At 33.6% G+C, this 60,041-nt stretch overlaps 3 protein-coding genes and 1 long non-coding RNA gene across 4 annotated transcripts in view; 3 read left to right on the forward strand and 1 right to left on the reverse strand.

Annotated features, from left to right (window-relative positions):
- Positions 1–2,807: 2,807 nt before the first annotated feature.
- On the forward strand, positions 2,808–15,696 carry LOC147076196 (uncharacterized). The gene is made up of 7 exons (XM_085941664.1): positions 2,808–3,048; positions 3,279–3,425; positions 5,379–5,510; positions 7,851–8,168; positions 9,473–9,673; positions 13,533–13,685; positions 14,700–15,696. Exons 1-6 carry the CDS (start codon positions 2,905–2,907, stop codon positions 13,683–13,685), a joined length of 1,095 nt encoding a protein of 364 aa, XP_085797790.1. The 5' UTR covers positions 2,808–2,904; the 3' UTR covers positions 14,700–15,696.
- A 4,766-nt stretch (positions 15,697–20,462) lies between these two features.
- Positions 20,463–33,550, forward strand: LOC147076197 (uncharacterized). Its single transcript, XM_085940313.1, has 6 exons — positions 20,463–20,692; positions 22,591–22,911; positions 24,661–24,813; positions 27,199–27,378; positions 30,395–31,016; positions 33,510–33,550. Exons 1-6 carry the CDS (start codon positions 20,546–20,548, stop codon positions 33,548–33,550), a joined length of 1,464 nt encoding a protein of 487 aa, XP_085796439.1. The 5' UTR covers positions 20,463–20,545.
- Positions 33,551–48,329: 14,779 nt separating this feature from the next.
- LOC147076198 (uncharacterized) lies at positions 48,330–54,249 on the reverse strand. Its single transcript, XR_015069880.1, has 4 exons — positions 54,015–54,249; positions 53,610–53,756; positions 52,844–52,981; positions 48,330–49,808 (listed from the first exon to the last, which is right to left on the reverse strand). It is a non-coding gene; the product is annotated as an uncharacterized LOC147076198 (long non-coding RNA).
- Positions 54,250–56,941: 2,692 nt separating this feature from the next.
- The window catches only part of LOC147076199 (uncharacterized), a 5,756-nt gene continuing 2,656 nt past the window's right edge, over positions 56,942–60,041 (forward strand). The window contains exons 1-3 of the mRNA XM_085941209.1: positions 56,942–57,147; positions 57,517–57,636; positions 58,615–58,767. Of these exons, the coding sequence (XP_085797335.1) occupies positions 57,001–57,147; positions 57,517–57,636; positions 58,615–58,767 (420 nt within the window). The 5' untranslated portion in view covers positions 56,942–57,000. The remainder of the gene's footprint in view (positions 57,148–57,516; positions 57,637–58,614; positions 58,768–60,041) is intronic.

Genomic DNA, 60,041 nt, shown 5'->3' on the forward strand with positions numbered 1-60,041 from the left:
CAATATTAACCGTATGAAGGAATGGGTACTTAGGGGAGAGATAATAAAAAACAAGTTTGAGTATTATGTTGTATTTTAACAATTTACATTTTGTTTTACAGAATCGAGCTCAATATCCAGCATGGTGGACGATTTGGAAAACATGTCTCCTGATGAGAGTTACTCCAACTCGTTAAACAATGAAGATTGTATTGAGGTAAAACATTTTAACTAAATTGTTACATTGGTTTAATTTATCTATTGCTTATCATACTTTCTTGCCATGTGACAGCCCCGGTAGTATTAAAATATTTTTCGAAATCTCCTCGCGCTTTCTTAGCATTGGCAGTCGAGTTCCGATTAGTCGTTGCTTCCAAAGGCGCTAAGGTGTCCTGTGACCTCAGTCCGAGCTCTATTAAACCTGTCTCAGGATTTTCCCTATCAAGGTCATGAGAAGGAGTATAAGTATGTGTTGATTTGCGACGAAGAAAGTTGTGCAGCACACAGCAAGTTAATACAACTGTATTGATATTTTCAATTTTCATGTTTATTGGAGCTTGAAAAATGCGGAATCTAGCAGCTAAAATGCCAAAAACATTTTCTATACTTCGCCTGGCTCTGCATGTCCAATAATTATATATTCTTTTACTGTGATTTAATTGCCTTTGTGAATACGGCTTTATGAAATCGTTACGTAATGCAAAGGCTTCATCGCCAATATAAACAAATGGCAGTGCATCAGAATTAGCAGTAGGTTTTTTTGGTGCAGGTATTTTTAATCTGCCTTCGTCTAAACGTTTGAAAAAATCAGATTTTCTCAGTACGCCTCCATCAGAAATACGTCCATTTGTTCCAACATCAACATAAATAAATTCATAATTAGCATTTGCAATCGCCATCAAAACAATGCTGTGGAAATGTTTGTAATTATAAAAGTGGGAGCCGGCGCCTGCAGGTGGCACGATTGCAATGTGTTTCCCATCAACTGCGCCCAGGCAATTTGGAAATTGCCATTTACTATTAAATTCTTCTGCAATCGTCTCCATTTCTTCGTGCGTATCAGGGAACTGCAACAAAAAATAATCAACATTTTATTTACAGATAGAATATTCGCCTTCAACATCCACGTTGTCGACTACTCCAAGGTCGAATCTCAATAGAGCACCAGAACCCCCATCGTTCAAACGAAAAAAATCGAATGATAGCGCCAACAAAGTGTTAGAATTAATCACCGACAAACCAAGCAAGACTGAAGATGAATTTGATGTTTTTGGCAAAATGATAGCCATGAAACTACGATCGATGTCACAGGGACAAAGATTGCTGGCCGAGAAGCTGATGCATGAAGTTGCCTTTATGGGACAAAGTGACAAAATAATGCCAGCAACTACTGTTCATACTCAACCAGTTTATCGTATATTAAGCAAAAATGTACAAAAGCCGGTATAATAAATTAATGTTTTTTGTATGAATAAATATCTTGTAAAAATATTTGTTTTTTTGTTTGTTTTTATGCCTATAAACCTTAGCTTAAGCGATACAACAAATGGTAAGTATTTGAGCTATGTTAGCAAACCTATATTATTATGTGGCCTCATTTAGAAATCAAATTCCATGCTTGCTTTTCGAAGAATATGACTAGTATTACAATACATTCAACAGGAATAATTAAGCAGCTTGCTTACAGCCTATATGGAGAGTCCTGGCTAGGTACAGCATTCTAATGGTCTATTGAATATTTAGCATGTCAACGATGGCCTTATTTGTGACTATATATATACCTATCTCAAATGCATCTTGTCTGCCATTCTTATGATGTTGCCGTCTATGATTTATATAGGTAAAACAATCCACTAAACGTTCACTTTATAAGACCAACCAATGTCTACTTGTTAATGATATATTTGTAAATTTGCCCAACTTTATTAGATGACGTATAATATAATACACACCTTGAAATATTCTCCTTTCAAAACGTCAATGATGACTTGGCAAGTTTCGGGAATTATCTTGCCCAGAGTTTGTCTTCCAATCGCAGTTCTATAATGCAAGTCAGTGAATGTTCCGCCGGCAGCCAAAAATCGCAGGGTTGCACATAATCTATCATGAGGAGAAATAGCTTCCCTCATCATAGTATTTTTTTTTTAATAAATGGGGAGACCAAATTATACAGTTCTGTGTATACATCCTCCGACATTCGCAAATAATTGCGGAAATCGCTCGGTTGCAAACGCAATTCTCGTATTAAATTTGTGTGGGATAATGTCGTTCGTTTCCTTATCCAATGTTTCACCCAGTATTTGTGTACCATTTGCTTCGTTATTACATTATCTGCCACCCAATAACCCAAAAAACATAAAACGTCGGTATCATTTAACGCCATCACGATTTAACTGTCAGATATACGTATATTATCTATGCTGTCAAAGTCGACTGTTTTACTCGTCAAATTAATTATATACTCGTTTCGTTGAACGTCTGTTGGCCAGTAGCAGAACGTAGAAAAATCTGAAGACTTATTGTCGTCGGACTTTTGGCTCGCCAATGGAGCACTGGCATTAGACGTTTGGTCTTATGTAAAAATTGAATTGTATTGCCAGTAATTATAAAAGAAACACTAATGAATTAATATTCAACTAGGCCATATAAAGGAGTCTTACATACCGATAAAATTCTTCTTATTCATGTTGACTTTGAAGTCCTTGGGATAGGGTTGGCTCTTTCTTTTTCGCGTGAAGTGTTATTCTACAATTTATTACTTTTTCTTGTCGTTAAGTTTGCCATGTCTCCTTTTTATGTACTGGTCATACCCGCCCAGCGCGTCACTTTCTATAATCACGGCTGCCATATTGGTTCATGTTTTACAGTTGTAGTTGTTCATGTGACTCGATAATCTTAAAGAAATAACATTTTCCAAAGCATAAAATGGACATAAAACGTGAAGCAAAAGACTTCCAACCCGATGCAGTTGAGGAACATCGGTTCGATGTGTCCTTACAGGGAAATAACCCAGAATTAAATACTCGCATCAAACAAGAGTATGTTAATGATCCCTGCCACGCTGCCGAGGTTAGTTTTTCAAACAATATTTATTATAAAAACTGCCTACCTGATAAATTATTAGTGATAGTTTTTTTTCCAATCATTATATTTGTGTAGGTAATAAATAATATTGTAATTCAGACAATCAACATTGTATAATGACGCCAGCGATATCAGTAAACAGGAATAAAGTTTATTATCGTCATAAGAAGACATTGATATCCTTTTTTATTTATAAAATCAATGATTTTTTTTAGATCCCTTCAAATCACCTTACAACTGTAAAATTGGAGAATGATTTTGAGCGGGTTGGCTCAGAGAATGAGATTGTTCAACATGATGTAGAGAAAAGCTATTATGATAACCCTCAACCTACTTATTCCGAATGCTACATAGAACATCAGGTATACAACAATCTATTAATATTAAATAATCTACATACCTACGATCATAACGGTAACACAGAAAAAAATATGCGCGAAAGGGCAACGAATTCGATTAGATGAAGCGAAAAACTGACGTTTTCTAAGAGAGTTTCCTAAACTTTTCTGCGATGGAACACTTTGCGAACCCGTAATTTTTAATGTAACACTTTGTCTATTTTATGTATGGTAGGTAAATTCAATCAATAAAAAATGAGAAAAACAAAAATTTGGCACTTTTAGCAGTAAACTGTAATTTGAGGATGCTGATGGACGGATTACGGAACTAGGAGGTAGGGGTTTTACACAGGATACCAGACACGGACCTTTTTATGTTGAGAGGGCTGTCGTTCGCCGGAGTCAGTTCGGTGTTCACGTACTCACGCACGGTTCGGTATGCAACTCTCACGGTTTCACTTGGTTTTTGGAATGAATGATGATGGAAAGTTCAAGATGGATGATAGACGCGACGTTCGCTCAAACCGTATCAGATTTAGCACCGACGGTCGAACATAATATGTATTTTGAGTCACTCTGTTGTTAACGCGGCCTCATTCGTATCGTATCAGACAGAGCGCGATAGCCTTAACAAGCCTACGTCCGTCGGCTGTCTCTAAGTAACTCGTGATAACTAAATGTTATTCGCAATCATAATCTTCTCATGATCCGTACACCCTGGTCTTGCGACAACGATTTGAGTGATTTTAGGATTTTGAATTGCAAATCTTGATATTTAGCACAATATTAAAAAGTTGAATTTTTATCATTGGTATGGCGTCGAGCTTGTTCATAAAATTTGAGTTTGTTGCAGCATTATATTTTTACATAATATAATGTGGCAATACCTACTATAAAGTGTTATCCTTTGTCTATGGCACAAAAAATCATTGTCTACTATCACGGAAGTCTACCGGTGTCAATATCGCTTACACTTCATTAGTGACTCGATAATCTTTGAAAACGAACGCTTTCAAATCGTAAAATGGACGTTAACCGTGAAGCAGGTGACTTCCAACCTGATGCAAATGAACAACATTGGTTCGATGTCTCCTTACAGGGAAATAATCCAGAGTCAAATACTTACATCAAACAAGAGTATGCTGATGATCCCTGCCACGCTGCCGATGTTAGTTATTCAAAGGTTATTTTAATTTCTCCCATGATAAACATTATCCAGTGACTCAACAACTGATAACGCCAACTATATATTTATGTAAACAGGAATAAAGTATATTTCCGAAAGAATTATGTAGATATTTTGGAAATCGAATTAGGAATTTATCGCTAGCCGTAGAATGAAACTATTTAACACTTTCAACGATTAGGTATAATTACTGTAAATGAGACGCCAGCGATAGTTAAACCGATTTAATTAGATAAGGTAGGTTGGTACGTACGCTTTGAATTAACATTACGTATTCTTATTATAGGGCTGATAGAATATGGCGATTGAATTGGTCGACATGATTGAGTATGGACCAGTCTCCTCCACTTAGGGGTGTCCTTATGACATCTCCATAATTATATTTGAAATATCATTTTGTTTTATTTTAAATTATTTTATAATAGGTATGAATTGACATTGACAATTATTCAAACATTATCGCAGATTAGTATTGTTTGCAATATGTATGTTGTCATTATATTTTAAAATGCTCGTTCTTATTGAAGTTTGGCGTTAGATAACGATATACACACCATTGGGTCTATTCTATACTTATCGACCGATAAAGTGATAAATATTATCAAACTTAGGGTAATATTTATCACTTTATCACTCTTACTGTCGTTAAATATTGAATAGACCCACATGTCCTCATTGCAAGAGTGTAAGAGTTGAGACCCGTCAAGTGTGTGGTCGAGTTTCACACGTATTATCGGTTTTCTTAAAAATATTCTTTATTTTATTACCTACATATTATTTTGGTTTTTCAGAATATTGTTTCAGACCCAACAATAATATCATTGACGACAGATACTCCGCTAATTGACATCAAGACTGAGCTTATTGAAGACATTTATGAAGATCCGCAACAGGGTTGTTCTTATTCGAAACAACTGAATCGGGTAAGTACCTACCTACCTACTAATTGGTATTGATCGTGTGGTGGGGTGGAATGTATATAGTGACGGAATGAACTGTAAAACATTCTAATATTTTGATATTGTTAGCTGTCACCAGTAGGTACCAGAGTAATAACAAAACTGCTCAAATCCAACCGTTGTATATCCCATTGAACAACCAACCGCTCCGACAACAACTTGACACTGTTGAATGTTTTAGTAGGTACGTAAACATTGTGTTTGCTATGGTTTTATACTGCCATGGTTCGGGCCATTATGAATCCCGTGTAAACTGTATGTACCTACCTCTAAGTTGTTATCCATGCCACATTCAGTACTTACTTTTATTTCTTGCATGTTTCTTCATGCAGTGACTACAGGCGAAACGAAAGCCCGCACATGAATCGCGATTTCTGACAAATAATCATTTTTGCTAGAAAGTATCTAAAATTAATTCAATACCACACTTGTCTCTAAAACAGCAACGCAGTTACTGAAATGTCAACTTGAGATGAGTATCATGAAATTCTAACCTGCTAAGTACAGCTTTTTGTCTACGAGGACACAAATTTAAACTTGAAAAAAAATATTTTTTTAAAAATATAAACACTGCTCCATGGCACCCAACGATGGCCGAGAGACTAATATTATAGGTAGCGCAATAATATATCGATAAAATGACAATTATGAAATTTTTGTCATCGTGAAAATCCTAAATGAATATTGTGGTTAGGTAAAGTCATGTTTTTTTTTTCTTAATTTGCTTCATGTAATTCCGGTTTTGCGACCAGGGACCGACAATATTTCTTAAAAACTATATTTTGATATCTGGCTAATAGATATTTAAAAAGTGTTTTCATTTTAGTTTTGATGGCTCAGATAATGCCGAAAAAGGAACGGAAATGAATGTTAAATCTTTTGATAGATCAACAAATCAAACAACCTCATAATCATTATGTTTATGGTACTGAGATATCCGGGGTCCTGTGGCTAGCTCTGGATGTTGGTAACACCGACCCAAAAAATAATAATAATTGAAATAGGTAGCAGTAAAATAAAAAAGTCTTGATTGTTTCGTTCAGAGACCGAGGTTTTTATATTTTGGATATATCGATACACCATCAATTCACAATATTATTCTCACACATTTCCGTCACTTAATATTACTGCTTAATCTCTAATTCGCTTTAACTTTAAACTTAATTCTCTATATCCGTTTCTCTAACTAATTTGTTTACGCCCATGCCTGGTTATGTCGTTTCTTTTTACTCCCGAGTCGTGAGGGCTTGACTAGAGGTCAGGTGACATGGTTATACCCTAACAATTAATTTAATCTATCGGGAGAGGCCCAATAATCATGGGTGTAACAGTACCTATCGTTTCAGATAAATCATTTAACTCATCACGTACTGCCATAGCTCGTTACATACATTACATTCGACATTAAAAGCTCTAGCTATAGGAGGTTACTCTGGCTATTGAAATATTCCCTCAGATTAGACCCCTTTTCATTGTGTATAAGTGTAAATCAAAAACAATCCAAAAACACCAAGAGTTTGAATTTAAATTCTAATGGATTTAAGTTATGTACTATTCCAACTCAGTCGCTTTTTGTGACCCGGGATTCGATTTTCGGCATCTTGAGGCACTGTGTACTACACTCACCTAAACACAACCCAAAACACACTGACCACGAATACTATTAACTCTAACTTATATATTAAATCAATACAATAAAGTAGGTAAAAACATTATCACCTACCTATTAAGTCTAGGATCACAAAAAAATATAACAAACAAATTATGAATAGTTGAAGTGTTTGTAAAAAACCCCTATCTCATTAATAATAATACACTCGGTAAGTGTATCATAACTCGTCAAAACCTAATAATAGATCATTAGTAATTATAAACAAAAATACTGCACTCAAGAGGTGTAATATCGTCCATTCTGGGACCAATGGTAACGTATTGGGAATTAATGGAGTTAACTATCGAGTTAATAATCTATGATATCAGTCTTTAAATTTGAAGTTATCTCTTAAACAATTAGTTTTCAATAATATTCTTACATTATACCTACTTTTTATCGACAAATAAACCCACCTAATATATATTTGCATACACATGTATCCATACCTATATCTACACACCTAGGTATATACATAATGGTTGTATATCGTAAATAAATCATTATATAGGAATGGGCTATTAGGTAAATTAAGTTGATCAATCAAGATAGGTTTTGCTCGTCGGTAGGATGTGTTATTATTACAATTTACAATATTTATGACAATATTTATAATAAAATAATTCAAGGAGCATTCTCTTAATTTTTTTCAGCCCGGAGCACACGAAATTCCTAAGATACAAGCCGCAAAGCCGTACGATGCAATCACAATACACGAACATGACGTTAAGCAAGAAAAAGTGAATGCTCCCGATAAAGAAATATGTTTAAAATTGACAAGAGCTTCCTTTTATCACAATAATTTTGTATGCGATGTATGTTATGCATTTTTCTCTTCAAAAAAGGTTCTGATCAATCACAAGTGTATGCATGTCGTATCTCTGGCTAATAATGAAGTTGCTCTTCGACCACAAACCTTCCAAGAGTTTGGTGAATGCTCGGGTTCGTCAATATTCAATAATGATTCACAGGTACGTTCCATTGTCGTTGTATCATTGCTACCTACTACTATTAAGTATATTAATTTGTTATTTCAAACACTTCGGAATTGTACGAAATAAAATATATGGTTGCGCTTTTCATAGTGGACTGTAATTGATTGGTGGAATGATTATGATAGTGGATGTAGATGTTGGGGGGGGGGGGGTTACATGTTATCCTGGACTTAATAGTTGGTCGATAAAGTTTTTACCTACGTTTACCTTTTGGGTGAGTGCAGATAATGCCTGAAGATGCCGAAAGGCGAATCCCAGGTCGCAAAAAACGACTCAAATGGAATAGTACAAAACTTAAATCCATTAGAATTTAGACCAGTAGTGTTTATTTTGATTGAAAATCACGTCAGAATATATGGTAATATAATGTACCTACTGCATTAATGTAAATACGAAGAACAATCTATGAACTATAGTCCGACAACTTTTTGATGTTCGGTTGTGTTCGGCTATTGTCAGCCAGTATACGAGCGTCTAATAAAGAACTGAGCCATTAGTCAAAACTACTAATTCCTAGCTGTACCACTATGGAACTGAGCCATCGATAAGTTAAATTTAGATAGAACTCAAACTAAAATGTCAGTCAGTTCAAAACGACAATAATTATTTATTTACTCCACTCTACAATATTATAGAATACACTAAACGAAAAAAAGGTTATGATAAAGTGGTTTTGCAAATCAACAGGTATGTCTAGTGATCGATCTGATTTTTACAACTGAACAGTGGGACCACTACTTGTTCGAGAATTGCGCTTGTACAAAAATATTGATAAGGCTTTGTATCAAGGCAGTGGCTGAATTCAGACACAATATGCATGTATAGATACATACCAGCCTACCAAATAGGTGTCGTTTTCATTTATTGATTAAAACGATTACGCTATTAAACTTACAATGTACCTATTTTATAGGATTTTTTTAGTGTTAACACAAATTATTGAATAATCGAAACCTCTTCCATGATAATTCTCATATGGTATTACTATCAATATCCTTTCTCTATGACAAAAGTCTATTGTCACGTCGGACACGAATTTATTAACGATGATCTAAAAAAACGTGAAATTCGAATCTGGTCATGAAAGAATTATTGGTTTGACAAGGTATTACGAGAAGATATCTCAGAATCTAAAACTTACATCGAACAAGAGAATGCTAGTGATGCTAACCAAGCTTTTAAAGTTAGTTTTCTATTCTACTTGACAATATTTTTTTTTAATCGATAATAGGTAGTATGTACTATGTAATAAATAATATTGTAATGTTTCTTATGATTAGCATTCTCAGAGGGAATTAACAAATGACACCGACGATAAGAGTAAAAAAGAAAAAAGTGTATTTCCGAAAGAAAAGTGCATTCATTTCGGAACTCGAATTGGGAATTTTTCAATGACCGTCAAAGGAAACCATTTAATACTTTCACCGATTATAACGAATACAAAGTCGCCAAAAATGTTAACAGCTACTGATGTTGATAAGGTAAGTTTCGAAGGAACTCTTATTGTTAATAATTACCTACCTAACTCTATCAAATCTTATTATTATTAAATCTAAAATATCATATTTATTGGACTTAATCCACATTTTAATTGATTGACGTCTAATTCCGCTTGCTTTGAGTAGGTAAATTAGTATCTTATCTACACATAGATACCATATTTCAATATGGAGACAACTCACGAAACCTTGTTCCAAGACAATGACATTTGAAATTTTTGCATAGATTCTCATTTTAATTTCAAAGCTTCGATTTTGAGTAAAATGTGGCTTTTTTTAAATTTATTTATGTATAATTCAGTGGGTCTATTCTATACACAAGGTGGTTATCGACGGTAGCTTATCATATATTATGTATCTATTAATGCGTTAATTTAAAATTAATTTTTGATCACTAGTCAGTTTGTTACACTTACCCCAATATTGGGGTGAGTGTGACTAAATTCATCTTTATTCCAAAAGTACTTCAAAACCATAACGTATTATATGCATAGAAAGGTAATATTTTATTTAATGGATATTGAGCCTTGAGTTAAAACTACAGTATAGAATTTCAACAAAATGGACCAAAACATTTTTTGGGGTGTGTCATACTAATGTATGAAGCGCTAGTGATGTCCCGAAAGAAAAACGACGTATTTTTTATTAATTGATGTAGGTAGTTGACGGAAATCCGATGACTCTAACGAGTTTACTTTTTGAAGGATCATGGGAAAAACTTGTTATGTCAAGTTAACAGTCAACATTAAATATCCATTGTGGACAATCCTTCAAATTCAGGTTGATGATTGTACTGTTTAATAAGACAAGATATAGTACCAATTGATTACAAAAGGATCGCAAACTTTTATTCAAACATATTCTACGGCTTGTGGTTTTTAGCATTGAACATGCTTTTGTCTTGACCACCCGGCCAGATTTGTTCGAAAACATCGCAAAGGCAGCGGTAACAAAAACAAAAAATACGAAAGTCACGAAAGTAGCGCGGCGCGGGCTGGAGTGGCTTCAGTCGGCCGCGAACGGCGCTTCGGGAATAATGTGTGACCCGCACCCCGCAATTTATTTTATTTTCCTTTGAATTTAGACAACTAGCATTCAAAGAATCAGTGGGCAAAGCATGTTCCATGTTTAATAATTTTAACCGTCAGGGTTTAAGTAGCCATCATCTTTAAACAATAACTTATTTCTTTTAATAAAACATATAAACCAATTGTGTCCGGGTACTTCGATTTTAATATTATTTTCTTTAATATACTGTCCAATTAATTCCAGGACTACTTTTTTGTGAGACATGCTTTTCCAACGTATGCAAATTTTCTGCAAAAGATGTTTCAATCTCTTTGGGTAATATTGTACTTCTGCTAAAACTGTCTTGTCTTCTTTCGTAAACATGATTATACATATCCATATGACATATCCCGATTTTTTACACATTCAACTTTTTTTTGTAATTTTCCTTGGTCGTAAGCTCCTTTATCTGTCTTTCGTTTATATTTACATGTGGAAAAAATGCACATTTATTATTATCACATTTTAGATAAGCACCTTTTTTAAAAACTTGTGTATTAAATTGAAACACATATACTCTTCCAAGTACCTACCTACTTAGCTAACATAAAACTATAACAATAAAATTATAAATATTTTATTTCAATTGCGAACATTTTTTCGATCGATATAAATAATGCGTCGTGTCCCATCACTAGTTAAAATAATGACTATGCGAATTCATAAAAAAATATATGGGGGAAGTGTGACATAAAACAAAGGCACACTTACCCCACGCGTTTACTTTCGTGGGGGAAGTGTGTCTACTCGATTAAAGCTTTAAAATTATTATCAATAAGTAAAACGATAACAACACGTAAAGAAAACACACATACTTATCAAATTTTACAACCATAATGTGCAGATTTCCGTGTTTTAAAAAATAGTTTAGTAACAGCTACCATCTCACTCGTCGACTTCAAAATGTCGTCTGGAGAATAATCCATGTAGTCACATCAAAAAACATGGTATCGACACCATTTCTGATTATTTTTATGAATCAGTGACTTTCCTATCACCTTTCCATAGATGGCATCATCAAATTTGTAATAGATACTGAGATATCTTTCCATTTTAGCAATTATATTTGAAGCAAAATAACAAGCAGCTGTTATAAAATTCTTTTTGTTCGTCCTTGATTATGTCAAGGGGTGATTTATCGTTTGTCTCTTAATACTGTATTACTGAATAAATTATTCTTCATACAATAATTGTCCCAGAATACAAAAAAAACGGTGTGTGTACTTATGTACGCACGTTAGAAGTTATACTTCTTTGGCGTAACAAAACAAAATAATTTCCTCATCGATCACTATGTCTTGATTAGAGAGGGCTTGTAAGAAAGAGGCTTCAGTTAATTGCCTCTTTTTTTTGCTCACCATAGTCACTTATTTCGGTTACCCGGCCGTTACAACGCCGAGGAGAAATTTGTAATATATGTACCTCAGCTTGTACAGTAATAATATTGCAATTATTCTGTGTTAAACTAATATGAGCTTGCTGACGTGATGGTCTCGGAGTCACTACACATATGTCTTGATTTGAAATAATACTGGAATGGCCACTTGCCGTTGTTTCACCTTTTTGTGTAATTTTATTTTCTGCAATTATTTTTTGCCGTAGCCTGTGAGCTCGAACACGTTCTGCTGTTGTTGTTCTTTTCTCTGCTTGATTACGCTCGCGATATTTTTTACATCTCTCCGCATTTGTTGAAGACATTATGAAAACTAAAATAAAGATATCAATCGCCTAGCAACTCCGTCAATAATAAATTCGCTGCCTTGGCTACGGAACAATTCTAAACTATAATATTATAGTGTATTATTGTCACGATCGCATTATCATACTGTAGCGTAAAGGCAGTGCGTTCGGCGTATAACCGAAAAATCGTGGTTCGAATGCAATCGAGTGCGATTTTTTTCGTGTGAAAAAATAAATTATGTGTTACATGTCACACGCCAAAAATACACTCTGATCTGATTTTCCAAACGCGCATAAAGAAGTATAACTTCAATGCATAGTGCTTTATTGAATTCGAATCATGCCATACTCCTCAGTCCACCAATAATTTTGAAAGTCTCGGCTGCTCTTTTTTAATACCTATTATATAAGTACCTTCTTAAGTATATATTTATTTGACAAACTATGTTGTAAAAAAAATATTTTAAGTAGGTAGGTTTTTAGTTTTAGTTTAGTTAAAAGTTTTTTTTTTCATTTCAAAATAAAACATTCGCGTGTCACATGGTCGTCATCATTGCTTTATGCTTTTTATAATGCTGTAGTAGTAATAATTGGACTGCCTGCCTGACCTAGATAAACTTCTGCCAAGGTCAACACTGTAACAAATGAACTCACATGACTGTAATAATTTACTTGGATTTAGGTCATGAATACCGTTGTCTATGAAGATCTCATGCATACACACAAATACTATGACAAATAAGTAAAAGCTGTCGTCTTCCGTATGAATTTGTTTTGACCGACTTAGACAATTAACCACAGGGAAAATCTTGATACGTTGAATTTACGTAACGTATTTTTGTTTATATTCCTTTATGCTTGAAAGTAACTTCCGCCACGGAAACCAGTGAATTTAGTCAAACAATAATTATTGAAGTATGTTTTCAACGAGCGGTTTGATTGGTACCACACTCTGTAGTCTAGACTCTAGGGGCAAACTCGGCAACTGAGCTTACTCCTGCTTTCTTCACTTTTCAGCTTGGTCTTACCAATCCAGGCGGAAAGATGAGCTCTACATACATAACCGATTTCCTTTATGACATGTTTTTTTCAGAAACCATCAACAGACTTGCGTGTTATTAAGTCGGATACGAATTTACATGGAATTGATCTTAACAACGAGTATGTAGCAGAAACAATACGACAAATCAAATACGAGGACCCGCAACCTGACTACTTTTATTTGGACCGTGGACTATTGAATTAGGTAGTCAGTCTTCAATGAACCTTTACAATGCACTATTAGTGCAGTTAATAATGTATTATCATTTAATTCTAATGGATTGAAATTTACATTCCGTCAAGTACCAGCCTACGGTCGATAGTAAATTCAATGTTTATGGGGTGCACAAAATATATTTTTGCTAATTACTTTTCAAATGCAATTAACACGTTAATTACAAAATTGATTAAAACGGCCCGTAAGCATTGAATTTAGTATAATTATTTGCTTGTCACTAAGTATAACTTTATCAAGAAATCATGTTTAGGTACATTAAAATATACTAGCTACATATTATGTTACGTTAAGCATATAGCTTTTAATGAGTAATTTTTACTTGATTAGATCTAATTCGTTTAATCTAACAGTAAACCCAGTCTGTTGCCGAGAAATGTACTCAATTGTATATTTTCGTTATCTGGAAATCCCTAGTGATGTGTAAATAAGATATCTCTAAAATTGAATATTTATTTAAGTAATTATGCGTTTATTGTTACAAGAGTTTTAATTATTAAAAACACAGATGAAAGATACATACACCTAGTAAATACATAGTAGAAAAAACATTTTTTGTATAAGACATCCTCCGAGACTTGAACGCGTAAAATTCGGGCCAACGCGCTTTACCAATTAAGGCACGTGCTCCCTAACTATTTATATTCAAATTAAGTAAAAGTTTCTAGATGAATTGCTTATCAAGTTTCGCCAATTTTGGTTATAATAATTAAAGAATGAGTGTACATAGTTTTAAAATTATGTATGTTCAATTAAAATAATGTTACAGTGTTGTGAATTTAATAAGAATTTGTTTAATAACAGAAGTGGTTTTTGACAATAATATGACTTATCCTTTTTTGTGTAAATTATTTCCTTCACTGCGTGTCAATATTTATTAATGTATGTCTAAAAGATTGGAGATTTAATGAGCATTTAAAAAATTCTCACGTGTGTTTTTTGTCATATTTTAAATACAATACTTATGACCTATTGTTCTTTCAGACGATTCCTACAACCCCTACATTGACTGATGACGCGAGTCTCAGCTTCTCGAAGAGATTCTCAGATGTACCAGGGCAAAATGACAAAATACAGATTGACAAACAAGACATTAAGAAAGAACTCGGGGTATATTATAAGACAATTGGCAATGAAGACGCCGTCAGTCGCACTGTTAAACGTCTTCATATGATGCAATCTAACGCGTCAAGTCCCGATTTATTAGTACCTGTTATAAAATTAGAGAAAACATCGTTTAACAACGAAAATTTTGTGTGCGGTATTTGTTTTAATATTTTTGTATCGTTATATTTATTGGAGATTCACAAAGTGGTTCATAATAAAACCATTAAGAAAAAGATGAAATTAAATCCATATTCAAGTAAATGTAATGACATCATCATTCGACCTGCTTCCATGAAACCACATAAAAGGAATCATTGTGGTAAAAAGTTATTTAATTGTGACCAATGTAATTACTCATGTTCACGATCTGGTGACTTGAGATTTCACAAAATGACACATTCTGGTGAAAAGCCATGTAAATGTACTCAATGTGAGTACTCGTGTTTAACACCTCGTGACATGAAAAATCACAAAATGATACATTCTGGTAAAAAGCCATTTAAATGTGACCAATGTGATTACTCTTGTATACAATCTGGTGCTTTGAAAAAACACAACAGCACCCATTCTGGTGAAAAGCCATTTAAATGTGTCCAATGTAATTACTGTAGTAAAACATCTGAAAACATGAAAAATCACAAAATGACTCATTCTGGTGAAAAGCCATTAAAATGTGACCAATGTGATTTCTCGTGTATAACATCTAGCAACATGAAAATACACAAAATGACTCATTCTGGTGAAAAGCCATTTAAATGTGACCAATGTAATTACTCTTATATAACATCTGGTGCTATGAAAAAACACAAAATGACTCATTCTGGTGAAAAGCCATTTATATGTGACCAATGTAATCACTGTAGTAAAACATCTCAAAAAATGAAAAATCACAAAATGACTCATTCTGGTGAAAAGCCATTTAAATGTGACCAATGTGATTTCTCGTGTATAACATCCAGCTACATGAAAACACACAAAATAATTCATTCTGGTGAAAAGCCGTTTAAATGTGACCAATGTGATTACTCTTGTATACAATCTGGTACTATAAAAAATCACAAAATGACTCATTCTGGTGAAAAGCCATTTAAATGTGACCAATGTGATTTTTCGTGTATAACATCCAGCAACATGAAAACACATAAAATAACTCATTCTGGTGAAAAGCCATTTAAATGTGACCAATGTGATTACTCTTGTATACAATCTAGTGCTATGAAAAAACACAAAATGACTCATTCTGGTGAAAAGCCATTTAAATGTGACCAATGTGATTTTTCGTGTATAACATCCAGCAACATGAAAACACACAAAATAAATCATTCTGGTGAAATGCCATTTAAATGTGACCAATGTGATTACTCTTGTATAGAACCTGGTGCTATGAGAAATCACAAAATGACTCATTCTGGTGAAAAACCATTTAAATGTGACCGATGTGATTACTCTTGTATAACATCTGGTGCTATGAAAAATCACAAAATGACTCATTCTGGTGAAAAATCATTTAAATGTGACCGATGTGATTACTGTTGTATAACATCTGGTGCTATGAAAAAACACAAAATGACTCATTCTGGTTAAAGCCATTTAAATGTGGCCAGTGTAAGTACTCGTGTATAACATAGAGCAACATGAAAACACACAAAATGACTCATTCTGGTGAAAAGCCATTTAAATGTGGTCAATGCTTTTTCTCGTGTATAATATCTAGCAACATGAAAGTAAGTAAGTAAGTACCAGGTAGGCAGTTAAGACCCGGCATAAATAGTGCACATTGAATTTTGTAAGTCATACGTATTTGTTTTGAACTAAGACTACAATTTACAGATGATATTGTGTAGTTTTTAAAAATCAATTAATCCCTGCCACCAAACCGTTATGGTTTTAGTATATTTTGGGGATACGACAAAATTATGAACATTTATTCATTTATACTTATTTGTTAGCGTTAGATTAAGAATACATAATATTAATACACATTATGTTGGTTCATTTTTTTAAATTCATTAAGCCCTGTCTAACCAAATTATAATAGATCAAAAATATTGTTTTATCTATAAAATACATCTGAAAACTGTTGTCTTATTTCAATGAAAACAAGTAAGTATAACTGACAACGTTTAGTGTGCACTATTTACGGCGGATCTTAAGAGCCTACCTCAACCCTTCGCCAATACTCTGAGCTAACATATTTGGTATAACACTAGTAAGCAGGATCCAGTAAATGAATATCGTTACTTATCATCCTGGCATGGTCGTGACCTAAGAACAACTAGACAGCTCGATCGTGTTTATGTGTATACGCGTTATTTCTTGTCTATGGTGACTACCGTTTATGGCATATTTTCTTTAAAACTGTTTTATTATTGTTAGTCAGAATTTATGAATATCTGTGTCTATAACAGATAAATATAATCAAATACATAGCATTACGATTATTCCCGCGGTTAAATGCGTATGGTACTGACTAAATTTCGTCCTGAGCTGAAGACGACTTTAGTTGGCTCTTTTCAATGCAGAGCCGATGATGAAACACAGAAAACAATTAATATTCTCTATTATTTAACAATCATAACCTCTAAATCATAATTTCAACGTGAATAAACTACAATCAACTTTCGACGAATACGCAGGTGCACTCCAATCTGGGAACCTCGGTTCTAATACATGAGTTTGTTTGGAAAACAAAATAATATTATCAAGTTAATAATAATTTAATACCATTGAGTAGAAAGGTTCTATGTGCCATAAATCAAAAGTGTGGGAAATTGAGAAAAACATTTTTTTAAACATTTATTCATTTTTGTCAGTAAAATTACAATGCAGCCCCCACATTTCGCCTCATAGGTAACAATACCTTCTTAAAAATGTAATATGATAAGAATAGATTAAAATCCATGATTTAAAAAATCTAGAAGTCATTAATCACTGCCATCAGCTGTTGATCGATTATAAAATGTTTTCTATACCTACTTCTGGAGCCATAGCCACTTTGCTATTTAACGTATGATGGTACTTGGCACCCACTCCACGTAAAATATGGTTTGTTGTATTTTTGGTACTTTGCATCTTTATATAATTTAACGCTATTTAATTGTCTGTATTTAAAATAAATAAAACATGCTAATATATGTACTGGCCTGCATTCTGAATATGACTAATGAGGTTCGAGATCTTTATAATTGATTTTCCGTAACTTGTTCAGAATCAGTCATAGAGTTAGTTTTAGAGAGATGCATTTTAGGGCTCGAAGCAACAAATAGATACATATGTTATTGGATGACAATTATTTTATTATACCTACGAAGAATATTGTGATGTCTGAAATTGAGCACAAACACACATCGCATTTCTGCATGTTGTATTTTCATTATATGGAGGTTCAATTGAGTTAAAACTGCATCAATCGGTTGAAGCGATAAATTATAGGTTCATCTTTTCCGATTTGATCTGCCTTCAGAAGAATAAAGCCTGATCATAAATTTTTGCACAAGCAACGAGTGGTCCACTTTTCAGCTGTCAAAGTCAGATCCCAGATTACTTGACATATTGATTCGCCCTTTCTCGTTTCAAATTGAATTATACAAAAATCTCAAATCCTAAGTTTATTAACTTAACTAAACTAACTAAACTTAACTAAAGTATATTAACAAATAATAAGTATATTAACTATCAGTGTTAAATAATATACATTCCTGTTTATTCATCAGCTGTCAAACTCAGACTAGTCCTTCACACAAAAACCGGTGGTAATATGGATTTCCAAAAAATATGTAGCGCATTGACCTATGCATTACATTTGAAGAAGGTGTGTTCATTCAAGTTTATTATTTACCATGTAACAGTAACTCATCTATCCAAATCTAACCATTCCCTGTGTGAATTCGACAGACGCGTCAGTATGAGCTCTATAGAATATTGCCATGTCATCCATAGACAACAACGGGATGGGCGGAAAAATAAGACCAGTCGTTGTGAAAGCTTTCTACTTGAGTCAGCAATGGGCCAGCACATTTCAATACCTATATCAACAAATTTTGTTTCCATTGGTAACAAACCTATCCAGGCGTTGCTCTATGGGCACATAAACCTTTAATCGCACACTGGTAGTTAGGTTACGATATTGAACATGTAAATATATGAGATTTTTGAGTTAATCGGCCAAATCGGTTAAAAAACTAAGGTTGGTAAAAAATATGTTTTAATAATCTAACCTCAAAATTGGCGCTGGCACTATCAGGAATCTCTTGCTTCATATACGCCATACCGTTCGCTTCTCGACTAGTCTCCTCTTCAGCATCATCTTCGAATTCATTCACTTCGCGTTTTATATCCATTTCACGTATTTAAATCAAGAATGTGACACGGACATGTGAGAATACACGTCTTCTTTCCTTCTCAAAGACAACATTAAATTCAATGAAGTGTTGCCACTTTTTCAATTTTTCTACTATTCCTCACTTCACAATTTTTATGTTTTCCAAGAACTGGGTTGTAGCTACCTACTTTACAAGCTGTTTGTTGGCAAATTTAAAAGCGGGTGATTCAGCTACTGCGATTGTGATGATGATGACTCACAAAACTTTCCATTCGCTGAGAAGCCACAAGCCAGTAGTTGCAGATCACAGACAATAGATAAAATACGCACAAAAACGTAGATAATATTATACACAAGCTAGCGAGTTGAAATCATAATAAATTATATTGTTACTTTTATCGGGCTCTAGCGCTATGAAGTGGAAATTAAATAAAAGTAAAATGCTTGCCGAATAATGTTTCCATTTTAAAACGTCAAAACGGTAAATGTCAAAATGAGCAGTTCGTTTTTTACCGGGAGGTCGCTACCATCTACTTAACTGCGCAGACGCAGTAGGATCACACACCAGCATGTAATCGTGTAAAGTTGACCAGTTGTCAACTTTTCTCGGTAGATTGTTATAATCTGTGGTCGTTAGCTTGTTCGATGATGACACTGGGCGAGTTTACGAGCAGATTGTAAATTCGCCATCAATCAGCGTGTAAAGTAGCTCAATGTCATCGAGCCTTTAGGCATTTTGCAGACTAAAGCCAAGGTAGTAGTCCAATGTGTTCATGATAATTTTCACAGAGAATCGGATTGCGCACATTATTTCATGTATAAGATCAATGTAATGTTATTTATTATCATTAGAAAATCGGTCAAACTTTAAATTTTTTGTGTTAGGTACCTACCTACATAAACTGGTCAGGATCAAACAAATAAAATATATTCAATACACCTGCTTTGCCAACACCTCAGATTAATAATATACCTACCTACCTACCTTCTAAAAAAAATCTTTTGTGTTTTTTTTAATACGATGCCCGACGATTCTTGAACCTACAGCCACTGGATACCTTCCAATGTAGGGCATCCTAATATTTACAACGAATTTGTTCGAAAGAGGTAAACAAAATTAACTTAGTAAAATTATTATTTTTTAATTTTCTGGTACCTAGGTAAGCATTTTGGATCGGAAGAGTAACCTAAATTCCAAAAAGTCCTTACGATATCTCAAATTATAAAATATATTATATCAAACAGCCAAAATGACAACGCATACTATAATTTATTGGATTGTGATCTTATAATTCGGTTACAAAAAAATGGCTACACTGTGGCATATTGTCATTTCACAGCTGTCAAATTGTCTTCTGTCCCGGTAATCCTTAGTTTATTCTCAATTATTCAAATACGCAAAATGGACGTAAAACGCGAAATATGTGACCTCGAATCTTATAATATAAAAGATCATAATAATTATTCCTCTCATGTGAAACATACAAGCAAACCAGACGCCAACACCGATGTGAACCGGGAGAATGCTGATGCCACGTGCATTTTTGAGGTTTGTTATTACGAATTCTTAATTATTGTAGAATGTATGTACCGAGAAGTTAGTTCGTTTTTTGCAGATATGTTTCACAGCTTTTCAAACCAAATAAACGAAGTCGGATTGTTATTTAAACGATTTGACATATATTTTACGAGGAAGCGTTGTCGACAACTAATCATCAGTGTTGCCAGTAAATATCTAAAATTATTTCAATAATAACTTCAAACTATCATGGGTCGCCATATTGAAAAACGTCAGATTTTGCCAGTTACGAGTCGTGTTGGGGTAGTTTCAGCGCCAACTTTAGATTATTGTAACCCGAGCATATCTTTTTGTACGTGCAACGAATGGTCCACTGTTCAGCTGACAAAATCAGATCCCAGATTGCTTGACATTCTCGTTTCAAATTGAGTTATAAAAAAATCTCAAATCAACTATATGAACTATCAATTTTATTTATAAATAATATACATTCCTGTTATTCATCAGCTGTCAAAGTCAGACTCGTCCTTCACAGAAAAACCGGTGGTAATATCGTTTTCCAAAAAATATATAGCATTGATCTATGCATTATATTTGTAGAAGGTGTGTTTATGCTGGTGTATTATTTATTATGTAACTCATCTATTCAAATCAAACCATTCCCTGTGTGAACACGTCAGTATGAGCATTATATAGAACAATGACAGGCAATGACAGGTCATCCATAGACAACAACGGGAGGGGCGGAAAAAGTAGGACCAGTCGTTGTGAATGTATCGGCCCTATACTTAAGTCGGCAATGGTAGTTTTTGACAGTGACTCCCCCTTCTCATTCTGCAGATAAATTTGTAGGGCTGTGCATGAATAATATTCTAAACTTGAAAAGAGTATCATGAAATTCTACCTTACTATACCTCGTGTCTACAAGGGCACACATTTAATTGTCGAATTCATTTATGTTGTCGAAAACATTTCTTCGTGGCACCTGACGATAGCCGAGAGGCTTACGCGTCGGTTTATAATGTTGTGGGTCCCAGTTTATGAAAATAATAACTGAATATCGATTTTAGGTTAGGTCGTGTTTTTGACGATTATCATTTTTACTTTGATGGTCATGGATGGTCAGATGCTTGCTGGAACATAATATAACTAAACGTCAACTTGTCAGAAATGATTTGTTAAATAGCCAGAAACGTTTGCTGGAACATTGTATTCATATTACTTAATCGAAATCGTTGTAGTTAGTGTCACTGTAATCCAAAAATAGCGGGTTCCGGGAAATTATTATACCTACCCCGTTTTCACGTGCATGGATTTACTGCTGGTTGTACAATGCGACAATTCGAACTTATGTGAATTTTTCGCCTGCGCAGTAGAACGACAGTGGTTAACCTGTCGGAAAAACTAACAACACCGCGAAGAGAATTTTGACGTTTACCAATTTTCACAACGCAATACATAAAACTATCTGCAAAATTGCCATACGTACCATCATTGTGTGTTTTGGTTACTGGGGATGTGAACAGTTAATTTGTAACAAATTCTAATGGATTTAGGTTTCTGTACTTCTATTCTTTTTGAGCCGTTTTTTTCGACCCGGGTTTCGCCTATTGGCATCTTCAGGCACTGTGTGTTCTCACCAAAAGATAAATACACATTGACCGGGTCGCAAAAAAAGACTCAAATGGAATAGTACAAAACCTAAATCCAAGTGCCTTCGGTCGATAGTATTAATATTAGTCTTGATTGTTGCTAACAAGTAACGTTGACAAAGAGTACTGTAACACTGCTGACATATTATAGGTAGGTATATTGAAGATAACCTTTTCTGATACCAGGTAAAGATATCAGCTCATTCATTATAGAAATTTAAATCTACAATATTCATAAGAAAATAATTCAAGGAGCATTCTTTTCATTTTTTTCAGCACGAAGCAAACGGCATTCCTGAGATGGAAGCCGCAATGCGGTACGATGCAATTATAATACACGAACATGACATTAAGCAGGAAATAGTGAATGCTTCCGAAAAAGAAATCTGTTTAAAATTGACAAGGGCCACTTTTTATCGCAATAATTTTGTATGCGATGTATGTTATGCATTTTTCTCTTCAAAAACGATTCTCATCAATCACAAGTGTATGCATGACGTATCTCTGAGTGATAATGAAGTGGCTCTCCTTCGAGCACGAGCCTTCCAAGAGCTCGGTGAATGCTCGGATTCGTCAATGTTCAATAACGATTCACAGGTACGTTCCATTCTCATTGTGTTATTGCTATTCTTATTCAAACACTTCGGAATTGTATAAAATATATGTGGTTGCGTTTTTCATAGTGGACTGTAATTAATTAGTGGAATGATTGTGATGTGGATGCTGAGAGGGGGAGGTTACACGTAAGATGCCAAACACTGACCTTTTATGAAGTTCTGTTATCTGGTTAAAGCTGGTCCTTCGTGCATTCTCTCTCGTCCTAGCACAGTACACTTGTGATGAATGATATGCTAAATGAGAAAATACCCTGTGCTGGTAACACGACACAAGTGGTCTGATTAACAGATTAACACGGAGACTCGGTTAGAATTATGGCTTCCACGACGGTTGCACTGGACATGCTCGTGATATGCACTTTAATTTTTGAATCAGTCTGTATGTTTAAATTACTCATTAAACGACGGTATAGCTGCAATAAGCATACACGCGCCCGTTGTCATGAGGTAACTAAATGTTATTCAATATATGCCAACAGCTGAGATTTGAGGTGGGGGGAATTATAGGGAAACAGAGTCACCATAATTGGCCCAATCAAATAATATATATGGTAATCACCTGTTACTTTATTTACTTAAGTCACCAGTTTCACTGTAATTCATATTTATACCCTCCATCATAATCAACTTAATGCTGAATAAAATGATCATCCATCTCTTGGCACTCACGTGGGTTTAGTTACATTATTTTTTTGACAGTGGTTACAGAGGCTTTGTGGACAACTAATTATAGCCTCTTCACTGACTTCGTATGGCACCGTCTCATATTTAAGCAGCATTGAGTGACCAGAGAACATAGAATTAATGCGAACTGAACTACCTAACGGGTGTGGAATAACAGGCAATCTATCTGGATGTGGAAGAATATTGGATAAAGTTAAACACGTGTCAAGAATACGTCATTCTCAACTTGTCCTTCGTTCTGACAACTGCTTTCGGCTTATGCACTGGCGCTCAAATTGCAACACACACTATTCTTCGTCTAAAATGTGTACCTATTTCATTTTTGCAGGTCACACATTCAAATTCCTTCTTCAAAATGTAATAAATTGCGATATAGTCTATCTGAATTATATTTATTAATCTGTTCTGTGCTATTGACATGTCAGATAACGCCATTACATACTTTGACGATGTATATTATCTAATTTGCTTTTCAAAACTGTTTTATCTATTGTTTATGGTCCTTATTTTGCACAATATTTTATAAAGTTAATAAAGTACCCATAATTAGACACCCACGGTGGCTGCGCGGCTTAAGCGTTGGACTATAATGCCGTGGGTCCCACGTTCGAATCCTCGATCTGGCAAGTACACATATTGTTTTGCAATTTGTGTGAGTCAGGGTATGCACCTGTAGGTTAAGCAAGTGGCTTACATCCAATACTCGTAAAAAAATCTCTTAATACAAACTTCTACTCTGTGAAAACCCATATGATCCCATTAGGATCGGACATGGTCGACAAAAAAAAATTAGTACCTAATACAGTTTTGGCACAAACAAAATATTTATCAAACAAGTCAATAATAAATCCATAGTATTTACTAGTTTGATAGCTACATATCGATTCCCCTTATCATTCACCGATGTTGATCCACTGCTAGATGAAGGCCTCCCCTAGTCCCATCCACTTTTTTCTTCTGTCGAATCGATACCATTGTGGTTATAAACAGAAGCAACTCCCTCGTATTAAAATAATGCGAATTGAATTTTATTTTTGTTTTTTAGTGGCCTGACATTAACCGTGCCAGTCTAAAGTCTGAGATAGATCCTCAACTAGTTGATTCGAAGGACGAATTTATAGAAGACACACAATGCCAAATCAAATATGAAGATTCACAACCTAGTTGCTCATATTCCGAATGCAAGCCAGTAGAACAGGTAGGAACGTTTATAATATTAATTTATATATTACTGTGTAATTGTGATATGATAGAGTATACCTCGTAAACACGTGCATGGATTTACAGCTGACAGTGAGTATAATCGCGGCCATAACAAGAAAATGGACGTGTAAACACGTATTATCGTGCAAGATTGCATGCTATATTGGTACATGCATGGCGGTGCGCATGCGCAGTAAAACGATAGTGGCGAACTTGCCGAAAGAAATACGAAATACACCGTACAGAATATTTTGACGTCTACCGATTATCTAAGAACAAGAAAACATCGCGTCTCGCTTACGCTTTAAAATGATTTTGCAAAGACAGTCAGCACTTTTACATGTAAATAGTTATTAATGCAATTGTTAAAACACACACTATTATTGCAAGTAAATCCATGTACGTGTACAGGCACCAATATGTTATTTTCTTGTTTTATACCTTGTATCGCATGAAGTGTTTTCTATACATTTGGCATATTAAACACAATGTGTTAAACATTATGGATGTTCCGTCGTTTCTAATATTTAATAAATATTTGTACGGTCTCAATTTTATAAAATCGTTTTAACATAAATTAAGGAAAATTCAAGTTGCACGTGCGTACTTATATTTTTAAGAAAAAATCTGTGATTTTTAAAATAAACATAAAATACATTATCAATGAATTATTATAAAATACTTTCACTGTATACAAGAATACTAAAACCAAAATTTATATATTCTTTTATATAACAAGGAACGAATTCAAATGTTATCAAGTATTTTTTAATTGCAAGTTTATCTTTGACTTTAATAAAAATCTTATAATGTTTTGAGGTTTAAATTGATTATAAATTATAACAATCTCAAATTGCAAGCCTAATACTTATCTACTAGGTGCCTCTCGTAGGCGGAGCACTCACCTTAAGCCTAAACGAAATGCCGGATCATCGAACGGTAGGGTGTACGTTTTTTACACTTTTTACCCCACTGAAATGCATTTTACCTGATTACCTCGCATAAAATTAAGTCAAATGATATTCACTTAAAAATACAATATTATGTACCTAGTACCTACTTAATAAATAAAGAGATAATATACGTATAAGTAGAGTTTGTTAAAAACCTCAAATGGAAATGGGCTGGACACATAACTCAAAGAAGGGACAATCGTTGGACAATTTTAATCATCCAGTATTGTACACATTTATATATTTATAAAAATCGTTTTATTTTTAAATGAACATAAAAAATAATAAAATCAATGAATTACTTAGAAAACTTACTAAATTAAATTTTAATAATAAATATGACTAAAAATACGTGTAATAATAAGATGGGGTCCAATTCAACAAATTCACATTTTATGACACTTTTTAGAATTGTAAGTTTATCTTTGACTTAAAATAAAAAATATATTTTTTAATGTTTTCAGATACATATTTATTAATTAACATAGACGGAATTGTAAATTATCAAAAACATGTCTCAATTTGCAAGCTTCGTATTTTTCCTAAGGTGCCTCTGTTAGGAAAAGACATTGCCTTAATAAGCGGATCAAATTATATGTGATTCGTACGTTCTAACATATCCATTTTACAGTTTTATACATCATATTACATTATATAGCTAGTTATTATAACATATACCCTTTAAAGCACTCATGGCTGACTTTCATATCTTCCACGTTTTACCTGACGGATTCGCCAGTGTACCCAGCGGGACTTTTATCTGGAAATTTTCATCTCAGTTCGTCAACACATCGGCGTATACAATTTGTTGTCCCGGTTTGCTATGTGTCCGGGGTATGTGGTTACGTCTCCTACTCATTTATAGTGAGCGTCAGCGTATGGCTGACGTCCAGGGTCGTGTCATACTATTATCATTTCTTATCGTCATTTTACCTCTCATTTCTTTACTTAAGAGCATACATAAGTGAAACGGCAAATAATTTTCAACAGAAGTGCGACGAAATTTTTTACTCGTCGCCAATCGGAGACCGACAGTCGTGATGTAAGCACGTCAATTTGTTTTGTGATGGCGTCGGAGGAATATATTCTTAAATCGTGTAAAGATGACTAAAAAACTTTACCCATTTACTTGAAAAAGAAAACATGTCAATGAATATACTATTATTATTACTTATATAACGATAACATAACATTAAATGGACGCGTGTTGAATTTTTATGACAAATTATATTTCGTTCGGCTCGCGTCATTTGCACAATCCGCGCATCACCTAGCCCATCCGATCTTTTTAGGCCATGCCTCAACTGAAGTATAGCTTTAATGTCTGAAGATGCTCGAAAGCAAAAATGTTGAAAAAATATATCTTAAACGGAATAGTATAAAACATAATTTAGAATTTATAGGGTAACGATAATTTTGTTTTCTAGGTTTCTACCAAGGGATTTTCTACAAGGAATCACGATTCCGATAGTAGTGGACAATCCTCGCCTGATGGAATCCATAATCGAATGATTCAGTATTCAGAAGTGACGATAGATGAAGAAAACATTAAAAAAGAAATTTTAAAACAAAATACTCCGAAGGAACTTCGTCTTATTCTGACAAGGGTAATACATTTCTCACGTAATTTGATTTGCAACAGTACATTTGTCGGTTTCCACCGTGTGTCTTCCTTCTTTACTCGACGTTTCGGGCTCGTTGCAGAGGCCATCATCAAGAGATGATATGATAATGACCTCTGCAATGAGCCCGAAACGTCGATTTAAGAAAGTAGAAAGACACATCACGATCGTGAAACGTGGTGAAGTAAGTTATTGCAAACTATTTTCGCGATCGGACTATTTTTAAGAAAAATTATATATGATTATATAAGGGATAAGTTACATATAGGTATGTAGTTTTCGATGCAGAAGTACTCTCAAAAGTCAAAAATGATTCACACGGACGTGATTGCTGATCCAGGGACTTAGTAATCCTAAGTTATTTGTAATTTTAATTGTGTATAACATCCTCGCTAGCAGTTATATCTAATTACTATGAACGTATTTGAGTTTTAACACTATTAAACATAAGTACCTGCCTAGCTTGTACTGTCAGACAGTCGACAAAGACTAACATTTCAAAATAATTTGTGGCAGTGACGTCCCGTGGGGGTAGGCAGATTGAGCGTCGCTTGGGGCCGGCAAATCGAGGAGGATCATTAGATGTATAGAAATAGGTAACTAAACTTAGTAAGTACCTAATAATGAAAATATCCTTCGATTAAAAAAATCAGCTCACTGGTTGGAAACAAAGTGTATTAAGAATTAACATAAAAGGTTTAACAAAACTGTATTTTTTGTCGGTTTCGCGATGTCTAGTTTACTTCTGTTGTCCTTAGACGTCACGTCCTTGATGACAAGCAATGACACGTGCAGATTTGCGAAATATATTTTGAATTATAGTTAGGTACATAGGTATTTACCTAGCTCGCGTTTTTTGAAAGTTGTCAGGTGTATTTTTAATGTATATGAAACCGTGGACTCACAATATTGTTTATTGAAGTAGAGATGGCATTTAAATTGGATTTAGTGGTATATATTTTGTTAGTAATGTATCCATACAACACATTTCTTAAATATTGGGCTCATGTAAGGATGATAAAAAATACTGTATAAAATGGGGCGGCATTTTAGCGCTGCCTAGGGGCGGCATTTTGTCTCGAGACGTCACTGATTTGTGGCATATGGCCATTGCGGCTGTTTTTGATGAAGCACATTCTTGACGGCTGGTTTTGGGCCACGAGCACTGCTGGCCATATATCACAAATAACACGAACAATGTTGGTTTCCAAAGCATCAATAGTTATGTATGGCAAGCAACGTATACTAGCGACATCACATATCCGCATAGAAATATTTGTCAAATCGCACGACTTTGGAGACAAATTGACAGGTCAATATCATGATATAAGCTTATTGCCAATTTTGATTTCAATAAGTCGGTGGTTGTGGCCTCTGTATGACACGTAGTTTCATACTGTAGATACCTACTACATCTTGTCCGGATCAATGCCATACATATTTACAACAGCAACAATGATCTCCATTGAACATAACGCGAGCTCCGGCCTCATTTTTTCATAAATAACGTTCGATGTTCCTCCATGATGTCAACCACACAAGTCAGTGCATTTTTTTTTGATGTAATCAATTCTCTAGGGTCACATCTAGGTGGGACTCCATATGCGCCAATTTTGTTTATTAACAAACCCGTTTAGCCCAAAATGAGCATCATAGCTTAAGTAAGAGATTATTTATTATTTGGAATCGCTGTTCGAACGTCACTCTATCCATGCTATGCCTGTCTAAATACTGATCATAAATGACAAAAAGTATGCGCAGTATCACAGTTCGGTTTGATAGTTAACCCTTCCGTAAGTTCGATCTAAGCAACAAAATAAAATTATGAAATCCTGAAAACTGAAAGGTATATTATGGGAATCGAGTCAGATGTCGTGAAATTGGCGATTTAATGTAGTACCTGCCATAAAATACAAAGTCTCGAATGTCTTCTATAATAATTTAATAATTAATACCATCTTTAACGGGTGTAATTATGTGCAGTGGTTCTTGGTACACTTCTCCTTGGCAACCTGTATTTTTAGTTTAGATAAGTGACTGCACCCCTCACCCTACTCTGTCTTAGACTATACAAACAAAAGATTATGGAAAACCAATGTTCGAACAACTAGTCATTATAAAACGACCAATAATTTATAGGCGAAAGGGGGGTGTGCTGCAACAGTGGGCAAGCTAAACGTTTATAACTTATCTATAAAATAATTATAGTGATATTTAGTAATAATATTCTAAATTCACGAAATATGGAAACTACCATTAAAAGTTTCCACTGGGTATAGTAATTTTATGTTTCGCTACCTAATAGCAATCCCTACACCATTCCACATTTTTTCAATATGGAGTTGTATCGTGTTGTTTGTGTTCTATTAAATTATGTGGAATTTCGAAATATGATATATTAAAAATAATATTGCTTATCCTATTGAACATGGTTGCTTGAATATAAATTCTAGTTTCGCCTTTTAGCGTGGCAGGTACTATGTACACTCTCCAACGATACACTAAAACGGAATAAACATATTTAGTTACTACACGTAAATCACGATATAATTTATTATTCTCGAAAATGGAGCAAAACTGCATCACCGTACCTACGTAATTCTGGTGACCATAAATTATTTTATCAAGATATATTAGAAATAAACATATCACAGTTACAGATTAAACCTATCCTATACACATCAGTCAATTTATTCAACATTTATCCAATATAATATGGAGTTTTCCATTTGGAACTATAATAGTTTTACCACATAATTATATAATATGTACTTACCAAGAATTTTACCACAATAATTCTACCATAGTCTGTTTTATGCAGTTGCTGTTGAAATTCATATGTAGGTACATTTGTTTACCTATAAATGGATCATTCCTTATATTAATGGAACATTATTTATTTTTTAATAAGCTACCCAAATATGTACTTTTATTATTTCTAAACGTCATTTTACTCTCACTTATTTAATAACGTCTGATAATGCTGAAATGGTTTTTCTAGGTTTCTACGAAAGGATTTTTCAAGCGGAGTCACGTTACAGACAGGAGTCAACGATTTTCACCTGACAAAACGATACAGCATTCAGAATTGACGATAGATGATCAAAACCTTAAAAAAGAAATGTCAGAAAAAAATACTCCGAAGGAACTTCGACTTATTCTGAGAAGAGTAATACATTTTTCACATAATATGATTTGCATTATTTGCAACGCAGTTTTTAGTTGCAGAAGTACTCTGAAAAGTCATAATATAATGGTTCACGCAGAAATGATAGTTGATCAAAGTCAATACAATGTATTTTCACAAACGAGTCATCTCAAACGATATAAAATTACGAATACTGGTGAAAAACCTTATAAATGCAATGTGTGCCCATATAGATCCTTTCAGCTTAATCATCTAAAAAGACATAAAATGACACATACTGGTGAAAAACCTTATAAATGCAATGTGTGTACATATAGATGCTCACAACTTGGTAATCTTAAAGTACATAAGATGACTCACTCTGGTAAAAAACCTTATGAATGCAATGTTTGCCCATATAGATGCAAGCAACATTCTGATCTTAAAAGACATAAAAGGACACATACTGGTGAAAAACCTTATAAATGCAATATGTGTTCATTTGAATCTTCGTATCTTAGTGTTATCAAAAGACATAAAATGACACATACTGGTGAAAAACCTTATAAATGTAATGTGTGCCCATATAGATCCTTTCAGCTTAATCATCTAAAAAGACATAAAATGACACATACTGGTGAAAAACCGTATAAATGCGATGTGTGTACATATAGATGCTCACAACTTGGTAATCTTAAAGTACATAAGATGACTCACTCTGGTAAAAAACCTTATAAATGCAATGTGTGTACATATAGATGCTCACTACTCGGTAATCTTAACTTACATAAGATAACACACTCTGGTAAAAAACCTTATAAATGCAATGAATGCTCACGTAGATTCTCTCAACGTTGTAGTCTTAAGGCACACAACAGGACACATACTGGTGAAAAACCTTATAAATGCAATGTGTTTGTATACATGCGCGCAGTCAAGTACTATGAAAACACATAAAATGACACACACTGGTGAAAAACCTTATAAATGCAAGATCTGTTCAAGGAGATTCTCACGACATAGTAGACTTAAAAAACATGAAATGAGACACGTTGGTGAATAACCTTATATTTAATGAATAATATATATTGAATAATGCAATATTATTATATTCATATAATGCTGCTGATACTTTTCGCATTCTTGAATACTATCTTCAAAAGGCACCTCCCATTGTGTTCTAAGAGTAAAGTGTTCAACCCATATGTGCTACAAAAAAAACAATTGATAAATAAGCAGACAAGAGTAAGCGATATCATAGAGGTCGCTAAGCAGTTGAAATGGCAATAGGCCAAATATGTCTCTTAAGGCCGGTTCGGATTAGTCGAGTGATTTAGTTACCACTTAATGATTTAGTTACTAAAAAGTGTCAGAACACGGTACGTTCGTGAGTGACGTGTCAAAATGAACTGACTACAACGTAACAAAGCAAAAATAAATAAATTCTAATGGATTTAAATTTTGTACTTTTCCATTTGAGTCGTTTTTTGCGACCCGCGTTCTGCCTTTCGGCATCTTCAGGTGCTGTGCTCGCTCACCAAAGGCAAACACACACTTTTTAATAAAAAGAAAATAGTATCTAAATTATTTTATACAGGTATAGAACCTACCACACCGGTCATTGCTGATCATTGGTGTAGATTGAGTTATATGGGGAAAACCAGTGAAAAAGTTAAAAAATATCTTTCCAAAAATAATGTAAACCGGCATTCTATTGCAACAACACAGTTGGTAGATTATTGATAAACAATAAAGACCTCATAGAAATTAAAAATAAATCCGGTATTTATAAATTACAGTGTAATAATTTTCCCAAATTTTACGTTGGTAAAACTACGAGGAAACTAAATATTATAATTATTGCTGAACACTTAGCAGCCCAAAGATTGGAGAAGGAGACATCAACATTTGCGAACCACTTATTAAATGAAAAACATACGTTTGACATTGTAAAGGGTGCAAAACTACTTCACAGTTATGCGGGTGATTATAATATATTATTCTACTAAGAAATATTAGAAATAAATAGGGCACAGTTGAAGAGACAGCCTATCTTGAATGATCAACTTAGCTTTCCTAGTAGCCCATTGCTATATCCTATATGAGGGTTTGCATGCGAGACTATAAATGGTCAATGGTATTGACATGCGACACTTATCTATATGTCTGAGAATGTATGGATGTGGATTTAGGTATGTATACGTGTGTATATAAAAATATATATTACTTAGTTTATACTTATATTAAATAAAAATAAATATATAAAAAATGTAAAAGTAGGTAGGTACCATGTATGAGTCATAGACTATTGGTTGTTTAACTAATGACTTTTAAAGACAAATATCTCATTAGTTTACTCCATTAATTTCCAATACATTACCATTGTTCCTAGAATTGACGATTTACACCTCTTGAGTGTAGTGTTTTTATTATTTATATGTACTAATGATCTATTATTGGTCTTAGTAATGCAAGTACAAGTCAACATTATAATCGAAGGAAAATCAACGGGTAGTTATTTTAAAATATTAAAAAAAATTAGCTAGTACAGCTGATGTTTATAAGAGTATCAAACAGTTACTAGGTGTCAATCATCTCAAGAAGGATAATTAGGAAAGTTGACTTAAATCAGTCGTATGTACATGTACAACGTGCTGTCTACTTCAACCATTACTTCAGACAAATATAATAAGTTGGATATTTTCGAAAGAAAGTCTTGGTGAAAGGACAATGAGGACCGGCTTATTATGCTTAGATGGCCATTCATCGGCTGAGAATATCTTTTTGAGCAGATGAAACCATTCCTGTAATATATTATACACAAAGCTAGCGGAGTCGTAGGTAAGCAAAATAAAAACGACAAGATTGTTGATAAAATAATATTCTGTAAGTATAACAACATACATAAAATGTAATCAAAGAAAATTACTTATAAGATAATAATATGTATCAAATAAAATGTTTACTGCAATCTGAATGTTTTCCCTAGCATCACCTCACGGATTCTACACTTCTCAATGCGAAAGATAATCGCGTGACTGGTATGAGTATCATGAGTAAACAACACAGGCTACAAGAAAAAACAAAGGGTCTGAAATATTTAGACGATGAAACCTTAGCCGAGATGTAACGGTGTGAGGTCACAGTAATATTTACATAATCCAGTACTTTTATGAATCCTTCGAGACTTGGAGTTCTGTCGCTGTGGTGTTAAATAAAAGACAATATTTAAAAAAAATCTTCCTGTTTTTATTTCGATATATGCACGACTATGTGATTAACAGAAGGGGCTTAAATTCTACAAAACATTAGAAAATTAATTGTATTGTCATCGAGTATTGCCACTTTTATGTAGCACAAGATAAATAATGTAGGTCATACAAAAATAATTTTAATTAAACAAAACAAAGTAATCAGTTAACGACCAATACGTTAATTTTCCCATGACTGCTAAATATGGTGGGAGAGAAATGATTGTGATAAAATTATAAAAATCGGCCTTTGGGCCAAAAAATACCATTTTAGATATACACAACTTATTATTATCATTTATCACGAAAAATAAATATTACAATAAATTTAATGAGAAGAATGAAACGGTTGTACATTTTTTTAGAATTCAGGTGTTAATTTTGTAGTTGATATTCTCAAAACTGCTTGTAAATGGGCATCGAAGATATTTGATCGTAAAGATTTTTATTGAGGTTCATGATCGAACATGTTTGTTCACATTTATTATATAGGTTGATTCAAAAATAACGAACATTTTTCTTGCATAATCTTTCAAGTTGGTTGAATTTATCTGAAATAAGGGCATTGTAAAATTTGGAGATTTCTTCACGACGATGCAATTCTTTTAAATCATTGTCACACTGCAGATCAAAAATCTAAAGTTGTAGTTCTATCGGTACACTATAATATCTATTGAAAAAGGATCGCGTACTATTGCTAAACTTGTCTCAAAATCTTTGTGAAAAATCGTCATTCAGAGCTTTGATAATTTTACCATATTCTTCAAATTTATATTCTGGTATATTCAGCAACTTCAAAGTTGGAAAGTGGTCCACGTTGTTATTCGATATTTGTCGAAGGAATAACTTTTTAATTTTACAATTTAATTGAAATCCATTCAAACTTTTAACCATATCATGGGCATATTTGTTTTCCTTGCAACGCGGAGTTAAAAGTATTTATATGTGTCACGATGTTCAACGTAGAAAATAGTGGTTGCATGGTGTGTGACGAGACGCAAGGAGGTCGTACTGAGATAATACATTTACGAAACAACAAATTTTAATCTATTGTCAATATTTTTTAAAAAATAAAAAAAAGATTTTCGTATCCAGAAGTACAATTAATGATGGCGGGCCGCAAAAAAAATACCCGGCGGGCCGCAGTTTGCCCCTCCCTGCGTTAAACTATATTAACCATTACAAAATAAGTAGGTACGTTTTTTACTATTTTAATGTTTGTACTTATTTTAGTACGTATTTAGATAGGTTACAACATTTTAGGGTTAGAAATCAATATTTTAATGTGTAGGTAGCAAAATAAAGGAAGAGTATTAAATTTATCGGATAGTATTAGGTATATTTAACTGTCATATTTGTACAAAAAAATCTCTCTACCTATATAATTAAATACTAGTTATTATCTATCATGCCATGTTAAAAAGTATTCCCATAAATACTATAATATAAATAAGACTTATTCGAAGGTATTTTTCAAAAACAAAAAATTACAAAATAATCAATATATTATATACCAATTATACTAAAACTATGCACGTAATTTTATAATCCATTAAGGTACTACTTCGAGTAGATGTGTTTTAAAAATATCATTTATTGTGTATTTTTTATTTTTAATCGGGAAGGTATATAGGTAATAGATATAGTCTTTTGTACACACTATACTTTAAGAATTTATTATTTCCTTAGCTTATTCCATGTAACCACATAATTATTGTAATTTATAATTTTATTTAGCATTCAAACCTCATCTTATCTCTTTTGTACATCCCTTTTATATTACAATATTGTTTTATGTAAGTAATTAATAATACTTCGTTTTTTCAATCAATTACATTGAATGCGGTATGATTTGATGCGGTGAACGTGCGTACGCAAAACCACATATTATGCGGTTTAAGGTGACCACCACCCCATCGACATCCGACTTTGTCCTGAAGATGATCAATGATGACATATTGTAGCGGCCGTTTCTACTAATTCAGAACGAGAAAAGCCTTAATCGGATTCGGACATGAACGTACGGTTCTTGATGGACGATTACGTGTTAATTGCATGTTATGTACACAAAACAATGTGTAAATCGATGACCAAAGAGTTTTAAAAATCATTGTTAACCACTTGAAACGATCATTTATCTTTAAAAACGAAGTAAAATGCCAAATTTATTAAATGTAGACAGAGTCTAACGCATGGCATCGTACAATATTTTAGGGATTGCATGTAAAAGGTTAACTTAACAATATTCTTTTATTATGTTATTTCAAATCGGATGTTAAGGATGAGACGAAAAAATAAGAAATTTTACACCAAAATGTGTCATTTTTGATTTCAGTGATTTCAAGCCACCGCATTGTGTACAGTAGTATCAGAATAAATAAAAATTGAAATAGTATACACATAAGTATTAATATCCTACAACCTTAAAATGCTTTTCGCCAGAATGTGGTGTAGCATGCATGTGGAATGTAGGTTATGATTGATTACACGAGTAATCTCATAGTTTAAATTTGAACAGCATTTAATCAGTATGAGTCAAGTTATACGATCTAAGTGTACCAGGTTGGGCACATGAGTAATTACATTGATCACATTAAAATGGCTTTTCGCCAGAATGCGACATCCTGTGTCTTTTAAGGCTGCTAGAATATATACAAGAGTAATCACACTGATCACATTTAATTAGCTTTTCACCAGAATGAGTCATTTTGTGTTTTTTCATGTTAACATATGTTCTAGATGAATAATTACATTGGTTATATTTAAATGACTTTTCACCAGAATGAGTCATTCTATGTTTTTTTATGTCACCAAATGTTATAGATAAATAATTACATTGGTCACATTTAAATAGCTTTTCACAAGAATGAGTCATTTTGTGTGTTTTCATGTTACCAAATAGTATACACGAGTAGTCACATTGGTCGCATTTAAATGGCTTTTCACCAGAATGAGTAATTTTGTGCGTTTTCATCTGATTAGATGTAATAGATGAGTAATTGCATTGGTCACATTTAAAAGGCTTTTCACCAGAATGAGTCATTTTATGCGTTTTCATCCGACCAGATGTAATAGATGAGTGATTGCATTGGTCACATTTAAAAGGCTTTTCACCAGAATGAGTCATTTTGTGTTTTTTCATGTAACCAGGTTGTATACACGAATAATTACATTGGTCACATTTAAATGGCTTTTCACCAGAATGAGTCATTTTGTGTAATTTCATGTTACCAAATGTTATAGATGAATAATTACATTGGTCACATTTAAATGGCTTTTCACCAGAATGAGTAATTCTGTGTTTTTTCATGTTACCAAATGTTATAGATGAATAATTACATTGGTCACATTTAAATAGCTTTTCACCAGAATGACTCATTTTGTGTCTTTTCATGTTACCAAATAGCATACACGAGTAATCACATTGGTCGCATTTAAATGGCTTTTCACCAGAATGAGTAATTTTGTGCGTTTTCATCTGATTAGATGTAATAGATGAGTAATTGCATTGGTCACATTTAAAAGGCTTTTCACCAGAATGAGTAATTTTGTGCGTTTTCATATGATTAGATGTAATAGATGAGTAATTGCATTGGTCACATTTAAAAGGCTTTTCACCAGAATGAGTCATTTTATGCGTTCTCATCTGACCAGATGTAATAGATGAGTGATTGCATTGGTCACATTTAAAAGGCTTTTCACCAGAATGAGTCATTTTGTGTTTTTTCATGTAATTAGGTTGTATACACGAATAATTACATTGGTCACATTTAAACGGCTTTTCACCAGAATGAGTCATTTTGTGTAATTTCATGTTACCAAATGTTATAGATGAATAATAACATTGGTCACATTTAAATGGCTTTTCACCAGAATGAGTAATTCTGTGTTTTTTCATGTTACCAAATGTTATAGATGAATAATTGCATTGGTCACATTTAAAAGGCTTTTCACCAGAATGAGTCATTTTGTGTTTTTTCATGTAACCAGGTTGTATACACGAATAATTACATTGGTCACATTTCAATGGCTTTTCACCATAATGAGTCATTTTGTGTAATTTCATGTTACTAGATCGTTTACATGAGTAAACACATTGGTCGCATTTAAAAGGCTTTTCTTCAGAATGGTTTATTATATTTAGATTCTTGACATCATATCGAATGCTTTCGAAATTTTTCATTTTATCCGCTATTGATTTTTTATGACACGCTTTGTGAAGCTTCAATAGAGATAACGATGCAAAAAAATCAAAACAAAAACTGCACGCAAAATTTTCGTTACTAAACGATTTTTTTTCTAACTTTATTACGGCTACTAATAATTTGGGGTCTGTGACTTTAGATTGTGTGTGCTTACGTTTAGCAGTGCGACTGCCTATATTCGTGATAGTTTCATATACTCCCAATTCTTTTTTAATGTCTATATAGTCAATCTGTATTTCATCGTATGGCTCCTGTTCTTCTAAGATCCTCTCTGGCAATCCGAGACTAGCGGAACATATCATGGCAGTAGTTGCAGGAATCAACTAAAATAACATAGAGTATTGAAAATAAACAAAATATGAAGGTATAAAAGACTTTAAAATGAAGATTTTATGCTATTTTCTAAGCATGATCCTGGATATTTCGTAAACGTTGTAGATAAACTATATATATAGTTTTGAAGCCTTATTATCCTTTATATTTATTTTAAATATTTGATGACTGCATAAAGTATTTTTATTACATGAAATAGTATTGTTTTAAACCTCTCGCTCTAATGTTTTAGAATATAGTCATATTTCGGAACATTTATGTGCAGTGGTGTTATTATTTTTTAGATTTTTTAATTTTTAAACGCATACTGATTATAAGCTATGTCTTTGAACATTCAAATGTGATAAACAAACTGCGCATGTGGGCCGTTAAATATATGTAGGATTTTCAAAATGCTGAGAGGGTAGAATTTAGAGGAAGAATGGGTGTGTTGAAAAATTATATCAGAATGTTTATTTGAAGTATATACGCATGGATCCTAAATATATAATTTCAGACGATTGCTTATGTTTCTAACACTACATATTATATTATTATCCGATGCCCATTTCTAAGGCATGCGTAAGAATTAAAGATAGCACTTCTACGGAATCTGGCTACATGTATTCACTTGACCTTATGGGGATTCATAATAGAACACCAGTCTCCCATCTATTTGTATCAAATAATAGTAATCGGGGCCCAGTGGCGAATGGTGGAGGTAGACTATTAACATCCTACATAAAAATAGTTCATATTAAACTTTGTCAGTCATAATTATGTTCATGAAATAAGACTACAGTTTACAGTTGGTGAAATTATTACATACATTTTAACGTTTACGAAAGTTACCATAACGTACTTCGTGCGAAAAGGATAAAAAATATCTTGTATATACATTCACCGACTCTGTAGTTCAGCCAATTAGCGAAACAGTAGACACCTTATAATAACAAAGTGCACGTGACATATTGACAATTATTACTTCAACGTTCACTTTGTGGAAGAACCCATATCATCTACAAATGTCCTAATATCTGTTGTGATAAGAAAATGTCTTTTATTCCATTGCCCCGATGTGTACTTTCAAAGTAGAAACAAACCCTTTGACATAAACTTCTCCATATCAGTACGTACATACACTGTTCAAGTTTCTAAGAATATTGTGTACCTACCTGACTTACTGGTGTGCATTCCGAATAAGGGCAACCGGGTTTTGGAACCTCATGAATGCTTTGGCTTATTGTGTCTTCAACATACTCCTCTTTAAAATCAACTCCCTGAAAATTAATATCAGATTGTTTAGTGACCTTCTGAAACTATAATAATTTATTTCAAATACATTTTAAAATAAAACAAATCAGATTTGTGATAAGGTTGCAGCCTACAATCGGTATTGGAAAATCTGGTAGGAGATTGTTCTATAACGGACATCATGTGCGGGTTTTTATCCCGCCTGCAGCCACCGCATGAAGAAGCATGATAAGGTGAAAGTACAGCATGTTGTAAGGAAAGAGTGACAACAGAGGGGTAAGTACGTCGTGTACATGGGATTCGGAATGGCCAAAACGATGGCAGATAAAAACCTTAGCAAACAATATGTTTGTTGGACTGAGACATTGAACGGTGATCAAGCAGTTCGTTTTGTTATAATTAATAAAACATCCTTTTTCATTTATTCACGTTGTAAAATCAAGACAGATGGTAAATCAATGTGATATACGACGGTTAGACTTGAGCAGTTATAGTTTGTTATCTGATCACTTTAGCAAGTGGTGATGGATTGTCTTTCTCCGCGTTATCACTCCTCCACTGCTATCCGACTACTTTACGCAGTGTGCTTTTCGAGAAGTACACCTAATAAATATTGATCTAGTAGTTTTTTTTAAATTGTTGCAGAATTCGAGAAAACTATAAAAAACATTAAGTACCTATATAAAAAGCAAAAATTTATATCGAAATCATGAACACTTAATTATTGTATTATGTATAAGTATTGGGCCCACGATGGCCGAGCGGCTTAAGCATCGGTCTATAATTCTGTGGGTCCAGGTACGAATCCTGGGTCTGGCGAATATTATTTTTTTCTCTTCCTGTTTGTAGTCTTAGAGTATGGACCTCATAGGTTGAGCACGTGGCAACATCCATTTCTCGTAAAAAAATCTGTTAATACAAACCTCTACTTTTTGGCGGCACAATATTATCATCCTATTAAGATCGGACATGGTCGAAAAAAAGAAAATTAGTATTCGAAGATTTTGTCGTCACTGGCATTTCTGATTTTTAATGTATTCGTGTATTCGAGTGTTGTCAGTTCATTCCATCCCTTACACGATCAGTATTTCTGTCAATATCGGTGTTGCCAACCGTACTATAATTGTAGTACAATACTATAATTTTGAAGGATTCGAGACGAAAAGTGTTCCTGTACTATATTTTTTTCTGAAATACTATAATTTTTACCCTTTTGAACTATAGTCAACATAGAAAAAGATGGCAACACTGGTCAGTATTTAAAATAAAAGTCCCTACCCGATGAACTCGCTGCGAATAAGAACCACCTTGTTGCTGATCTTCATAATTTATTGGGAATTTTACGTCTTCAATAAACTCAGTCTTGATGTCAATTAGCGGAGTGTCTGACTTCAATGTTATTAGTTTCGGGTCTGAAACAATATTCTGAAAAACAAAATATTGTGTTATAAATCATATTTTTAAGAAGACCGATAATACGTGTGTAGCTCGACCACATACTTGAAGAGTCTCAGGTCGTACACTCTGCAATGTGGATATGGTGTCTGTCGTTATCTACCTACTAAACAAAATAAACAATCAAACAATAGGTACTAATCTACGAGAACATTTTAATTGTTAATGTCAATTATTATTCATAACTAGTAGGTACCTATAAATTAGTTTGAAATAAAACAAATTAATAATATTAATATAATTGGAGGAAACTTGTCGATAGGTACTCAATTATGTCGACCAATCAATGGCTATTAACCTTTTGAATAAGAATACTCAATGTCCATTCAAAAATAAATGATCCGGTGTTTATTTTGTCGTTTGTGTTATTGTTATTACTGTTTGTGACAACGTACCTACCCAAGGAAATCAAACGAATCCAGTTTCAAATCGTCGCCGCCAATAATAAAGCTTTTATTATCATTTGTTGCTCTATCGAGTTCAGTAATGTATTTTGTTTTAGTTTCTTTTATTGGAGTCCCATGTAAATAAATGCCCTGTTTGTGGGCAAAGATATCAATAACAATGACAATGATAGGTGTGGTATCAATTGTTAAGAAAACTCATAGTTATAAGTACAGGGATAGTGTTAGCAGCAAAGTTAACTGGGTTTATACGGGTCAAATAGGCCGCTCGGAACTGTGTCGCATTTGCACGCAGTTTTCATTACACAAAATAGATACTTACACTGTTTATTACGTCTGACGACACACATCTTTAAACAACCAATAGTACGACATACAACAATCCGTTATGAAAAACTAACCTCAAAAAGTGTATCCGGCCTCGTCGGTGTCCTCTAGCTTTATGTAGGTAAGCAGCTGGCTGTTTGGATCATGATTCACAGGCACCTCAAACCATTGCTTCCCTTCTGCGACAGGTTCGGAGTCTTCTCGTTCGCGTTTAATATCCATTTTATGCATGCGATCGGTCATCAAGTTAATTTGATCGTGGAACACAAAACGTAGTAGGCGAGACTTGACGTAAGCATTTCACCATAGACAAAAAGAGTTTACCGTGTTGCCACTTTCGCAATATTATAAAATTAAATACAAAACTAAACTTCCTTTACGACCTAAACGACCTTTACGAAATACAAAACTAAAACTGTACGAAACAAATCCAATTAAACCATAGACAATATACATACAAATTATTGTATGAGACCGGAAATGGTTTGAGATTTGACGTTTGGTTCAGTGTATCATTGAAAATCAAACCGTTCTCGGATCATCAGAAATGGTTTGACATGAAACTTCAAACCAATTCGGACGATTCATAGACTAAGACGATCTGTCAAACGGGAAATCATTAAAAAGTATACATAACCTGAAAACGATATCGATATAATATTTTCTACAAATATTTCGTTTGTTATTTTCACGGCATTTGACTTTTAATATAATATTTTTTAGGATTAAGGAAAATCGACATGCCTAAAAACAGCATTTTCTGGCATGTGTAAGATCATCGTGATATGTTAATATTACCTAATATTTTAGATTTAGTACTTTGTATTTTTGGTTTTCAATACAATGGATTTATTTCAATGTATCCCATTATTTTTTGAATGGTCGTTGGAAGATTCGTCTGATGATGATTTTTTCATGCTGGAAGACTTTCAGCCCATTGTCAATAAGAAAATGAAAATTATTGCGAAGATACTGTTGCAGAGTACACGGACAGGCAGTTCATGATGCATTTTCGCGTTTCTAGAAATGTGCATGCAGATCTCACGGAGCGATTTCAAAATTCTTCTTATTTTCCAACCCAAAACAGAGGCGGCAATGATAGAATCATTGCCACTAACCATTTACTCATATTCCTTTGGTTTGCTGGACATCAAACTGCGTCATTTCGAGATGTGGCTGATAGATTTAATATCACTATCGGTTCTCTCTCCAGAGTCATCAAAAGAGTGACTGTGCTTATTAGTAATTTATCCCCAGAAATAATACAATGGCCAACGAATTCTGAGAAAGCAGTTATAGAAATGGCTTTTAGGGAGAATGGGTTTCCGGGAGTCATCGGTGTCATTGATGGTAGTCATATAAAAATAGATAAGCCAGAAGATGATCCATTGTCATACATCAATAGGAAATCATATTATTCAATGCAGGTAAGACAAGATATTTTTCTATGATATTTCTTTGTTTTAGATATAATTGTGTTTTAAAATAACAAAAAAGACTCGCCTTAGATTGAAGAATAAATAATCTAGTAGAATAAATTTAATCATAGCACTGGTTCAAAGAATGTTATTTAATAAGTTTTCCAAGTACCTAGCTGAAAATCACAAATCTCATTCGTGCCATACTTGTTTGCGGGATTTTATTGCTTTCTGTATGACTAACTATCCTTTATTTTAGTTGCAGTCTGTGTGTGATGATAATCTCAAATTTCGAAATATCTATGTTGGATATCCAGGCTCAGTGCATGATAGTCGAGTATATCGAAATTCTTCACTGTATAGACAACTACCAAGTAAATGTAACGACAAATATATACTTGGCGACAGTGGATATCCCTGCCTTAGGAATTTGCTGACACCTTATAAAGCCAGGGGAGTACTAAATCAAACACAAATTAATTATAATACCAAACTCAGTAAAAGTAGAATCAAAATTGAGCACGCATTTGGTCTACTGAAACAAAAATTTAGACAACTCTACCACTTAAAACATTGTTTTAATTACTCACTTTATTCGAGCATGTTGTGTTTTACACAATATGTCTTTAAATGACCAGTTTGAGTGGGATATTGATTCACCTACTGGAATTAAGTGTTGAAGCAGGTTCATCCTATTTATCCCGCAATAATAGTACAACTGGTGCAGATAGACGAAATGAGATAGCTCAACTTCTTGCATCCAGGAACTTTCCATAAAATTTTTAATGATTTAGTATATGTATAGGCAGAGTTCAATATTTCAGTTAAGTACCTACCTATCATGTTTTTATCTGTAACTTGTTTCTATGGTATCTATTTTTTGTTGTTCGCCGGTAGTAGGTATATTTTGTTACTTCATCAAAATATAGATTTTGTGGGAGCAAAAAGTATCAACTGAATGGAGTCCTACCTGGTATTCTCAAAGTACCTCTTACCTAGTGTAATTTGTCTTTAATATTTTGTTTAATGGTTAGATATAGGTTATTAGTTTTAGTTAGTCTAGTTTTTTTAATTTTATTTAGGTACCTTACTAGTCTTTATTAGTTACTATATTTGTTTCCACACTTCACTATAAATATGTTTTCTATTTTGTTTAATGGTTAGATATAGGTTGGTAGTTATATTGACATACATTGTATATACTTATTTTTGCTTAGGTTAGCAATAGTTTCAACATAATAAGTATAACAAAAGTATTACTTCTTCTTCTTCGGCCATATCCATCCCTTAGTTGGAGCATATAGACACCTCGAGGCGCGCCCAAGAATCCTTGTCGCTTGCCAGTTTTCTTGCATCGTTCCAGGTCAAACCAGCATCCCGTAGCCCCGCCATACATACTCTTAAGATAGTATTTAACGGCCTTCTAGGACGCCGGAATCCAGTTGAATTGAAGAACAGGCAAGCCATGTTGAAATTCTCTTCTGGCATCCGCAGTACGTGGCTGAGCCAGGTCCAATGTCGCCTCTTCACTCTCAGTGCGATGAGAGGCTGCTTGGTGCGTTATACCTCCTCGTTGCTCCTACAGTCATACCAGTATCCATCGCAAACATCTGTTTTCGAAGCTCAGTCAACTTTATACTGAGCTTCGAAAAATATGTAGAAGGCTTCTTTTTCTGTGTACATATATATTACTTATATTGACCATAATGAAGAGACTTTTAAATATAAAACGCTGTGGAATATGCCTCCTGGGGAAACCACAAAGTAAAAAAAAACGCACCATAGCACTATACCTCCAGGGTGGTGTGGAAATCAGTACCTACATAATATTTGTTTCGGTGTTGTAAGTGCCTATTATTTAACGAATATAATATCATATAAAAATAATTCACTGGAATACAACCACACAATTCAGGTTCAAAATCCCACAAAGCCAAGTGTGATTTCAGCCACTGGCATAGTGCCATATACGCTAAAAACTGCTGGAGAAGGGACTCGTGGAATTAAGAAGAAAAAGAATATGCTATGAATATAAATAAAACAATATCTATCAGAAATGGTCGAGGAAGATGCAATGATAGACTTAGCCACGCCTTACAGGTACTTACCCACTGGCTGATCTGGAAAGATATAGAAGATTCGCGTTGTATCTCAGGATACCATTGTGATATAACAATAAAACTAGACTGCTCTTTTAAAATTACATATGACTTAATTGAAATAAAATCATAATGTGTTTAAACTTGTTTTTTTTTACAATTTTCCATAAGTACCATTTCGTAGGTTACCATCCGGCACCACCAGATTTTCTAGTGCTAGTTTACTGAGATTACATCATGATGTTGGGCATAAATTCTAGTTCTGAGACTAGTTTTCATAAATTCTAAAACTTATTCAATTAGTTTTAATTTCAAATCTTGCCAATACAGTTCAATCAAATTTTAAAATAAAGTGAATTAATGATGGAAAGTATATTGTCATGGTAATGCTTAAAAAAGAAAATGTAGAATGTTTTTAATATTTTTATTAGATTAAAAATGGGCATTGGAATTTTAATTACAATAATGGAAAAGGTCACATAAGTATTTAACAAATCAACTTAACTATCACAAAAACTATAGCACAGATCAAAAGTAAACTTGATGTTAATGGAAATATTATTTTTAAATATAAAATAGCAAAGGAACATTATGTGACACATTACTGTGTCGGACAAATACAACCATACATAGGAAATATAAAAAATCAGTTGGTAAAGCCGCGTTCACACGGTCCAAGTACACTTGGACCGAGTGCCATCCAAGCGCATTCGTATGAGACAGCTTTATACAAATTACTCCTATCCAAGTTAGCTTGGATAGGAGTAATTTGTATAAAGCTGTCTCATACGAGTGCGCTTGGATGGCACTCGGTCCGAGTCAACGCGGCTCAAATGATCACAAACATAAGATTGTCAATTGCACAATGGTGCTGCGGTACTCCAATCCGCACAAAGGTATTTCTGAAACAAAATGTATACACATTAATAATCAGTATGAAGGTAGCCATTCAAAAATGCGTTTTATACATGAAAGCAAAATAGGGTAGATTGTTTATCATTGCTGTGTAAACTGAATATTTTGTAATGTTATTAGGCAGCTGAAATTTTGCGAGTATTAACTATAATGTTTGAGACATTCAAGGTTATCACTTTTTTGTGTGAAAATCAATTCTGCGTATTTAAAGGTTGTGAAAATACCAAGCACTTTGTAAACACCAACCCATGCTATGTTTAGTAGGGAACGAGATGCTGCAAGAAATCCACGTGGTGTCCATAACATCTCACTCATGAATATTGATTATCTTGGGACGAGTAAGAGATATAAGTACATCGATATAGTATTAGCCAAAGATATCTGTAACACCGCGACCACGCCAAACTATTTATTATTACGACAATATAGACAGTTCCGCAGAACTGACTTTTATACGCGTGGGTACAACACTTTGGTATTTGTTTTAAATAGTCTGAAACAACTTACCTTGTTCCATTTTGAATCTACGTAAACTTCGTCTCAATTTCTGTTTGACCACGTTAACTGTTGTTAGGCTTCGTTGTAGTGTTGTACAATAATTATTATTCGGACGCGCTGAAGGACTGCCGGTTGACGTTTCAAAGTTAATTTTTGACAGTTTTTTGTTTTGTTTGGTAATGGTGTTGTGACGTAGAGTTGCCGTTTTATGGAAATAAATGATTGAATTAATTTTAAGCATTGGCAACACTAATTAGTTGTCAGAAAAGCGTCTCTGTGGACATTTACCAAACGGTCCCAAACCCAACCAGCCGATTTCGTTTGTTTGATGCAGGTTGCATGATACATACTTTAAGTAAACAGGAAAAAATGCGTTTCCGGAAGAAATATGTTGTCACTTCGGAAATAGAAAGGGTAATTTTTCAACGGCTGTGGAAGGAAACTCTTGAATACTTTTCCAATTATAATTATTGTAAATAAGTCGCCAGTAATGGTACGCTCTATTAATTGATTTAGATAAGATAAGTTTGGAACGTTCGTTTTGAATTTAAATTACGAAAATGTTCTTGTGATAGTACTAAAACAATATAAGTAGGTATCTAGTAATTTAATTGGTCCACATGATTGTCTAACGACCGGTTTCGTTCCCTTTGAGAACATTTTTACCCAATATATTGTTCTATTTTTAATTATATTACTATAAATACATATGAATTGCCATGTGGCATTGTTAATCAATGTGATGTGGTTTTGTTAGCACTTTGCTTGTTGTCATTCTATTTTAAAACGGCTACTCGCAATGACATTAATATGGACGAAGCATCTGGAAAAAATGACACTTTCTTTGTCGTTTCTGCCGAAAGGTATAATCTGTTCTAACACCATTACAATAAAGGTGGTATAGCTATAAATTCCTAATGCTTTTTGTCGGTCTGCTGAATGGTTCGGTTCGAAAAGGGTTCGCTCAAATGAACATTTACACTAGAAACACTGTTCTAACACCATTACAATACAGGTGATATTCCTATAAATTTCCGATGCGTGATATCGCATAATGGAAATTGCTTGACGTCTACCTATGCATGTGCGAATGTCACTATGCGCGAATTTACTTTCCAGCTACTGTATTGACTGCGCTGTCCATTAATAATGTCATTGGCTACTCGTGAATACTGTTGTAGAGTACATAGGTACCTTATGGATGTTTGAAGAATGACCAATGTAGTGACTCTCTGTTTCCACACAAAAAATCACAACCCGATTTAATGCAGACACACTTTCGTGAGAGTATGGTGGGTCCACTCGGCTCGAGTGGCTATTACTCATCAGCGTTCGCATAGCATTATTAAAACCACTATGGCGTATACTTACAATTTGACAGCGTTAATCAGTGATGCCAACCGTACTATAATTATAGTACAATACTATAATTTTGTTTCGCGAAAAATGTAAAATACTATAATCTTCGCCAAATAAACCGAAATACTATAATTTTAAAGGATTCAAGACGAAAAATGTTCCTCTACTATATATTTTTCAATATATTATATTTTTATATAATATATATATTATAAATATATTTTTAAAAATGTTAAATAAATAATGTTCTTTTGTTATATTATTTCAAATAACCTGCTGTTATAGATGAGGCAAAAAAAATAAGAAGTTTTTCACCAGAATGTGATATTTTTAATTTTAGTGATTTCAAGTTACCGTATTATGTACAGAAGTATTAGAATAATTAAAAAATAAAATATTGTAAGTACACATTAGTACTTATATTCGACAACAATTTCAGAAATTTTCAGGTTAAGATTGATAACACGTGTAATCTCATAGATTAAATTTTAACAGCACTTCACCAAAATGAGTCATTGTATACGATCTAAGTGCATCAGGTCCTGCACACGAGTAACTACATTGATCACATTAAAATGAATTTTCACTAGAATGCGACATCCTGTGTCTTTTAAGGCTGCTAGAATATATACAAGAGTAATCACACTGATCACATTTTATTGGTTTTTCACCGGAATGAGTCATTTTGTGTTTTTTCATAACATTATATTGGATACATGAGTAACTACACTGGTCACATTTGAATGGCTTTTCACCAGAATGAGTCATTCTATGTTTTTTCATGCTACTAAACGTTATAGATGAATAATTACATTGGTCACATTTAAATGGCTTTTCACCAGAATGAGTCATTTTGTGTTTTTTCATGTAAGCAGATAGTATACACGAGTATTCACATTGATCACATTTAAATGATTTTTCACCAGAATGAGTCATTTTGTGTGTTTTCATGTTATAAGATAGTATACACGAATAATCACATTGCGCACATTTAAGTGGCCTGTTACCAGAATGAGTCATTTTGTGTTTTTTCATATCACCAGATCTTATACAAGAGTAATTACACTGGTCACATTTAAATGGCTTTTCACCAGAATGAATCATTTTGTGTATTTTAGGATCACTAGATTGTAAAGAAGAGTAATTACATTGGTCACATTTAAATGGCTTTTCACCAGAATGAGTCATGTTGTGCATTTTCATCCGACTAGATCTAAAAGATGAGTAATTGCATTGGTCACATTTAAATGGCTTTTCACCAGAATGACTCATTTTGTGTACTTTAAGATCACTAGATTTTATAGAAGCGTAATTACATTGGTCACATTTAAATTGCTTTTTACCGGAATGAGTCATTTTGTGTATTTTCATATGACGAGGTTGGATACAAGAGTAATAACATTGGTTACATTTAAATGGCTTTTCATCGGAATGATTTGTTATATTTAGATTCTTGGCATCGTATCGAATGCTTTTGAAATTTATCATTTTATCCGCTATTGATTTTTTATGACACGCTTTGTGAAGCTTCAATAGAGATAACGATGCAAAAAAATCAAAACAAAAACTGCACACAAAATTTACCTTGTTAAACGATTTTTTTTCTAGCTTTATTTCGGCTACAAATAATTTGGGATCTGTAACGTTAGATTGTGTATGCTTAAGCCCTAATTCTTTTTTAATGTCTTGATAGTCAATCTGTATTTCATCGTATGGCTCTTGTACTTCTAAGAGCCTCTTTGGCAATCCGAGACTTACAGAATATGGCATGGCAGTAGTTGCAGGAATCAACTAAAAGAAAGTGGAGTATTTTGCATTAAACAACATTATATGTATGTATAACAGAAATTAATATTAAAAAAATCACACACCTTAAGCGAGGACGTGCGCCTTGTAAGTCAAAATAGAGTTTTTATGCTATTTTCAAAGCATGATCCTAGACATTCCATAAACGTTGTAGATAATCTATTTATATAATTTTGAAGACTTATATTCCTATATATTTATTTTAAATATTTGATAACTGCATAAAGTATTTTATTACATAAAATAGTATTTATTATAGTATTCGTCAGATATTTATCACACTTGAATGGTCAAATACATGGCTTATAATCAGTACGCAACTTTGCTTCGAGACTGTTAAATATTTTAAATATAATATGTGGTTGTGCATTGCAATTTGATGTGATACCAATATTATGATTATTGCTGAATCAAATCTGCATATGCCAATCAACATATTATACCAATTTGAATTTGAGTGATGATTTGATGAAATTGGATTGAGTACTATTGAAAAGGAAAAAAAATATAGAATTAAACAAAACCCCTAGTTCAATTTTGATTGAATCGAAGTGAAGAAGTAATATAATACTTTGTCAAGAAATCAATGCAAGTTGTAAGTAAAGTAGGTACGGCTATATCATTCGTATTATCATATTTTTATGCGAAACGGGATTTTCTGCATTAGCTGCAATGAAATCCAAATATCGACCCCGTTTAGTAGAAAAAGTGCACTTAGTGCTAAGAAACAAGCAGATCCATCGCATAAAAAACAAATTAATGTAGAGATAAATATACTTAGTAAAATCTTATTTATTTAACAACGTTTTTCTTAACTCGTAATCTTATTTGTCCGGTAAAATCTTGCAATCGATTTTTAACTAACTTCCCGACTAGCTAATGATACCGGGGGAAAGGGAACTCATGTGCATCTAGGTAAGTGTCCTGATCCGGTATCACTTCAGGTTCGAGGTTATGTGTAACATCAGGACAGGATATAATTTTGATAAAACACATTTTTGATTTGACAGTTTTGCGCAGAAAAGCAATTTATTTAAGCTAACACATAGGCAAACATCGATAAATTTACAATATAGGCTACAACAAGGATCTTAGATTACACACATTATTGTCGATATTTTTGTGCACGTGTTTGGTCACACCGGCGGCATTGGCGCCCAAGCACTTTTTTGGACACGTGATTCATTTCAAGGGTAGTTATATGTATCGTTATTGACGTAAAAATGGTAAAAGGGGTCACAGAATTGAAAAGAACTGGGAACAAGCGCGGCCTGCATTTTTGTATTGAGGAAAGCCGCGCGGCCACGTCGACCATAGCGCGTGGCACTATCCACCGTCCTCCCTCGCCTAGGAATTTGCACTGTCTTGCCATTATCTCAATCACAAATCTAAGGGCTGGCTCGGTATGCGAGAGGTGCGGAGCGGGTTACATGAGAGATTTCTAAAGCGATGCGTTCGGAACTATCTCAAGGTTGAATGTTATTTGTTATCTTGGGGCGAGCAGGAGCCCATGGTCTTGGTTTGAAAAGGATACCGAGGTAGCGCCTTCGTTTTGCAAAAATGTTCAAATTTTGTGTTTGTAGTGCAGGGCTTTTTAACTTTTTCAGGGGTATTTTAATATTGATGTTAAATTCCTGATACGGCATTCGAGACCTTTTTATGGAGAAGGGTTGTATTTGGTAATACTAGACATGTGAAACTTTTAGAATATATCAGAACACAATGTCAATGCATTTTTTTTAATTCTTTTAGCCATCTTTAAGTTGAATTGAATTCATTTTCAGTTAATTCTATTTTGTATAAAAAAGTTATTTCGACACCATTATTGGTTGTTAGGGGCAACAAAATTATTTATATATACGTGCGTTACTATGGAAATCAATATGACATGTCAAGTACAAATTTTTTTGATCGTTTAAGCCAGTCAAGTCAAGTTTATATGGTTTAACAGAATTTAAAAACGTTGTATATAATAAGTTCCTTTTATCTTGTAATTATTTATAATTATTTTTTTTTCTTTGTTGCATTTAGTAGTACATTTTTGGCTATTTAAAAAGATATCTGTATTATTTAAAGAAATAAAGGAGGGGAGGCTCCAAGATTAGGTTTTTTTAAAAGGGAGGCGTAGTAACATAAAGTTTGGAAACCACTGATCTACAACGTTTAAGGAATGTCCAGAGTTATGCTTTAAAAATAGCATTAAAACTCCATTGTGACCTACGCTGAGCATGTGGGCAGTTAAATATATATAAGAAAATTATACAGAGAGGGAAGAATTTAGAGAAAGAATGGGTGTGTTGAAAAGTTATATCAGTATGTTTATTTGAAGTAATTACGCATGGATCCTAAATATATAATTATAGACGATTGCTTATATTCCCAACAATACATATATTATTGATGCAGATTTCTAAGGTATGCGTAAGACCTAAATATAACACTTATACGGAATCTGGCTACATGTTTTCACTTGACCTTATGGGGATTTATAATAAAACACCAGTCTCCAATCTATTTTTATAAATTACTAGTAATCGGGGGCCAGTGGCGAAGGGTGCAGGTAGGCTACTAACATCCCACATACAAATAACGCACATTAAATTTTGTCAGTCTCACGTAATTACGACTACAGTTTACAGGTGGTGAAATTATTACATACATTTTAAAGTTTGCGGAAGTTACCATAATATACCTCGTGCGAAAAGGATAAAAAATATCTTGTATTCACATTCTCCGAAGCCGTAGTTCAGCCAATTAATAAAACATTAGACACCTAATAATAACAAAGTGCACGTGACATATTGATACTTATTACATAAACTTTCACGTTTGTGGTAGTAACCACATCATCTACATTTATGTCCTAACATTTCGTGTGAAAAGAAAAAAATATAGGTATCTTATATTCACTTGCCCCGATATGTGACTTCAAAGTTGAAATAAATCCTCTGACATAAACTTTTCCATGCCATCACTACCTACATGCATTGTTAAAGCTTCTTAGAATATTGTGTACCCACCTGATTTACTACTGTGCATTCCGAATAAGAGCAACCAGGTTTTGGATTCTCATGGATGCTTTGGCTTATTATGTCTTCAACATACTCCTCTTTGAAATCAACTACCAGCAAATTAATTTCAGATTGTTTAGCGGCGTCCTGAAAAAATAATAATTTATAATTACATTTAAAAAAAAAAAACAAATCAGTTATTTAATACGGGTGCAACCTAATATCTGTATTGGAAAATCTGATCTGAGAGATTTTTCTAGAACAGACATCATGTGCGGGCCTTTATTTTGCCTGCAGCTACCATATGAAGAAACATGCGTAAAGTGAAAGTACTGCAGGTTGCATGGAAAAGGTATCAACTGAGAGGTAGGTACGTCCAGTGTACATTGGATTCAAATGGCCAGAACCATGGCAGTTAAAAACCATAGCAAATAAAAAATATGTACGTACTGGGACATTCAACATTGGTCAAGACGTTCGTTTTGTTTTTATTAAAAAATATTGGCATTCATTTATTCGCGTTGTAGAATCAAGGCAGTTGGTAAATCAATGGATATACAACAATTAGACTTGAGCAGTTTTACTATTTATACTGACGTACATTATGATCCAATTAGGATCAAACATGGTCGAAAGAAAGAAATAAGCAATCGAAGATTTTGTCTTCATTGGTATTACAGATTATTCATATATTAGAGTGTTGTTGGTTCATTCCATCTCTTAAAGTTTTTACACGATCAGTATTTCTGTCAGTATTTAAAATAAAAGTACCTACCCGATTCACTCGCTCTGAATAAGAACAACCCCGATGCTGATCTTCACAATTGAATGGGGTTTTGACGTCTTCAATAGACTCAGTCTTGATGTCAAGTAGCTCAGTATCTCTTTTCAATGTTATTGATGTCGGGTCTGATACAATATTCTAAAAAACAAAATATTACAGCAAATATTTATACAGTACATTATAATAGTACAGTAAATACAAAAATATTATGACAGTGTTAGCAGCAAAATTAAGTGGGGTTATATAATACGGGTGACGTAGGCCGCTCGGAACATTGTCGCAATTTGCACGCAGTTTTTATTACACAAAATACACACACTGTTAATAACGTCTGACGACACACGTGTTAAGACAAACAATACTACGATGTACAACAATCCGTTATGAAAAACTAACCTCAAAAGAGCATCCGGCCTCGTCGGTGTCCTCTTGCTTTATGTAGGTTAGCAGCTGGCTGTTTGGACCATGATTCACAGGTACCTCAAACCATTGCTTCCCTTCTGCAATAGGTTCGGAGTCTTCTCGTTCGCGTTTAATATCCATTTTATGCATACAAATAATTGGTCTTCAAGTTGATCGTGGCACACAGAACGTGGTAGGCGTTACTTGACGTAAGCCTTTCGCCATAGACAAAAATAGTTAACCGTGTGGCCACTTTCGCAATATTATAAAAATTAAATACAAAACTAAACTTCCTTTGATTCATCTCCACCTGCCGCTTTCCAGATATAATCTTTCTAGTCTACTTATGTCCAAAATAATTGGATTGGATCTAGAATGCTAAATTTTTTGATAATAATTGTCCCATGTCAGTGAAATTCATTCGGATTTAGACATTTTAAAAGAGTTTTTCGCTCGTTGATAGATTTATGTAATTACCAAATGATAATAATTATTCATCTATCCACCTGAGCAACAGAAAGCAATCATATTATGCAATAATTGACTTTTGATCATTTTGGTTAACAATACAGTAAATAGGTACCTGGGAAGGTATTATATGGGTAGGTGAATGATATTTTAAAAAATAATACCTATCCAGAAGGATAATATTATTATCACAACGTCATTATAATGAGTAAATTATTCTTAAACTTAAGGTTAGGAAATATAATATCAAAGCACACCTATCTGTGGTTGGTTGAACTGTCAAACTTTTTCAGTTGTAAAACTTGTTAAATACTTTAATTCGGCATCATTGATATGACCGGAGTGACCACGTTCAATGTTTTTTTTTCTCATTCTTATCCATTTGAGTGTCATTCTTTTGACCCCAATAGGTACTTATATGTCACATAACAAATGTCTGAAATATAAATGTCAACAACATCGCCATGAACCAACTTATTGTTTAATAATTTATGGTACTGACATACACCCCGGTCCCGGAATAATCTCAAAGGCATTTAATCTTCAACCGGCCCTGCCCTTAGACCGATTGAGAACCTTTGCTTAGCTAGCTCAATCTTATTTGGGAGAGGGTGGTCACCTAAAGTTCTTGTCCGACACTATATGAATGCACTGTGACAATATTATTTATCTTTTTATTGCTTAGAATCGTCACCTAGTAGTAGGCTGACGTTTAGGTCATTAATTATCTAATTGACCTTCAAATCAAATTTACTTTCGTAAATATTTACGTAATCACCAACGACAGCTGATCTCCTGTCACTTGTCTTTGAATCAGATGTTTTCCGTAGAATACATCGCGGGTTATTGTGTTAAATAAAAAAAAAATAACTTCTTCGATAATACTGATTTAATTGTTTATTTAAATTAATTTCAGTAAATAGATTTATTATAATATTCAAATGTTTATTAACAATTACACAATTTATTTTAGCTTCAAATAATTACTTAATTATTTTATAAACTTATTTTAGTTACTTAATTTTATTATATACGTATTTATTTTAATACTTATTTAATTACACACGTCACACATATTCATGAGGTCCTCTAGATTGAGGGTTATTGATTTTAGCACTTAAATCCTCGTAAGGGTACTGCAAACCGGTTGTCATACGCGGCTGATGATGAATGATGTCATCGTAAAGTGATGCAATTGTTTACATCAAGCGCGGAATAATCGAGATAATTACAATTTCGTTACCTACACTTTAAGTGCCTCTCGAATTCAATTCGTAGCAAGGGCTTTCTCACAGAAAACTAATAAATGCATTGAATGCACACTATTTACGCGGTTAAATCTCAGCTTTCTTCCCGAGTGAATATTTTCAAGTTATTTTTGGCCGAGGCACCAACACAACCTTCCCCTGCGGATTATACTTTCCCACTCCCAAAATAAAAATTTTAATTTAAGATCCTGGACGCTATCGAAAAAAAATGATAACATTTCTGGCGAATCATAGTCCAGTTAAATGCTGACATTCTTGTTTAATTTTGTACTGATGCCCATTGGTCGAGAATGTCTTCGCATTCGACCAATTGAATGCTATAAAATGTCATGCTACTAAAGATTTTACATTGCCCAAAATAGATCAATTACGTTATTGATTATTTTTATCCTCTCTCGCGCGGATTAAAAATATTACGTATATGTACGTAAAATGATTTTATATAATGCAAAGAAGATTATAGTTATAAATTAGCTTTAGTTTACAACATTTAGCTATTGATATTGCATAAGTTATTTACATGCAATGGTTTATATTTAACCTTAAACTCTAGACTTCTTAATTACTTACATTTTACTTACAAGACCGTTTGGTCTATCTGAAAGAAATCATCCATAGTTCACTCTGAGTGGCTATGAGCCGCTCAGACTGTACTATGGGACTCATTACATAATTGTTATAGCTTTGTTTAGAGGTAGGCCACGTATTTTTAAGTAAAAATCGATATTTAAGGTCGGACCGAAAAGTTGTGACGTCACAAATTTATTGCAATAAATGCCAGCTGAAGACGTGCATTTTTATGGCCTTGTCAGTACCTACGCATAAATTGCTATGATTTATTTTGTACAAAAGTAGGTACTTATCTGATATCATAATAATAATATTATCTATGATGTAGTTGTAGGTAGGTAAAGATTTTTTCATATTTTCGTCAACAGCATTCAGAAATAGAAACTTATCTGCAGAATGGGATGGGAAGTCATTGTCAAAGCAAACTAAACAAAGCCTCGTAACTGGCAAAATCTGACATTCAAATAAAATTTTCAAAAAGTCGTCCTATCGTTGTTCGTAGTTCCATTTTAGGCCATTCTATAGAATACAAGTTTGTACGCCTGTGAAGTTGTCACAGTGACAATACCGACGTTTTGTCTATGGCCGAGAGATGAATAAAGTTCAATTGTCTATTGTCACGTCGCTGTCAATCTACTTACCGAGAAATTTTTTCGTGTATTAAACTTCGTAAAATGGATATAAAACGTGAACTAGATGCTTTTGAAGATGATGCGGAAGTGCAGCAATGGTTCGATGTGCCAATAATCTATCCAAACAATCCGCTTACAAACATTTGTATAAAGCAAGAGAATGCTTTCGATGCCAACAGCACTATTGAGGTTAGGTTTTCCAAACTTATTATTCATTCTAAGTTGAAATGGTTTCTTACAGATGCAAATAAAACAGTTGCGTGAAATATTGGACTTTACTAACTGAAACATGCAATAATACTTATACACGGTTGTGTTGACACTTACGTAATAACGATTGTTTGACCAAATACCTACCTATAGGTTCTACGTCTCTATGGCTGCAGGCTAAGTACTCTCATTCATCGGAAGACAGCTGTTGCACGTTTATTCATAAAAGCTAGACAGTATCAAACCGTGATAATACCTATGTCACATACAGAGACCGTGTGTTTGGGCTCAACGTATAATAATATAGGTGTAAACACGTATTATAAAACACCTTGTCTTGTGTTTCAGAGCCCTGTAACCAGCCTTGCCAATGTTAAAACTGAGACTGACCCTCTTCGAGTTGATTTGAAAGAAGACAGTGATCCGCAACCTGGCTGCTCATATTCAAAATGCGAGCCAATAAATCAGGTGCTGACATACTTATACAATATTGTGTAATATACATACATCGCGCTTGTTAGTGATCATGTCTATTTGACTTCCGTATAGTACATCATATTTTGTAAGAATATGTATTATATAAATTTGTCGTAACGAACAAAACCGTACATAATAATATATCACATGTTAAGATTTCAGCTCCTTCGGTGCTTTGTTTTCGGATACTAGATTTCTGAAAAGTTACGTCTCATAAATGTGTTGCATATTAATCCCAGTGCTGTGCGTTTCTATAGCAATGTATTGTTCTGCACATTTATTATTTAGGAGCAATGTTTCATATCAGGTATTTGGTATTATTGTTTTATCTGTAGAAAGCAGCGAATTACGATATAAAGTTTGGTCTTGTGTTCAATACGAAAGTACCTACCGAAACATTTTATATGATCGTGCAAGTAAAATTATTGAGGAAGTCCCTAGATTTTCACAGCATTACTTAGGTGGTACCTACTTACGTGTGAAACGGAATAAGAAATCTCTTTTAGGCGAGTGTTATGATAGCTAGTTACCAGGGCTTTTTTTAAAAACAAAGGTGCCGGAACTCACTTCTTGCCAAACTTCTTACCTACTAAAGAAAATATATTCAAACATCATTTAAAGCTAATTTTCCTATGCCGTGTAAGGATTATAATAATATATTTTTGTACTAACGAAATGATTATGCGATCACAGAATTTTCTCGTTTGTTGCATTTCTTTCTTGACTAACTTTATGGTAGGTATGCTGAATTTTTATTGATTTTTGTTTAACAAAAGTAATTATTGGTCGAAAACAATCGATTTTTTTGTGACATCTCTATTGAGGTGTAACTTTTTAATAGATGGCAAAAATATTTTGATACACTACAACTATTTTACATACACAAATTTTTGATACACTATATTATATTTTCAAAAGAAGACACTGATATACTTTTATATTTATAAATTCAATGTAAGTATTTTTTAGATCGCTTCAAAATACCCTTCCAATTTAAAATCGGAGACTGATTTCGAGCTCATTGACTCAGAGAATGAGTTTGTTCAAGAGGATGTAAGGCAAAGCAATGATGCTTACCCTCAACCTAGTTGCTCTTATTCCGAATGCAACCCAGGAAATGAGGTATATAACAATCTATTAATTTAAAACAATCTACTAATACTGATATCACTTATCAACTTATATCATATTGTACACCTTTTTCTTTTAAAATTGATCCTCCCAGATGGTCAAAATTCCTACATAATATATTTAGTAAATCCTTTTTCACTCTGGTCAATTTTTTCAAAACGTATTAGCTTTTCTGATCAAAATTCTTTCTTTCTTGTAGAAGTTTAAAGTTAGAAAACTTGTGATGTTTATATTAAATAATAACTAATACTTATCCAGCGAGGGAAAAATGTCAATGAATTTGTCTGTTGTACCTAAATATACAAGAAAAACTCATTTTTCTAAATTTGATATATAAAAAAAAACTTCATTAGATTTAGATCATCGTGTTAGACAATTCGTATAACCATTATTGACGAAATGGTTTTTTGTTACGATTTGCAAAAAAATGCGATATAGGACTTAAATTTACTTAAAGTAATACGTATGCTTTTAATATATTATTGTATAGTATAATATATTACCCATATATTATGTGAATAGTTCAGAACACAGGTAACATAACCGTAAATGATACTTAAATTCTTGGAGCGGTTTCTTTTTAATTATCCTGTGACTCATTGCAATTTCGTTCGTACGCAAACTATTAACTGGCTGTAATATTCAAGATGACGTCTGGTATTAATTTGTGAATAGGTTTCTTACGTAAAAGGGGCCTGCCTTTGGATAGAAAGTATAAACAAGCGATTCCACTAGTTTTGATCACTGTACATGGTGTTTAACACATAATATTTACAATGTATTTAATTAATGATATTTATTTTAAATTTTGTTATAACAATAAAAATAGTTTGCGATTTAAACCTTTAAACCAATGTAACTTGCGTTAATCAGAATATATTTTCAAAGTATGAATTTTTTCAAAGCATACGCCAACATGAAGTGCCGGTTTGTTAACCCGACTGAAAATAGTCTATGGGCTCCAAACAATTTGTTGGTGTATTCGGCCCAACTATTCTATTTTATGATGTAAAATGGTAGTAGACAATGAGTACCTACCATGTTTTCGTTGAGTTACATGATGTCGTAGGATTATTGGGTGCTGGATTGTCGCGTGTTGGTTTAATAGGTGTTGAAGGTCTTATCTTCTTCATCACTATCATCGCTGAGATATGCACTTCGCCTTCTTTTGGGCGGGATAATACCGCTTTCACTATCTGTATCATTATGATAATTAACGGCCCTCCCGATCAAACTATCTTCTTTAGTTTGTTCGCTGAAAGAAC

This window comes from Rhyacophila brunnea, unplaced genomic scaffold (assembly GCF_057557595.1).
Source record: "Rhyacophila brunnea isolate RB1 unplaced genomic scaffold, BYU_Rbru_1.0 scaffold_13, whole genome shotgun sequence".
NCBI classification, from domain to species: domain Eukaryota; kingdom Metazoa; phylum Arthropoda; class Insecta; order Trichoptera; family Rhyacophilidae; genus Rhyacophila; species Rhyacophila brunnea.

Bases quoted from the DNA above. Each gene is read 5' to 3' on its own strand.
- LOC147076196 (XM_085941664.1), top strand. From the start codon at position 2,905: ATGGACATAAAACGTGAAGCAAAAGACTTCCAACCCGATGCAGTTGAG. The intron at 3,426-5,378 runs GTATACAACAAT...TTGGTTTTTCAG, and splicing joins AATGCTACATAGAACATCAG to AATATTGTTTCAGACCCAAC. The intron at 5,511-7,850 runs GTAAGTACCTAC...AATTTTTTTCAG, and splicing joins ATTCGAAACAACTGAATCGG to CCCGGAGCACACGAAATTCC.
- LOC147076197 (XM_085940313.1), top strand. From the start codon at position 20,546: ATGGACGTAAAACGCGAAATATGTGACCTCGAATCTTATAATATAAAA. The intron at 20,693-22,590 runs GTTTGTTATTAC...CATTTTTTTCAG, and splicing joins ATGCCACGTGCATTTTTGAG to CACGAAGCAAACGGCATTCC. The intron at 24,814-27,198 runs GTAGGAACGTTT...TTTGTTTTCTAG, and splicing joins AATGCAAGCCAGTAGAACAG to GTTTCTACCAAGGGATTTTC.